The following is a 72,089-nucleotide window of genomic DNA, read 5'->3' as shown; positions in this document are numbered from 1 at the left end:
TTGCATCCCAACACCCCTCCAAAACGGCCCAATAACCCTTCCAAACCATCTCCATGTCCTCCGCCGTCGGAACACGATCGCGTGGTCGAAAACTACACTCTATTTGGACACTCCAAACTCCTCCTACCTATAAATAGGTGCTCCCCTCTGAAATCCTCGCACGGATAAACCCTAGCCTCGCCCTCCGCCGCCACCGGACGTGTCCGTCCACGCCGGATGGATCGCCGCCGCCGACCGCAACCAACGGGGGCCTGCCATGTGGCAGTGCCACCCCGTCCTCTGCCTCCTCACGCCTCGACGCCTACGCGCCCGCGACGGCCACCGCGAGCCTCCGCCGCCAAGCTCGCCGGCGACCGCACCGCCACCGCGCCCGACGACCACACCGCCGCCGTCTCCTCCGACCCCGCACCATCGCCCGGCCTCCTCGCCGTCCCTGTCGCCGCCTCTTCCTCCCGGCAGCTCCGGCGCGCCCCGGCCTCGTCGCTCTGGCCGCCTTTGTCTTCTCTGGCTAGATCTGGCCACCGCGGCGCGAACTCCGGCGAACCTCGTTTCCCGCTGCGAAGAAACCCTAGATCTGAGGTCTAATATTTCCTCTAAGTCTTCCCCCCTCACATTTTAAGCCCATGTTCATCATGCCATAACTTCTTGCATGTAGCTTCGTTTTGTGCATGCAATATATCAAAATGTTCATCATGATGTGCTTTTCATTTTGTTCCATTGTGACATGCTTGTTTGAGTCCGTATTGATGCTCAAATCATGGATGCAAGAGTGCTATAAATTGTTAGGTGTTGATTCCTAGCAGATTATGAGCATTTGTCATTTTTGCCACATTTGTTGTGTGCTGCATAGAACATGAGATTAACATGTGTTTTGATCTATGCCATGCCATCTTTATAGGGGTGCTTGCCATGTATTTTTGTGATCAATGTGGTGACTAGCACAAGCATGCAATGTAGCCTTCGTGATATTGCTGATTTCAGGGACTTAGGATTTCACCAAGTCATTTTCCTGATGTTATTTTGATGACATGTAACCATGTTGCTACAGTGAGATACATGCTTTATTTGAGTTGCTTTAGTAAGGATGATTTGAACATATGGTCATGCTCTATCCATCCATGCCCCTATTTGCGATTATGGAGTGCCCTAGCATGACTTAATCTTGCTCTACTTTTGCTATAAAATGTTCCTGGCAGATTTTTTACATGTTAATCAATTTTACCATGGTTGTTGTAATTGACCATGCATTCTATGAACTTGCTCTTGCCTTGGTTACACTATTAGAAAAAGGGCTGCTAGTGGCGCACCTGTTTTCGCTACTAATGGCGCACTACAGGTGCGCCACTAGCACCACACCATTAGATTTTTTTACTAATGGCGCACCACCGGTGCGCCATTAGTATAGCCCACGGTGCGCCATTAGTATCTAGTATACTAATGGCGCACCACGCAGGAGTGCGCAGTAGCAATTTTTTTCAATTTTTTTATTTTTTTCAAATTTATTTCAAAAAAAATTCAATTTTTTTTCCTTAATCTCGGGTCAAATCACACTCTGTGGTCAAACTTCCCGAAAGGTCACCCATCCTCACACTACTCCAGCCCAAGCACGCTTAACTTCATAGTTCTATCCAACCCCAGCACCACCTCACTTCACAGGCACTTGTTGATATATCTATCATATCAATCCTATTAAACCTTGCTGATGTCTAGGACTTAGTTCATGAGTATGATGAAATTTTGAAAAAATATTTCAAACTTCCCGGTCACATTACGTATCATATTTTGAAAAATAATTCAATTTTTTTTAAACCAATTTTTTTTCTGTTACTAGTGGCGCACCTAGCATACGGTGCGCCACTAGTAAGTTTGAATTTTTTTGCCTCTGGATCTTAAAAGCCCCATAACTTTTTTCCTGTTATGTTGTTAGATTGCTCTAAACATTGCTTCATGATGTTAATTCCTGGCATGTTAGTAATTTTCACTAAGTCTGTGAAGCTGATTGTCGGGAACCCCATCCTAAGTCACACAGATCTAGCATGTAACACTTCATATCACTTTGCGGCCTCACGCACGGTATTCCCACGGGTGCCACCTTACCTGGACCGGGACCATTTGCGTCTTTTGGCTCACGTATATGATAGTGTCGCTAGCATCCATATGACAGAGAACCCGGGCCGACATGACTAGTCGTGACCCCAAAGTGGCACTAACTTACAGGGACAGGCATACATGAATCAACCTCGAGCATGTCGGTCAACAGCGTATGAATCCGGGCTGTAGCACTGGGCTAACAGGACTCCAGGAACCCGGGCTGTAGCAGGCTAGGCAGGACTCCGGATGTCACCGCATGACATTTCCCCAAAGGGACAGACACAGGAACGAAGTGAATCACATGCCGGCCAATCAAGTGTTCCGGAGCAGTAGTGCTGGGCTAGCACGACTCCAGTGAACCGGGCTGTAGTGGACTACTATGGCTCATGGAAGCACAAGACTACATTTCCCCATAAGAGAGGCTACCAGAGGTAAACAACTAGGTTGTCGGATCCCACACATAGCAATACACGTTACACGTACGCATAACATGCAAGTATGTGCTGTACAACATGGCATCACAACATAACTCAAACTCATATAGATAAAGGCCCAGAAGAGCCACATAGCATTCAATACAAACAGGGGTCTCATGACCCATCATTCAGAGCATACAAGCAACAGAAGCATTACATTTCTGAGTACACACAACTACAAAAGGAAAAGACTAAGAAGCCCGACTAAACACGACCCTCCCAAGGGTACAAGATCGTAGCTGGGATACAAGCTACTCGTCGAAGTCACTAGTGTAACCAACTGCAAAACATAAATAAGAAAACGTGAGTACAAAGGTACTCACCAAGTCTTACATCAGAACTATCTACATATGCAACATTATCAACAAGGGGTGGTGGTGAAGTTAACAGCAGCAAGCCAGCTTTGACTCAGTGGCCAACCAATACTACGAGTATCAGAAACTTCTTTGAGGTGAGAAGACGCACATGAGTCCATATATTCACCATATCAATACTCCACTATGGATACGTTCCCGTCTCCCTACGAGAAGGCCATCCATAGCACTCACGCTTATCTTGCATATTTTAGAGTATCCACTTCAAGTTGTCTATGTACTACATAAGTCCTCCAAGTTTCCATATCCGAGGAAACGGCTATTCAAATAGATAATGGTAACCCTGCAGGGGTGTACTTCTTCACACACGCTCTCGCCACTTATTGCCCTGTACACGTCATGTACCTCGGCAACCTTCAAGCGGAAGCCGGGCGAGGGTGTCGGCCACGACCTGACTAACCACACAAGTCTCTCGTCTAGGTTTATCGCCTATTCGAGTTCCATCTGCAAGGAGTTCCGGCCGAAGTCTCCAGTACGGCCCCAAACGATGTGTGCAGGGTTCCCAAGCCCACCATCCGGGTGCTACTTGGTACACCGTGCCACGGTGCCCAGTCTGTCCCAAGCCCGTCCCGACGGACACCACCTGGTAGACAAGTAGCACTACCTACAAACGCCAGAAACTAGTTGCAACTCCTGGACAGAGATCAAGTGGATTAATAAGCCGAGAGGGGCCGGATGACCGGAACCCAATGTGTGGTAGTAACTGGACTTGGATAACATACACAGAACTCAGTGCTTAGGGACGTTTTCAATGAGACAACCCACCATGTACTCCTACATGGCCTCTCATCGCTACCTTTACCAAAACGTGTTCACACACTTAGCCTGTATCGGTAGGACATGTTCACCACTCCGATTCATTCCCGATGAATCAGACCTGACACAACTCTAAGCATAGTTGGCATAAAGAAACCAAGCATGCATGAGTAGGCACATCAAGGCTCAAGCAAATCCTACTCATGCTAGTGGGTTTCAACTATTTACTGTGGCAATGACAGGTTATGCAGAGGAATGGGTTCAACTATCGCAGCAGAAAGTAGCAGTTTGAATCGTTGTTGTCCTAATGCAGTATAAGGAGCAGGAGCAAGAGAGTGGGATTTATCGAAATGCTCAAGGGGGGGTTGCTTGCCTGATAGAACGACGAAGGGGTACGGCTCCTCTGACAGGTACTCGGGAACACCTTCCAGAGTGGAACCTATCAAGAAGAAACGGTGACGGCGATCAACACACAAACAAATGCAACTAAATGATGCATGAACATGACATGTGCAAATGCTAGTGTTTTGGCTAATGCAAGTTGCTACCGATTGGTTGAAGCCCATTTGAATCAAAGATTCAAATGCAAATTCAAAATGAAGCATTTAAAATGCCCATATTATGTTTTCACTTATACAACATGTATAAGTCCATTTTTCATGCATGTAACCGGCATAAATGGATTCCTTGCATTTTTCTGATAATTTTTCATATATAATTTATTTCATTCTGAGCTATGGTTGAATTATTATGAATTTTTTAAGTTTAGGCAATATTCTGGAATTTCCTGAGTTAAAATAATTCCAGAAAAAGAATAACTGCGTGAGCACTATGTCATCATGACATAAGCGAGTCAACGGGGCTGACCAGGTCAAACCTGACAAGTGGGTCCCACTGGTCAGTGACCCAGTCAACTAACTAAGTTAGTTAGTCCTAACTAACTGGGCAGGGCCCACTAGTCAGTGACTGTAGTAGCTAACCTAGTTAGTTAATTAGTGCTAACTATAGTAGTTAGTCGGGCGGGGCCCGCAAGTCAGTGAGAGAGAGGGGGGAGGTCAAACTGGGCTGTGGGGTCAACCCATGCCGGTCAAAAGTCGGTGGTCATCGGCGTTTAGCCGCCGGCGAGTCCGAACGCGGCGGTGCGCTGGGGGTTCTGCCTACAGGGGGCCATTTGGCGCGCGAAGTACAGCTACGGGATGCGGACGCTCGTGCGCATCCAGCCGTGGTGGTGGCGCAGCCGGGGAGCGGCCGTAGTGGCGCCGGCGACGACGAGTGTGGCGGCCGGAGCTCGGGTGCGCGCGGAGTTGGCGTTGTGGGGTGCAAGCGGGCAAGGTGTGGTGCTAGCGAGGCTTAGTGCGGGGCAGCAAGCTCGGTGGACACGTGTCTGGGACCAAATGGTCACCGGAGCGTTGCCGCCGACGAGCTCAGGTGGCGGTGCAGTTCGGTCGACAAGGGGGCGACAGCTGCGGGGCGTAAACGAGCTCGGGAAGAGGGGGAACAGACGCAGAATCTCATAGTGGAGGCGACGGGATGGTCAGCGGGCTCGGGGACGAGTCAGAGACGACGGACGGGCGTCGGTGATCTCGGCGGCCGAGAGGTTGAAGACGATGGTGATGACGTCGCTATGGCGCGCCCCGGCTCGCTTGGCTCGGTGGAGATGACGAAGACGACGTCGTGGAGCTCCTGGGCATGTCCAGGGAGCAAGGGGGAGGTAGTGGCCGCGGCAACGGCGAGCGGTGGCGTCGGCTGCGCTCGGGTGCGGGCGAGAGAGGGTGACAGAGGAAAGGAGAAGCACGGGGGAGAGTGAGAGGGGGCCGGGGAGGCTGCGTGGCGTCTCCAGGGACGCCCAGAGGAAGGCGGCAAGCAGGAGGTGGCCGGGCGTGTGCCGTCGTGCGTCGGCCACGCGCTCGGCGTCCTCCTGGTGCGGTGGAGAAGACGACTGGCAGGGCGAGCTGGCTGGGCTGCCAGTGCCAGGCCTCAGGTAAGGCCCAGGTAAGCCTTTTCCCTTTTTTTGTTTTCTTTTCTATTTCTGACATTTGTTTTTGACTTAAAAATAAATACCAGCACAAATATAAAAATGTTGAGATTCCTTGTGACCACTAGTTATAATATACCAGAGGCCCTCACCAAATTCCAACATTTTTGGAGCCTCTAAAATATTTATATTATTTTAAACAGCTCCAATTCAAATACATATGGGTTCATTAAAAAATCCAAAATGTCTAGCAAAAATGTGCATCACCCCTCGTTGTTGTTTCCAACATTTTCCAAAGACCATGAACATTTTTGAAAAGCATTTTGGGTTCATTGAAATTCCATTTTTAATTTGAACCTATTTCAATTTGCTTTGGTGCTAGGGTTTGAAACATCCCCATTTCAACTTCATTTGAAATTTAAACATGATGCACAAAGCAAGCCTAGGTCATACCAGAACTAGGGATGTGACACTGATATCTTTTGCACTTTTGCCATGCTTGTTTGAACCTGCTCTTGTGTGATCTAGCCGTAGCTCAGTGTTAATATTTTGTCAAGCATCTTGAGTAGATCACTGCCATATGCTTTGTTGATATGTTGGGGTGCAGTAGCAGTTTCTTGTTGCATTCTAGGTGGCATTGTGCTATTATTCGCAGAATTGTGCCATTCTTGTTTTGCTTGCCATTTCAAACTGTGCATCCGATTCCGGTGATCTTTATATCGATTTCGACCGAAATCATCTCATCTTTCCAGAGGCACACTTGGTTCGCCAAGTTGAGGCATGCTTCAATCTTTCCCTTCCGAAGCACGCATATGCATTGCATATCACATCCCGCATGTCATGCCATGTTTTGCATCATGTTGATTGTGCATTGCACCATGATTGATTGTTGGTCCTTTGCTTGTGTTCTTGCCTTGGGTAGATGTAACATCCCAAATTTTCAATTTGGAGTGTTATACACTAGATCATCATTGCATATCATATTTTGTTGCAGTCTGGTTGATCCTAGAAATTCTACGCAACTCAAGGACCCTTGGAGAGAGTTGGGGATTTTGTTATTTTCATATTTGAGTTTTCTCAAATTTTGAAAATAGGATTATTTTATTTTATTTATTTTATCTTCAATTATTTATATTACAAAAATATAAGAGAGGGAATAAAATGACTTTCCCAAAATAAAGAAATATTGAGGATTTAATAAAAATCAAATAAGATTTTATTTGGTTTTATCTGCTATTTTATTTGTATTAGGGAAAAATGCGCGTTTTTCCAAATTGCATTTAGGCCCCAAATAAATGTTCATCCTGTGCGGCTTGATTTTAGAAGCCGGAGAAAATTTATTTCGGGATTTTTGGAGTCCATTTAGTATTCCTTTTGTTTTTTTTTCGAGCGTAATTATTTAAAAAAACGAACCGACCTAACCGGGTCGTGTCCGACTAGGAAACTTGGCCCGGCCGGCCTTTAAAGCCGCGAGGGCCGAGCCGCAGCCAGCCGCCCCAGCCCTCGAAACCCTAGCCGCCGGCGCCCTAGTGCGCGGCCACCTGCGCCGCCGCTGCCTCGCTGCGCCGCCGCCCCGCCGCTCGCCGCCGCCGCCGGATCCGCCACAGCGGAGGTAGATCTCGCCGTCGGTTTTTGTTAAACCGTTCGGTTTTTCCGTCGTTTTTTTGGTTTTGTTTTAGTTTCGTTTGTTTAAATAGATCGGTTTTTCTGGTTTATTTAATTAGCGAATGTTCGCCCGTTCGTTCACTTAACGAACGTTCATCATTTTTCCTTTATCTCGGATTAAATCCGCGATTTTTCTGATCGCGATTCCTGATCTGGTTTTCGTTTTAGTCTAACTTTTCGCTCGTTTATCGGAATCAGGCGATTCAAGTGCCTGGAGTTTCGTCTCAAAACCCTCTTTTCGTTTAACCAACTCAAACAAGTTTTTGCCACTGTCAAAATGGCCCTAGATCTAGAATAGTAAATGAAGCCTGTTTCTTTTGCCGTTTGTCTTTCGTTGCTTCGTTCGATTTGATTCTTTTTGCCAACCGGAGTTCTTAAGTTGAACTTTCTGGTTAGATCTCTTATTTGAGTTTTACCTGTGCATTTGTTGAGTACTTATTGTATGCTTGTTTGTTCAGGATAGAGTACCCGGAGTGCGCCACTTGCTACTTCGAATCGCTAGGTTTCCCGGATCATCAGCAAGGTAAGTAACACTTTGATCATGCTTTCCCACTACCCAGTTTTATTGCATTAGATAAATTCTCACACATTGCATCATTAGGATCTAATTAAATTGTGGGTTGGGAAGTAGTTGAGGTAGTACCTATTACCTGTTCATTATCAAACCTTTGGGAGTTACTTCTACGTTTGCTTATTATGCCATGCTATGCTAGTAGACGTGGATTGGTTGAGTGTATCCATGACAGATGTGAGATTGTCAATTAATAGTTTATTTAAAGTGGAAACTTAAATACACATCTGGGTGGATTGAGGCACCTGGGTATTCCAGCGATTGCCCATTTTCTTTTGGCCCGCCTCCCAGGCTCAAAGGGATCATGAGATTATTCATGCTAGAAACTTCCATGTGCAGCCACAAGCTATTATGGGCTCTAACATAGTTGATTAAGTTGTGCGAACTCTTACAGTGGTAGACTAGCAGATGTAGGGGAAAGTAGGTGTAACAGTCTACCCGATTGTAAGGTGCTAGCGCTTCTAAAAGACTATGTCTCGGTCATCCGTTTCTCAAACACCATGTAGTGCGAGAAACCAAACGGAGGCGATCGAGTCTTGTGGGGAAAAGTGCGCAAACCTATGCAGAGTGTATAAACTAATCATGATTAGCCGTGCCCCGGTTATGGACATCTTGAGTATCTAGTACCTGAATTATCATGTGAATCTCAACATGTTACTCTAAAATTAATTTTGTTGGGTTTTGTTTAATGATGATGCTTAATTGGGATTGAGAATGCTGTCAACCATTCTCAATGTTTTACAACTACTATGATAGTTAAATAAAATTTATTCCTTTGCAGTAGGGAAAACTTGGCTTTACGCAAAACTGTAACTATAGAGCTTTCCACCAGCCAAATATGCATATAGAATAGCCTATTTCATTCCATTACTCTCTATGTGTTACTTTGCCAGCATATTCCATGTGCTGACCTATTTCAGGCTGCAACGTTAATGTTGCAGACTTTTCAGACGACGATTAAGGGCTTTTAGGTCGTGGTTCTATACTCAGTGATGCCGTTGGAGTTGATGGACTCACTTATCTTCCAAGCCTTCCGCTATTATCGTTATTAGATGGCCTTAAGCCATATTTATTGTAATAAGTTCTCTTTTGAGACACTCGATGTAATAAGTGTGTGATTGCTACTCTGTTATAAATCCTTCAAGTACCGTGTGGTGTCAGCATTACTGATCCAGGGATGACACCTGAGCACAGAGATTGGACCGTTTGAGGTCTGGTCGCTACAAGATGGTATCAGAGCACACGCTGACTGTAGGACACGAGCACTAAGCTAAAGACCTAGATCACCACTCACTCTCTTCTCTTTCTGACTTCTCATCTTTTCTACTCTTTTAGGATGGCAGATGGAAGGAACAAGTTCACGCAACTGGATGAAGATACACCCTTTGGACGTCACTTGAAGGAAGTCACTAGATACCTGAACATAGGAGTACAAAGCTTCACCGGAAACTACAATGCCACTTTACCTGAAGAAGAGCACTGGATGATTCAAGTTCAAGTTCTAGGAAGGACGTTCATGCCAGTCACTGAGCCCATAGAGTTTTCTTTTGATGCACCAACTTGGAGTCTAGGAAAGAGCATGGCAGCTCACATCACCATGGGACGCATTGGAGAAGTTTACCGCAATGATCTCAAGGATACTATCTACCAGATTTGTGGGCGTCGAGATGAGCACTGGGAGATTATTAGCACATGAAAGGATAGATCAGTTGCAGCTTTTATCCAGGAGTTAAACCAGCACATTCGACGTCAGGAGAATTAGATGTGCGCCGACATGATAGATCTGAAGAAGGCGAGGACAAGAATCAAGGAACTGGAGGAAGAACTCAAGGATACACGTGAAGATTATGAAGAGGAAATTGAAGTATTAGTGGGGAAGAATGACGATCTGATCGAGAAGATTGGAATATTCATGGGAGGCCCTACACTAGTAGAAGAAGACGAAGAACCCAAGGAGATTCGCCCGGAATACTACATCATCATCGACGACACCGACTCGGATCCAGACGATAGCGATGATGACTATGTTGATGAAGCTGGAGCAGATATCATGGAGTCTGCAACCGAAGAATATTTCTAGTAGACGACCCCAACAGTAGTAGTAGTCCACCATGTAAATATAGTAGTCCGAGCACTTTTGCGATAGTTAGATCGATTGTATGCCCTTGTTTGATTGATTGAATGAAGTGAATTGTTTGCTTTTGCCTCGTGTGCATACAGGTAGTGTTTTCCCTTTAGACCCCCTCTATTCTTAAATCTCATCTTTTCTAAACCCTCAGATGCCTACGAGACGTGACCCCAGATTTACCTTCCCACCGGAGCTCACTCAGTTGATCCAATAGCAAAACACATTGATGCAGTTGCTAGTCCAGAATCAGAATCAGGGGAACAACAACAACAACCCACCACCACCACCACCTGTTGATCACTTAGCCCGTTTTCTTAGGCTGAATCCGCCAGTGTTTTCCAGTAGCACCGAGCCGATAGTAGAAGATGATTGGCTCCGCAAGACAGCTAGGGAGTTGACCACGACAGGATGCACGGATGCGGAAAAGGTGAAGTTTGCCGCACATCAGCTTGAAGGACCCGCAGCGTCATGGTGGGAGAATTTCACAGCCACTTTCCCTGTCGACACTGTCACATGGGACCAGTTTCAGTAGGCTTTTCGAACTGCCCATGTTTCAGCAGGAGCTATGGCCATGAAGAAGCGAGAGTTTCGCAACTTGCGCCAAGGAGGATGGACAGTTGGCCAGTATGTGGAGGACTTTAGTAAATTAGCACGTTATGCCCCAGATGACGTTGCTACGGATGCAGCTAAGCAGGAGAAGTTTCTAGAAGGACTGAATGATTAGTTGAGCATGCAGTCACTACTAGGGAAAACCTTATACACAGAATCTTAGCAGCAGCGCGGTCTAAAAACAGAAGCTACTGCTAATTAGCAGCAACGAGCTTTAGAAAAGAGCGCTGCTAATGACTGAGTAGCAATAGCGCTCTAGGTGAAAAGAGCGCTACTACTATAATTGCCACGGTGCTGCCTCCAGGCTAGATATAGTAGTAGCGCCCTTCCCGTGGACGCGCTATTGCTAAAGAACTTAGTAGCAGCGGTTTTGCTCAAAACTCGCTGCTGCTAAGTATGACCGCAACTAATTAAGTTTAGTCCCATACTACTAAGCGAACAAGGTGTTTACCACCTAAAATATGTTGCTTCTCAACCTATCTCGAGCACTTGGTCTTCATTGAACTATATGTGTATGATTTGTGGTTGCAATATGAATCCTCACCTGTACCTATACAGGTACAGTGAGGATTCATGTTGACTATTTAGATTATACACAAAAAGATCAATGATGACCAATGTATATTTTTGATGTTTTTACTAAACAAAAGAAATAACTGCTTCCATTAGCAGTAGCGGTTTTCCCCAAAACGCGCTGTAGATAAGTTAGCTATAGCGCGTTTTCTGTACGTGCGCTACTGCTAGTTCGAGTTAACCACCCCCCGCATCAAAATTTCGCTAAGTCCTCCTTTCCCCCCCCACCGGCCTGTTCCCCTACTCCCTGTCGCCGCCGCCCGAGCCCGAGCGCGCCTGCGCCCTCACCGCCGCCGCCGCCCGCCCTCAACCTCACCGCCGCCGCTCTCGACCACACTGTCGCCGCCCTCGACCTCACCGCCGCCGCCCTCGACCGAGCCCGCCGAGCCCGCCGCCCAGGACCGCCGCCCTCCCGATCCCGAGCCCGCCCTCGCCGCCCCTCCGTCGCCGAGCACCTCCCCGCCACCGTCTCTCCCTCTGTAAGCCCCCCACCCCTCCCCAACCCCCTCTCTCTTTGCTTAGTTAGTAGATGATTTTAGTAGTAGTAGATGTTAATTTAGGGTTCATAGATAATGATTTTTAGAAGTAGTGGATATTAATTACTAGTAGTGATGGTAAACTAGTTGTATAATTAGCAGTAGTACATGTTAATTAGTAGTAGATGTAGTAGTTAGATGTTAATTAGTAGTAGTAGATGTGCTAGTTTCTTTCTATTTATAGTAAGTTTATATTTAGTAAGAACTAGTTGAATTAATAGAACTAGTTTAGTTTTAGTTGAACTAGTTAAGTTTTAGTTGAACTAGTATAGTAAGTAAATTAATAACTAGTTGAACTACTTCATTTTTAGAAAGAACTAGTTTTTTTCTTTTTATACTAAGTTTATATTTAGTAAGAACTAGTTGAATTAATAGAACTAGTTGAACATGCCATATTTGGTGTTATTTTTTAGTTTAAGCAATTATTTCATGTTTTGGTTACACCTCCGAGTGGCCTATGTTTTGCCGGAGTGTTGATTAATTTCCGTTCCGGCAAATTTCAGGCGCTCGATATGTCCTTTTTTAGCAAAGGTCATGCCGGATTTTTCCGTGAATTCTGGCATGACTTGTGCTAGAATATGTACAAGTTTAATCTTTGAATTATGAACGTAGGAAATGTCGTACTCGGACGACGACAGTCTCCCAGGGGAGTGCAGTTGGTGCCACGATGATCGAGGTATGTGCGACAGGTTCGTTCAGCTGGATGAAGATCGGCGCTTCAGCATTAAGCTCGAGGAGACCTTCGATGTTGAAACGGTACGCAACAACGACAAGTGTTTTTTTTCGTAATTAAGCATGACTTCAACTATTTCAACGTCTAATTTTCATCTTTTACAATTCGACTAGCTTATCCCATGCCATGCAAGACGCTATGTCTTGGAGAGGATGGGTTTTGAAGACCATGAAAATTTTCAAACAAAGAAAATACACCTAACGACCCATCATGATATCGATTTTGAAGTAAATCTGTACAATTCTCAGAGCGCAACCCATTTTGGTTGCCAAAATTGGGAAGCACTTTGCAAAATGTATGGTTTTTATGAGGGTATGATTGTCAGCATGGATGTTGGTGATCCTGACATCGAGCAAGACAATATGGACATTTGGGTCCTTGTTGATACGCTTCCGATTCTACCGCAATGTGAGTTTCTCAAACATAGTTATTAACTAATTTATATTGTTTATTTCAAAATAGTTGGCAGCTTATTTCCATTGACAGCTTATTTTGAATCTTCAAAGAATGTGCAGAAGATGGTAGACAAAACCCACTACACTGATGGCTCCGAATTAACTTATAAGGAGAAAAATCATCTGATTGCTTATTGTACTTTTTTTGAGAATTACAATACCTATTATCGAACTCCTCCAAATTATGGTGAATACGTGCCACTAGTGCACGTGTTGAACCACGATAACTTCTATGGAGATACCCTGGTAAGATATTTTACTATTACGACATCCGTGCATCTTTTGCATACTTCTAAAACTAGTACATCATTGCTAACTACGAAGTTATTACTATGTTTTTCAACAGAAAATCCCGATGGATTGTGTGCCTCATCTGATGTATTACAATGGTCGCCTTGAAGTTCTGAACCTACAGCCAGGTCATCCTACGGATCTCACCTGTGCATATCGAATTTCTGAAACCGGTGAACACATGCTAATCAAAGAGTGGAAAAAATGTTTGGACATTCGTAAGGAGGTTCTTGGAAGCAACATTAAGCGAAAGGCAAGAATTGGAGACAGGATAATCTGCATTCTCCATAATGGAGAGCGAGGGGCTATCTTGTTTTTTGCTATTTTACCTTAGAGAATATAGTAGGTCCTAAGAGAATGTAGTAGGTCCTATGAGGTACAATATGTTTATTATGTGATACAATGTGTTAGAGTTGAAGATGTGAGGAGTACTTGTGATTATGACTAGTGACCAATGATATGATGATGATGATGATGATGATAAGTTGTTAATGATATGATGATTATGATGATATTTATTATATCATTGGGTGAAAGAACCGCGTATTAGTTTCAAGTGGATGTCCGTCCACTTGAAACTAGTCCACACGGTTCTTTCACCCTGTGATGTAATAACTCATTATGATGTAAAAACAATTTGTAAATTCCTGTTGTATGAAAATTTGTGTAAAGGTGTACGAATACAACATGAAATAAAAAAGAAATAAAATACAAAATAATAGTAGCAGCGCGGGCAGAGAGAAGCGCTACTACTAATTACCAGCAGCGCTCCTCCTGGAACTCGCTGCTACTAAGTCGATTTAGCCGTAGCGTGGGTGGAGGCACGCTACTGCTATTCGTTAGCTGTAGTGCCTTATCAGTAGCGCACCACCCCGCGCTACTGATAGGTCTAAAACCCGCGCTGCTACTAGCCTTTTCCCTAGTAGTGAGTTGATGGTAGCAACCTTCAACAATTACCAGGAGTTGGTAGATCATGCTCTCATGATTGAAGGGAAGCAGCAGCAGATTGAGAATCGCAAGAGGAAGTATGGACAAGGGAAGCACAATTCGGGAGCTCAGCAGAAGCCACGTTTTACCCCTAGACCGGGAGGACATTTTCATCATACCCATGGAGGAGGTAGCTCGCACAATCATAATGGCACCAAGAATGGTAATGGGAATGGAGGAAGCAACGACCAGAACCGCACCAACCCATCGACCCTAGCCAAGAGAGACCTGAGCCAAGTCACTTGTTTTAAGTGCCAGAAGATCGGACATTATGCCAATGAATTTCCTGAATCACAGAATGGTAATGGCAATGGAAGCTCTGGGAAGAAGCCAAACCCTTTCAACAGGGGACAGGTGAACCACGTTAACGTGGAGGAGGTTGAAGAGCAGCCGGATGCAGTAATCGGTAAGTTTTTGATTAAGTCATTTACTGCACTCGTTCTTTTTGATACTGGTGCATCGCATTCATACATATCAAGGGGATTTGTGGATAAGTATAACCTGCCCACCAAAGTTCTTAGAACACCTATGTTAGTGAGCTCACCAGGAGCGGAGTATATGGCTAGCCAAGGATGTTTTCAAGTGCCATTAAGTATAGGTAGGCATGTGTTTCCCGCAGATTTGATAATATTGGAATCACAAGGTTTGGATGTAATTCTGGGTATGGATTGGTTGTCGATGTATGGAGGAAACATAGATTGCGCCAGTAAGTCGATCTTGCTTACCACCCCAAAAGGAAGAAGGATCAAGTATGTATACCGGCATGTGCCGAAGTGGACTCAAGTAAATTGCTTAATAGGAGTTGTGCGGGAGGAAGTACCAGTGGTGAAATATTTCCCTGATGTATTTCCAGAAGAGTTGCCAGGCATCCCACCGGATAGAGATATTGAGTTTTTGATTGAGCTTTTGCCAGGCACAGGGCCAATATCAAAGAGACCATATAGGATGCCCGCAAAAGATTTGGTGGAGATTAAGAAGCAGATTAAGGAGTTACTGGATAAAGGATATATTCACCCAAGTTCTTCACCTTGAGGATCACCAGTACATCTAGTGCAAAAGAAGGATGGATCATTAAGGATGGTTGTTGATTATCGAGGATTGAATGAAGTAACCATCAAGAACAAGTACCCACTACCAATGATCAATGATCTGTTTGATCGGTTGCAAGGAGCTAAGGTATTTTCGAAGATCGATCTGCGATCCGGATACCATCAGTTGAAGATTCGAGAACAGCATATACCTAAGACGGCTTTTACCACCAGGTATGGGCTGTATGAGTATACCGTTATGTCATTTGGTCTGACTAACGCACCTGCATATTTTATGAACATGATGAACAAAGTGTTTATGGAGTTCTTGGATAAGTTCGTCATAGTGTTCATTGATGATATCCTGGTTTACTCAAAAAATGAAGAGGAGCATAAGGAGCATTTGCGTTTGGTACTCGGAAAGCTCAGAGAACATCAATTATATGCCAAATTTAGCAAATGTAAGTTTTGGTTGAAAGAAGTTGGATTTCTCGGACACATTATATCCGGAGAAGGTATAGCAGTAGATCCCACTAAAGTTGATACCATGACAAATTGGGAAGCCCTAACAATAGTGGGAGAGATCCGGAGTTTTCTTGGACTCGCAGGATACTACCGGAGGTTTATTGAGAATTTCTCAAAGATTGCGAAGCCTATGATGGAGTTGTTGAAGAAGGATACCAAGTTCAAATAGACTGAGGAATGTGATGCTAGTTTCTAGGAGTTGAAGAAACATTTGGTTACCTCACCAGTGTTGATTTTACCGGATCAGACCAAGGATTATGAGGTGTATTGTGACGCTTCACGTCGAGGACTTGGAGCAGTGCTGATGCAGGAAGGAAGAGTCGTTTCATATGCCTCACGACAGCTTAAGCCCCATGAGTTGAATTATGCTATGCATGATTTGGAGTTAGCAGCCATAGTGCATGCATTGAAGACTTGGAGACATTTTCTGTTTGGAAACCATTGTGAGGTGTACACGGATCACAAGAGTTTGAAGTATATTTTCACACAGAAGGAGTTGAACCTCAGACAAAGGAGATGGTTGGAACTCATCAAGGATTATGATATGAAATTGCATTATCACCCCGGAAAGGCTAACGTAGTAGCTGACACGTTGAGCCGTAAGAGCCATGTCAACACCCTAATGACGGGAGATTTACCAAGGGAGTTAGCCGAAAATCTTTGTGACCTATGTTTGGAGATAGTCCCGAGAGGCTACGTAGCAGCTTTGGAGATTCAGTCTACTTTGATGGATAATATCAGAGAAGCTCAAAAGACTGACAAGGAGATTGCTTCTATTAAGGAGAAAATGAGCAAAGGAAAAGCTAAGGGATTTCGTGAGGATGATCACGATACCTTATGGTTTGAAGACTGTGTCTATGTACCAAATGATTCAAAGATCAGGAAGTTAATTTAACAAGAGGCCCATGATTCACCATATTTGATTCATCCAGGAAATACCAAGATGTATTTGGATTTGAAGGATATTTTCTGGTGGACCGGAATGAAGAAGGATATTGCGGAGTATGTAGCAGTTTGTGATGTATGTCAGAGAGTAAAGGCAGAGCATCAGAAGCCAGCCGGATTGCTACAGCCATTGCCGATACCCGAATGGAAGTGGGATAAGCTAGGCATGGATTTTATTACAGGATTGCCCAGAACACGTTCAGGCTATGACTCGATATGGGTTGTAGTCGATCGTTTGACAAAGGTAGCTCATTTCATTCCAGTGAAGACTACCTATACCAGTGCAAAGTTGGCAAAGATATACATGACCAGAATCGTTTGTCTGCACGGAGTTCCAAGGAGCATAGTATCAGATAGAGGAACCCAATTTACCTCAAAGTTCTGGAATCAGTTGCATGAAACTTTGGGTACCAGACTGGAGTTCAGCACAGCTTTTCACCCACAGACAGATGGACAGACCGAGAGAGTCAATCAGATTTTGGAGGATATGCTAAGAGCTTGTGCGCTAGATTACTGATCAAGTTGGGACGAGAATTTGCCGTATGCAGAGTTCTCTTACAACAACAGCTATCAAACCAGTTTGAAGATGGCCCCTTTCTAAGCCTTGTATGGAAGGAGGTGCAGGACCCCATTGTCTTGGGATGAAGTTGGAGACCACCAGTTGTTTGGACCGGATCTGATAAAGGAGTCTGAATAGAAAGTGAAATTGATTCACGATAGGCTCAACGTAGCTCAATCCAGGCAGAAGAGTTATGCAGATTCTAAACGCAAGGAGACAGTTTACGAAGTCGGAGACCGAGTTTGTCTTCGAGTATCACCACTTCGAGGAGTTAAGCGCTTTGGAGTTAAGGGAAAGTTAGCGCCACGTTTTGTAGGCCCATACAAAGTTTTGGAGCGTATGGGAGAAGTAGCCTATAAGTCGGAATTGCCCGAAGGATTGTAAGGAGTTCACGACGTGTTCCACGTATCCTAGTTGAAGAAGTGCCACGCAGAGATGGCTGATATATAGCTGAGAGATACAGTACCACTAGAAGCAATTCAGTTGGACCGTGATTTGACCTATGAGGAGAAACCAATCAAGATTTTAGAGTATGCCAGTCGAGTCACCCGCAGAAAGGTTATCAAGTTTTGCAAGGTTCAGTGGAGCCACCACACGGAGGATGAAGCCACCTGGGAACGAGAGGAAGATTTGCTGAAGGACCACCCTCACCTATTTTCTAGCCAACCCGAATCTCGAGGGCGAGATTCATCTTAAGGGGGGTAGGTTTGTAACATCCCAAATTTTCAATTTGGAATGTTATACACTAGATCATCATCGCATATCATAATTTTTTGCATTCTGGTTGATCCTAGAAATTCTACGCAACTCAAGGACCCTTGGAGAGAGTTGGGGATTTCGTTATTTTCATATTTGAGTTTTCTCAAATTTTGAAAATAGGATCATTTGATTTTATTTATTTTATCTTCAATTATTTCTATTACAAAAATATGAGAGAGGGAATAAAATGACTTTCCCAAAATAAAGAAATATTGAGGAATTAATAAAAAAATCAAATAAGATTTTATTTGTTTTTATTTGCTATTTTATTTGTATTAGGAAAAAATGCATGTTTTTCAAATTTGCATTTAAGCCCCAAATAAATGTTCATCCTGTGCGGCTTGATTTTAGAAGCCGGGGAATTTTTTTTCGGGATTTTTGGAGTCCGTTTAGTATTCCTTTTGTTTTTTTTGCGAGTGTAATTATTTAAAAAAACGAACCGACCTAACCGGGCCGTGTCCGACTAGGACACTTGGCCCGGCCGACCTTTAAAGCCACGAGGGCCCGAGCCGCAGCCAGCCGCCCCAGCCCCCGGAACCCTAGCCGCCGCCGCCGCCCGCGCCGCCGCTGCCTCGTCGCGTCGCCGCCCCGCCTCGCCACGCCGCCGCCACAGCCTCGCTGCGCCGTCCCGCCGCTCGCCGCCGCCGCCGCCGCGGAGGTAGATCTCGCCGCCGGTTTTTTTTAAACCGTTCAGTTTTTCCATCGGTTTTGTTTTAGTTTTGGTTTATTTAAATAGATCAGTTTTTCCGGTTTATTTAATTAGCGAACGTTCGCCCATTCGTTCGTTTTAACGAACGTTCATCATTTTTCCTTTTTCTCGGATTAAATCTGCGATTTTTCTGATCGCGATTCCTGATCCGATTTTCGTTTTAATCTAACTTTTCGCTCGTTTATCGGAATCAGGCGATTCAATTGCCTGGAGTTTCGTCTCGAAACCCTCTTTCCCTTTAACCAACTCAAACAAGTTTATTCCACTGTCAAAATTTCCCTAGATCCAGAATAGTAAACAAAGCATGTTTCTTTTGTCGTTTGTCTTTCGTTGCTTTGTTCGATTTGATTCTTTTTTGCCAACCGGAGTTCTTAAGTTGAACTTTCTGGTTAGATCTCTTATTTGAGTTTTACCTGTGCATTAGTTGAGTACTTATTGTTTGCTTGTTTGTTTGGGATAGAGTACCCGGAGTGCGCCACTTGCTACTTCGAATCGCTAGGTTTCCCGGATCATCAGCAAGGTAAGTAACACTTTGATCATGCTTTCCCACTACCCAATTTTATTGCATTAGATAAATCCTCACACATTGCATCATTAGGATCTAATTAAATTGTGGGTTGGGAAGTAGTTGAGGTAGTACCTATTACCTGTTCATTATCAAACCTTTGGGAGTTACTTCTACGTTTGCTTATTATGCCATGCTATGCTAGTAGACGTGGATTGGGTGACTGTATCCATGACAGATGTGAGATTGTTAACTAATGGTTTATTTAAGGTGGCAACTTAAATACACATCTCGGTGGATTGAGGCACCTGGGTATTCCAGCGATTGCCTGTTTTCTTTTGGTCCGCCACCCAGGCTCAAAGGGATCATGAGATTATTCATGCTAGAAACTTCCGTGTGCAGCCACAAGCTATTATGGGCTCTAGCATAGTTGATTAAGTTATGCGAACTCTTACAGTGGTAGACTAGTAGATGTAGGGGAAAGTAGGTGTAACGGTCTACCCAATCGTAAGGTGCTAGCGCTTCTGAAAGACTATGTCTCGGTCATCCGTTTCTCAAACACCATGTAGTGCAAGAAACCAAACGGAGGCGATCGAGTCTTGTGGGGAAAAGTGTGCAAACCTCTGCAGAGTGTATAAACTAATCATGATTAGTCATGTCCCCGGTTATGGACATCTTGAGTATCTAGTACCTGGATTATCATGTGAATCTCAACATGTTACTCTAAAATTAATTTTGTTGGGTTTTGTTTAATGATGATGCTTAATTGGGATTGAGAATGCTGTCAACCATTCTCAATGTTTAACAACTACCATGATAGTTAAATAAAATTTATTCCTTTGCAGTAGGAAAAAATTGGCTTTACGCAAAACTGTAACCATAGAGCTTTCCACCAGCCAAATATGCATATAGAATAGCCTATTTCATTCCATTACTCTCTATGTGTTACTTTGCCAGCATATTCCATGTGCTGACCCGTTTCGGGCTGCAACGTTAATGTTGCAGACTTTTCAGACGACGATTAAGGGCTTTTAGGTCGTGGTTCTATACTCAGTGATGCCGTTGGAGTTGATGGACTCACTTATCTTCCAAGCCTTCCGCTGTTATCGTTATTAGATGGCCTTAAGCCATATTTATTGTAATAAGTTCTCTTTTGAGACACTCGATGTAATAAGTGTGTGATTGCTACTCTGTTATAAATCCTTCAAGTACTGTGTGGTGTCAGCATTACTGATCCAGGGATGACACCTGAGCATAGAGATTGGACCGTTTGAGGTCTGGTCGCTACAGTAGAGCCGGGAGACGAGTACGTGATTAAGGAACCTGTTGATTACGCTTACAAGGATGAAGGTTTCGCCAACTCTGAGAACTTTGCAGGGAAGATGACCATACCCTCGAAATCACTTCTATCTTTGCTTGCTAGTTCTTCGCTCTATTGATATGCCGCGATACCAACCACTTGCTATATCATGCCTCCCATATTGCCATGTCAAGCCTTTAACCCACCTTTCCCAGCAAACCGTTGTTTGGCTATGTTAGCGCTTTGGTCAGCCCCTCTTATAGCGTTGCTAGTTGCAGGTGAAATTGAAGTTTGTTCCATGTTGGAACATGGTTTTTGTTGGGATATCATTATTATTATATCTTGTTTACTTTCATGCACCTATATACTTGGTAAAGGGTGGAAGGCTCGGCCTTATGCCTGGTGTTTTGATCCCCTCTTGCCGCCCTAGTTTCCGTCATACCGGTGTTGTGTTCTTTGATTTTGTGTTCCTTACGCAGTTGGGTGTTATGGGAACCCCTTGACAGTTCGCCTTCAATAAAACTCCTCCAGCAAGGCCCAACCTTGGTTTTACCATTTGCCACCTAAGCCTTTTTCCTTTGGGTTCCGTGGACTCAAGGGTCATCTTTATTTTAAACCCCCGGGCCAGTGCTCCTCTGAGTGTTGGTCCGAGCTGGGCGTTGTCCGGCGCCCCCTGGACAACCAGGGTTTATGCCAACCCGACATCTTGCCCATCCGGTGTGCCCTAAGAACGAGATACATGCGACTCCTATCGAGATTTGTCGGCACATCGGGTGGCTTTGCTGGTCTTGTTTTACCATTGTCGAAATGTCTTGTAACCGGTATTCCGAGTCTGATCAGGTCTTCCTGGGAGAAGGAATATCCTTCGTTAACCGTGAGAGCTTGTGATGGGCTAAGTTGGGACACCCTTGCAGGGTTTGAACTTTCGAAAGCCGCGCCCACGGTTATGGGTAGATGGGAATTTGTTAATATCCGGTTGTAGAAAACCTGACACATAACTTAATTAAAATGAATCAACCGCGTGTGTAGCCGTGATGGTCTCTTTTCGGCGGAGTCCGGGAAGAGAACATGGTCTCGTGTTATGCTTGAACGTAAGTAGCTTCAGGATCACTTCTTGATCACTATTAGCTTCTCGACCGTGCTTTGCTTCTCTTCTCGCTCTCATTTGCGTATGTTAGCCACCATATATGCTAGTGCTTGCTGCAGCTCCACCTCAGTACCCCTTCCCTACCTTAAGCTTAAATAGTCTTGATCTCGCGAGTGTGAGATTGTTGAGTCCCCGTGACTCATAGATACTTCCAAACAGATGCAGGTGCCGATGATGCCAGTGCAGGGGATGCTACCAAACTCAAGTGGGAGTTCGACGAGGATTTGGGCCGTTATTATGTTTCTTTTCCGGATGATCAGTAGAGGAGCCCAGTTGGGGTGATCGGGGATTTAGCATTTGGGGTTGTCTTTCTTTATTTTGGTCCCGTAGTCGGACCTTGATTGTATTCTGGATGATGTATGATATAATTTATGTATTGTGTGAAGTGGCGTTTGTAAGCCAACTCTTTATCCCTTTCTTATTCGGTACATGGGACGTGTAAAGATTACCCCTCGTGCGACATCCCTACCATGCGATTATGCCTCTAAGTCATGCTCCGAAACGTGGGAGATATAGCCGCATCGTTGGTGTGACAACCAGTTACTATTTTTTGCTTGTTTTTTACATCGTAGAAAATCAATAACAAATGAAGTCCAAATGCAACAAATTTTTTTGTGGATTTTTTTGGACCAAAAGACACCCAATGGGCCAGAGCAGCACCCGGGGGGGCGCCCCGAGGGGGCACAACCCACCAGGGCGTGCCTAGGCTCCCAGGCGCGCCTAGGTGGGTTGTGCCCACCTCGGTGCCCCCACACCTCCTCTTTGCTCCATAAATACCCCAATATTCTAGAAACCCTAGTGGAGTCGACGAAAATCAATTCTAGCCGCCTCAAGTTCCAGAACCACCAGATCCAATCTAGACACCATCACGGAGGGGTTCATCATCCTCATTGGTGCCTCTCCTATGATGCCTGAGTAGTTCATTGTAGACCTACTGGTCCGTAGTTAGTAGCTAGATGGCTTTCTCTCTCTCTTTTAGTTCTCAATACAATGGTCTCTTGGAGATCTATTTGATGCAAATCTTTTTGCAGTGTGTTTGTTGGGATCCGATGAACTTTGAGATTATGATCAGATCTATGTTTCTATCCATTAAAATTATTTGAGTTCTTTGATCTCTTATATGAATGATTACTTATAGCCTCATATTTATTCTTTGAATCTTTGGTTTAGTTAGGCCGACTAGATCGATTTTTCTTGTCATTGGAAGAGGTGCTTTGTGATGTGTTCAATCTTACGGTGCTTGATCCCAGTGGCAGAAGGGGAAATGACACGTATGTATCGTTGCCATTAAGGATAAAAAGATGGGGTCTATTTCTACATAAATAGATCTTATCTACATCATGTCATCATTCTTATTGCATTACTCTGTCTCTCCATGAACTTAATACACTAGATGGATGCTGGATAGCGGTCGATGTGTGGAGTAATAGTAGTAGGTGCAGGCAGGAGTCGGTCTACTAATCTTGGATGTGATGCCTATATAATGATCATTGCCTGGATATTGTCATGATTATTTGAAGTTCTATCAATTGCCCAACAGTAATTTGTTTACCCACCGTTGCTATTTTCTTGTGAGAAGCCACTAGTGAAATCTATGGCCTCTGGGTCTCTTCTTTATTATATTTGCCTTCGCGATCTATTTTATTTGCTTTTATTTTTAGATCTATTAATCCAAAAATACAAAAATACCTTGCTGCAATTTTTAGTTATTTATTTTATGTCGTGTTCCCGCGAAATGTATTTATCCAATCTACTACAATTTTACCTATCTTTTTACGCGTGAGGGATTGACAACCCCTCTCTTACGTAGGGTTGCAAGTTTTTGTTCTTTGTGTGCAGGAGCTGTTTATGTGGTGTTGCATGGTTCTCCTACTAGGTCGATAACCTTGGTCTCATCACTGAGGGAAATACCTACCGTAGATGTGCTGCATCAACCCTTCCTCTTTGGGGAAATACCGACGTAGTTCAAGCCACATCAGGGAGGCCAAGGAAGAAGAAGAAGGAGGGGGCTCTCTCCCCCTCTCTCCCGGTGGCGCCGGAGTGCCGTCGGGGCAGGGATCATGACGGCGATCTACATCAACAATCTTGCTACCGTCAACACCAACTTTTTCCCCCTCTATGCAGTGGTGTGACACCTGTTCTCCCCGCTGTAATCTCTACTTAAACATGGTGCTCAACACTATATATTACTTCCTAGTGATTTGTGGTTATCCTATGATGTTTGAGTAGATCCATTTTGTCCTATGGGCTAATTGATGATTGTGGTTGATTTGAGTGTATATTTTGTTATGGTGCCATCCTACGGTGCCCTCCGTCTCGTGCAAACGTGAGGGGTCCCCGTTGTAGGGTGTTACAATACATTCATAATTTGCTTATTGTCGGTTGCCGGAGTGACAGAAGCCTGAACACAGATAAGTGGCTTGTTGCATATGGGAGTAAAGAGGACTTGATACTTAATGCTATTGTTGGGTTTTACGACCTTAATGATCTTTAGTAATTGCGGATGCTTGCTAGAGTTCCAATCATAAGTGCATATGATCCAAGTAGAGAAAGTATGTTAGCTCATGCCTCTCCCACATATAAATTTGCAACAATGATTACCGATCTAGTTATCAATTGCCTAGGGACAAATGACTTTCTTATAGACAAAAGCTATCCACTTTTATTACCTTCCTAGGGACAAATGACTTTCTTATAGACAAAAGCTATCCACTTTTATTATCTTGCAATTTACTCATAGTTTCATTCTTGCAAACTTATCCTTTCACCTACCAAATAGTTTCATACTTGTTCTAGGTAAAGAAAATGTCAAGTGTGCGTAGAGTTGTATCGGTGGTCGATAGAACTTGAGGGAATATTTGTTCTGCCTTTACCTCCTTGTTGGGTTCGACACTCTTATTTATCAAAAAAGGCTACAAATGATCCCCTATACTTGTGGGTTATCAGTGTTGGTGAAGATGTTGATGAAGATTGGTCCTCCCAATGAGAGGGTGTTGGTGGAGGTAAGTGCATCTAGTGCCACCCCTAGTTGATTTTGGAGTATTGACGACAAACGTGGTTGAGGGACTAATGTGTGTGAGATTCATAGGAGAATACAGGTAGAAGTCCCTATTGATTCGGTTTACCCATCGAAGATGACCCTAAAAATGTATGAAGAGATTGAAGACAATGGTGGTTCATGAAGACATTCATGTCGGAGATAATGACGCGAGAAGACATTCACTTGAAGACAATGGAGTGCGAAGACATAGTTTCTTTCGTAGTTTCATTTTCTTTTTTCTTGAGTCATAGGAACCACCGGACTGTCAAGTGGGGTTCAAGTGAACAAAGTCTGAAAACTGACGTGGTGCTCAACCAAAATCTTACGTCTTTGAGTGAAGACAATGAGAGAAAATCTTATCTAGAGATGGATGACTCAGCTTTACTTGTAGCCCAAGTCTAGCTGTCGCATGTGTTTGAAATCCGACCATTGGGCATGGGTCGGTTCCAAAGTGACCCAAGGTCATTTCGGACAAAGCATGTCAGGTTGCCTCCTGGCTATAAATAGCCCACCCCCTACACCATAAATTAGTGGCTGCTCAGAGTTAGTGCACGGCTATGTTCGTTTGAGAGCAACCCACCTTTGAAGCCTTTGAGAGAGAATCCTTGCGAGGACAAAGCCCAAAACACCCAAAACCCAAAGAGTATTTGGCATCGCTAAAGTCTTTCTGTCCGCGTGATCTGAAGACTTATTACACTTGAAGACTGTGATCTTCCAGTCAGATAGGCGTCGCATTCTAAGGATCCAAGAGACAATGTGGATTGCTGATGAAAGAAATCTGTGAAGGTTTGAAAGTCTACCTTAAAGACTTACCTGAGTGATTGGCGAGGACTACGTGACCTTAGCTCAAGGGGAATAATGTGAAGACATGGTCTTCTAAGTTCAATCTCAGCCTCCCTAACTAGGCGTACAGTTGTCATAGCTACTGGAATTGGTCTACCAAACCCTTGTCTTCACCAAGCAATTGGTTCTATATCTTCACCTCTTTACTTATAGTTCAGTCTCGTGAAGTCATTGCTTGCCTGCTCTATTTGACTTCATTGTGTGACGACATTCTCTCTGATTGCATAATTGGCTTCATATTTTATTCCCATTCCGATCCAATCTACCTAGCTACTATTTGTCTTTGTGCTTACTCTGTACTATTTCTTGGACTATGGCTTGTCTAGCACAGTTTATCTTCTGCTGCATATTGTGTAGGTGTTAATTAGTTGTCTGTCTTCGAAGACACTGCCTGTCTTGAATACTTTCATAAAAATCGCCTATTCAGCCCCCTCTTGTCCATAACTAGCACTTTCAATTAGTATCAGAGCAAGGTTCTCCCTCGTTCTGTGTGATTCGGTTTAACCGCCTAGTGTTTTAGCTATGTCGACTGCAGGGATAATCAAAGTCTCCGCCGCATGTCCCATCTTTGATGGTACTGATTACCCTACTAGAAGAATAAGATGAGCATGCACCTTGAAGCCATTGACAATGACCTCTAGTATGTCGTCAAGACTGGTGTTCCCAAAGTCGGTGAAGGTGTCACCACTGCTAATGTCAAGAGGTTTGCGCAACTGGATTCAATTGCCAAGAACATCATCTGTGGTCATCTAACCAAAGGGCAGTATGGCCTTCTGAGTGCACTGGAATCTATGAAGCTAGTCTGGTACTGGTTGTCCAAGGTCAACAAAGCGTCTGTACTCAGAGAGACTCGAGAATTGATGTGCTCCGCAATCTCTTTAACCACTTGAAGAGGCTTGACAACAAAAATGTCCAGCTCACCTTCGACCGTCTTACTGATATCACCAATGAGCTTCATGCTCTTGGCGCCACTGAGATCACCAAGCATGAGGTTGTGAAGAAGCTATTGAGATCACTTGACAGCTCATTTGACACCCTATCACTGATGATCCATGAATGCCCTGACTTCAAGGATCTTGGCCCATCTGATATACTTGAGAGGCTGAACACACATTAGTTCCAGCTATTTGAGAAGAGAGATATCTATGGTCCAAACTACGGCCAATCCCGTGCCCTGAAGGCAAAGGTTGTTTCCTCTTCTGAAGACTCTGACTGTAGTTTTGATGATCCTGAAGACTTAGGCAAAGGGCTAGCAATTCTTGTGAGCAAATTCAAAAAGTTCTCCAAGAAGAATCACTTAGGAAAGTCTTCAAAATCTAGCTCCTAGAATGCTAAGGCTTCCACTCATGACTACTAGAAGAGAACCTACCACAAATGTAAGAAGACGGGTCACTACATATCTGAATGTCCTCAATGGGAAAAGGAAGCCAAGAAAAACAAGAAGAGCAAGGAATATGACTCTTGACGATAAGAATAAGAAGAAGAAGAAGAAGAAGAAGAAGAAATCCTCAAAGTCTTCATCTCACAAGAAGAGCTCATCTAGCAAGGCTTGTGGTTTCATCGGCAAGCAAATGGATTTAGAGGAGGATTCTGCTTCTGAGGAGGTGGAGGTGGAGTCGGAAGAGGAGTCTGATTCTGGCGTGGCAAGCCTGGCTCTAGCTTCGGCATTCATCGCCAAATCAATCTTCAATATTGAAGACAATGGTCACGTCGCCGATGTTGAAGCCGATGATGACGACGACTCTGCTCCTACCTACTGCTTCATGGCAAGAGGTGCTAAGGTAAACTCACGCGATGCTTACTTTCAGACCTCTAGTGAAGATGACTCTGAATGTGAATCCAAACCCAGCTATAAAACACTTGCTAAAATTGCAACTGAGAAACAAATTGCTATGGAAAAGATTCAAAAACTGTTAGACAAAAGCGATGACCTGTTGGATGAGGAAATGAATCGAACGCAGTCCTTAATCGAACACATAAAAAAAAATTCGAATTAACTATGAGGATCTTGCAAGTCATCATGAAACCCTCTCAGCTGATCATGAGAAGCTTTCCAATGATTATCTGGAAAGGAAGCAAGATCTAGAGAAATTGAGAGTGTCTCATGAAGATCTTCAAAAGGAAAACGATTCACTACTAGTTCCATAGATCAGTTTCTCTCAGGAAGAGTTTGTGCCACCTTGCTTAAAATGTCTTGAACGTGATAATGCTATCTCTACTGCTGATTGTTCAAATGCTTCTGAAGTTGCAATATCTTCAACTGCTGAAGTGGTGACTAACCCCTCTTCTGAGGATACCACTACTATTGCTAATGAGAATGCCAGGTTGAAGACATTGCTTGAAACAGGCATGTGCAAAAGCCTCAAAGAGCACCAGAATCTATATGATGTCCTCAAGAAACAGATTCTGAACCGAAACCCTAGAAAAGAGGGTGTTGGTTTCGGGAGGAACATGAACGTTGATGGGTCCTACTAGAAGCCTGAGCAGTATCCCAAAACCACATGGGTTATTGCAAATGGATAGTGGATCCATCCACCTTATCTGGTTTCACTTGTGATAATCCCATCATCATTGATGAGTCTTTTGACTCAAACTATAAACTATTCAAAAACCAGAATGGTGAAGTGTTTCCCAGGTTTATTGGAACTAACTGCAAGGATGGGTCTCCTATGAAGAAGATTTGGGTTCCTAAAAGTCGTCTTGAGAAGCTTCCCATGAATGTCATCATGAAACCACCAGGGAAGAACAAATCCTAGACCAAAAACATCATATGGCCCAAAGGCTTCATACAGACCAATGACCTCATATGGTCACCCTAACACCAATGTTTTGCAGGGAAACTGTCGGTGTACAAAAGTAGGGGTCCCTTTTTGTACCCCTTTACTTGTGCGCGGGCAGTCGCAGCCCCACGCCCATGGCCATGCTTGGCAGAGGAGAGGAAGCAAAGGCCCAAGACTACTAAAGCAACGCCAAGACAGAAACACGAAGAGCAGAAGGGCGAGGTGAACTCCCCCGACAAGGCTCTTATCGAGGCGGCCTCCACAGCCCCGGCAAGAGCCTTGCCAGGGCAACTTGCCCAACCCCAGCGGAGCTGCCACCCTTGAGCCTAAGGGTTCCGACGCCCTCAACCACATTGGAACCAAAGCTCGGGAGGCGCCTCCGTGGTGGCATGCAGATCTGTGTGAAGACCAAGAACATACAAGACTAGATGAGAATCAGAAGACGAAGATCCTCGGCAAGATCCTTGCCGAGGATACCCACGAGACCCCCCCCCCCCGGGCAAGACCCTTGCCGGGGACGCCCACGATGCCACGGCAAGACCCTTGCCAGGGCCCTGGCAAGGCCCTTGCCGAAGACATCCACGGGGCCGCAGCCAGGCCCACACCTGCCAAGACTCCACCGCCTTTCCCACACAGCTGCCAGCCCACCAAATAGGCGAGCACCTGCGTGGCGACGTGCGACCTCTAGGCCAACTCAGCAAGCACCTGCATGGTGGCGTGCAGATCTTCATGAAGACTCTGTCACCGCACCAACTTAGCAGCCAGCCAGCCGGTGTGGCACTACACACCTCGCCAGGTCGGACGCGCGTCGAAGCCAGGCGAGGCGGCGACAACTGGGACGAACTTCCTTGCCGTCCCCGATAAAGCAAGAAGGGCATGTCGGCAGCGCATTAAATGCATTTGTCCTACGGTGCCAGGAGATAGACTCAACTACTGTACAACTTTCCACCTCCTGTGTGCCACTGTGGCAGCCCCTTTTGACTATAAAAGGAGGCCCGCGGCGTACTGAGGGAGGATTCGGACTTTTTGGACCCTAAATGCTTTGTAGCTAGTGCAAGAACACCAGATAAACATAAACCAGTAGGAGTAGGGTATTGCACAGGACTTGCGGCCCGAACCTGGATAATCCCCATGTGTTGATCCCTCAAACCCGCTCTTTCCACAGCCCCGCGCCCGCCAACCGTAGCAAAAGGGATTCTTCATGATCCCATAGGTGTCGTATCCCCCGACATCTTTGGCGCGCTAGGTAGGGTGCGCAAGCTATGAAAATACGGCTTGAAGGTCAGCGCATCGACTCTTTCATGGGGATGGCCAGAAGGGAGAGGACGATGTCGATCAGCCGCCCTCTGGTGCCGACCGCAGCTTCGGCAGCCATCCGCGTGGCCCCGAAAAGCTAAGTCATGGAAAATTTTAGCTAATTTCATTTATACAAGTCTGTCTTCCTTGAAAGATCTAGTTTCTTGTATGGGAAACCTACACGCAATGGGACCCTTCCACTATTGACAATGCCCTTGCTCTGTTTCGAGTCCGCTCAACAGTTAAAGCGGCCGCATTGAGAACGGCAAGGTGGCCTACTCTCTACCAGCGGTGCTCTTTTTCTATTTCAAGTCCGCTCGACAGTTCAAACAACCGCCCTGGGTGCGGCAAGGTGGTTTTCCCGGCAGGGTGCTAAGAATCCGTCCTCAAAGCACCATGGCATGGGTTTACATGTCGGCAGCCTTATCTCGCCAAGCGTAGGGTGCAAACATACAAAGAAAGATCTAACAGGAAGATAGCATGCTCGATATTAAAGTACTACAGAGTTATATTACATCAAATAATTGCTGCGGTTCTAACTTAAGATAAAATTGTCTTAGTCTTGAACTCGCAGCGGCAACGGGAAACGGGGTGCCTAGTCCCGGCGCTAGCCCTCCACCCTTTCAACTCCATCGACGCAGTTGATGATGGGCTTGATATGCTCCTTGAGCACCGCGAGGTTCGCCTCCTCCGGCAAGCTCTCCAACACATTGGCAAAGTTGACGGTGGGGTTCCAGAACGCCACCTTGGTGAGTACCTTGGCCAGGGCGCCCCGGTAGAGCCTCCGGTACTCGTTGGCCAGATAAGTTGCCCGGTTGGAGCGGAGCTGCTCCAGGGCTCCAAGAACGCCCTCGAAGAAGAGGGTCAGTTTGGCGTTGGGACTCACGTTCGACTCCGGGGTGTACCTCACATTCGGCATCCCCATGGCGGCCAGGTTCCTGGTGATCCTGCCGGCGCCGTCGGCAAGGCGGCTGACCCAACGGTTTATGCTCTCCGCATACTCCTTGTGTTCGGCGGCATCATTCCTACGCAGCTGCCTCTCCTCCTCTAGGTCCTTTGTCAGGCTATCTTCCTGGGCCCTGGCCTCCAAAAGCACCCCCTCAAGGCCCTCCAGCTTCAGCTTCAGGTCATTGATGGCGTCGTTGGCGTTGGAGAGCAGCTCGGCCTTGCCAAGGACTGTGGCCTACGCCTCCGCCAAAGCGCCGTTGGTCGCATCCTTCTCCCTCGTCAGCTCCAGGACCTGTTTCTTCAGCCCATCCCACTCCACCTCCAGCTCCTTCACCTTGCCGGCATGGACCAGGGTCCGCTGCACGACGACCTTCTCGACCTCCTCATCCTTGCCGCGGAGTGTGGCAGTGAGCGCCTTCTCATGAGCGGCAAGGTCCTCCTCCTGGGAGTACAGCTCGACCTGGTGCTGGTGCTAAGCGGCCTCGTCCTTAGCGGCTTGTTCCTTCGCTGCCTCCTAGCTCTCTCGACATCAGCCTGCTTCAGAATAAGCTCCTGTTTGCGCTCAGCCAGCGGATCCTGGGCATCCTTCAGTTCTTCGTGGGCCCTGCAGAACCAGCCCTGTGTCTTGGTGACGCGCTCCTCGAGATCCATCTCCGCCTTGTCCATCATCGCTATCCTGGACTTTGCCTCGTCTAGGCGGGCACGGTGGAGCACCTGAAGCTTTTGGAGGTTGGCGCTCATGGCCCAAAGGAGCTACTCCTTTTGGGAACCGCCGCCACCGGTGCTTGGTTCATCGACAACCTCAAGCCCGGTGGCGGCAAGTGCCTCGTCGTCGAACACCCCCCCCCCTCGGTTGGCGCCCTGGTGCTTGCCGTACCTGGGAGGTGGACGAACAGGTCATCGGCCGCCCTCAAATACTTGCCCGAGCCAGAGGCGGCAGAGGAGGAAGGTTGGTCGTCAACCACACCCTCCTCGGTGGCGGCCATGCCGGCCCTTCCGGCAGGCCCCTTGTCGGCCTCCTCGGCAGCGGCCTTGTCGGCCTCCCCGGTAGGCCCCTTGGCGGCATCCTCAGCAGCAGTCTTGGCGGCCTCCTCGGCGGCGATCTTGTCAGCCTCGGCCTCGGCGTCCCTGGCGACCTCCTCAATCATGGTGTCAATGTCCTCCCGGTCCGCCGAGGAAGGGTCTGGATACCAAGAAGGGGAATGAGGCGGAGCCAAGGTTGAGGTCCAAAAAGAAGAAGAAAGAACAGGGACGGGAAACAAACGACTTACCCACATCGAGCTGGGAAGAAGTAGCACCCTCCCCGCCAGCGTTCGTCGCCGGGGCAAAACCCCCGGCACTCAAGTTCGCCCCCTCCTCCTCCTCCATATGCGTGGGCTCGGTGGTGGATGCCCTTGCCAGGGACGCCCCTCGGGGCGGCGTGTTGGGGGTGGCCCTAGGTGGCTCCTTCTGCTGTCGTTCTTCTCCTGCAAGCCTGGCAAGTCAGCATCAAGGATTCACACCCCAATGTTCATCAGTGGAGGAGTGAGTGACGAGCTTATGCTGGGGGCTACGCCGGGGGCTATTGTCTGGGCTGCTCTCCACCAGCAACAGCGTACGTGAAGTGCCCGTCGGGGGCTTCTCGCCCGTCGAGGCCTTGGCCCTCTTCGCCACCCTCTGGGCCAGCATATCCATGTCCCTGTGAAGATAACATCAAATCAAAGGAGGATAACACATGATTAAAGTCACGAGATGATGTGGGGGCGAAATACTTACCCTTCCTCCACCTCCTCCTCCACTAGCTGCCTCTTCCTCGCCAGACTAAAAGATCCGAGGTCGAACTCGACCTCCAAGGTGCTGTCCGAAGGAGAAGGGGAAGGGGCTGCGGTCCGGTGCCGCTTGGACGAGGAGGAAGCAGTCACTGTCCTCTTCGCCACCGCGGCCTTCACCGCCTTCTTCGCTGTCGCGGCCTTCATTGCCCTCGTCTTGCGCATGAGCTGCTCCTGGGCCGGCTGCCATTGCATGGTCCTGCCGGGCCAGACCGGCTCACCAGAGCTGGACCGCCGTAGGATGCGCTGCCACCCTGTGGCTGGGGGGTCGTTTGCCTCGACCTCCTCTTCGGATGACTCGTCGCCTGCATCTTCAACAAGGGGGGTGTCGGCGCTGGTGCCGCTGACCTTCCCGGCAGACTCCACCCACAAGGCGAGCTCCTTCTCCTCTGCGGCCTCGTCGGCCTCCTCCTCTACGGCACCCAAGCTGCTGGCCTCCCTGGCGAGCGCCGCCCCTACCGCCCTAGCAATGATATAGTCCAGCTCCGCCTTGGTGGTGTCTTGGATGAACAGCGGCTCATCACGGACATAGCTCTCTGACAAAGTGTTGAAGAACTCCTGCACCTTCTCCGTTGGCGGCTCGGCCCAGGCCGGGTCAAGGCCATGCGCATTGAAGTCCGGCATCATGGTGATGATGGCAGATTGGCGAGAGTTGTTGCTCGGCGGGCCACTCCCACCGGCAACCCAAACAGGGGCCCCTTGATGGCCTGGCCGGCCTTCGTGGCTCTGCCGGTCCTCTTAGCCCTGCCATCGCTGTTCACGTCGAGCTGAAAGATCATTTGACAGAAATGGGCGTGCCCCATCACCGTGAAGTTGTGTTTCAGGCCAGGTCGGAGCCTCATGATGTCGGCCGCGTTCCTGAAATCCCAAGCCGGCCTCCCCTTGTTGTGCAGTGGGGCGATTCGGCGCCGGATGAAGTCAGCCCCGATTATCACGAGGGTGAGCCCGTCCATGGTGAGGCAATGGATCCTGGTGGTGGCGACCGCGAGCTTCTCGTCGTTGGCGTCGAGGTCACTCCAGTCCCTGCGACGGGTCGGCGCGCTCTGACGAACTCTGCAGAACTCCTATGGGTCCTTCTCCTCGATCCAGCACCACCGGCCCCGCCACTCCTCCCACCTCTCCTTCCGGGCACCTTCCGGATATGTGCCCTTCTCCTGGGTCCTTGGGATCCAGGAGATGCAGCCGAAGATAGTGCCCCCTGGTTGGAGGCAAGGGGAGAAGTAGTGGCGGAAGAGCGCCGTGCTGGGAAGCACTCCGGCAAAGCCCTCACAGAGGTGGGCAAAGAGAGTCATGCACTCCACGGCATTCGGCGTAAGATCTAGAAGATGGAAGCCGTAGGTGTGCATGACGTTGTTGAAGAAATCGGAAAAGGGGGGGCAAAGCCCGCAGGACACTACTAGGAAAAGGGTTATAGCTAACATGGGCATTAATGGCGCACCGTGTATGTGGTGCGCCACTGCTATATAGCAGTGGCGCACCAGATACATGTACGCCATTAATGTCCACATTACTAATGGAGCACCTGGTGTGTGGCACGCCATTACTATTTTTGAAAAAAAGATTAAAAAAATTGTTTGCAGTGGTGCACCAGTGGATAGTGCGCCATTACTAGTTTTAACTAGTAATGGCGCACTATCCATTGGTGCGCCACTACTAACATGTTTTTTTCAAAACTAGTAATGGCACACCACACACCAGGTGCGCCATTAGTAACCCTGGTTACTAATGGCGCATTCTTAGGGGTGCACCATTGGTAACCTGGGAGCTGGTAGAAATTTTGGACAGCCACCTACCACGCTCACTTTCCCCACTTCATTCTCTCCACCTCTACCAAGCTTGGTCTCGGCTCCCTCCTCCTCCTCACCTCATTTGCACCATAGATTCACCAAAATTAAGTGGTTAAATTTCCTTTTTTGATAGGTAAGTAAGGGGAAAGGTTTCTTTATGTTCTAGATCTACTTTTTTCTCCCTCCAACAACGTACACACTTTTTATGGCCTAGATCTACGTATGTTTGTGGTGTTGCATATGTTTGTGTTTGCAGGTACCGGTATTTGAAATGCGATAGTTGCCAATATTTTGCCGGAATGTTGATTCATTTCTGTTTTAGCGAGAATTTGGCAATATGCATTCTTTTTGGTCCTATTTTTAGGCAAAGTCATGCCAAATTTCTTTTGGTTCTAAAATATCATTTTGCTCTACCTCGCAGGCGACCATGGTCCGCATGATGACCGAAGGCATCATGAATAGGTTTTTGAGCTCCGCAAAGGTGGAGATGCTTCAAAAGAACGAGACGGAGATAAGATGTCTGTGTCGAAGATGCAAGCTGAAGAGCCTTATCGACCCGGATTCCGTATAGGTGCGGGACCACCTGCTCTTGCGTGTTTTCATGGATGGCTATCGGTGGCAAGGTGATGAAGATTACTATGATGTCGTCCATGGGGGCCGGGCAAGAAATGAGGAAGGGCAGCAAGACAACCGCGGCGAGGGCGGGCGAGAAGACGAAGAATCTCCAGGACATGATCACAAAGTTGATGCAGTACACAGTCATCATGTAGAAGATGTCGGACATGATGATGAGGAAGATCAAGACGAAGGGCATGATCATGAAGATGAAGATGCCGGAGCAGACGATGATGGACCATTGATGGGCTGGGTGCAGGAACCTCATATTCAAGAGCTTCTTCTTAAGCAGACAGGTAATGCAAGAGCTGCCGCCCGAGAGAAAGCCAAGCTGGATCAACTGGAGATAGACGCGGTTACTCCATTGTATGAAGGATGCAGGCCCGAGGATACCCGCCTGAAAGTAACGTTCATGGCTCTGGAGATGAAGGTAAAACACAAAATGACCGACGCATGCTTCAACGAGAACATGTCATTCTGGCACGAATGTCTTCCCAAGGGGAACAAGTGCCCGATCAGTTTCGAGGAGGCAAAGAAAATCGTGTGTCCTATGGGTTTACCGCATGTGAAATACCATGTGTGCATGAATGATTGCATCATTTATCGGGATGAGCATGCGGAGTCTACCATATGTCCGGTGTGCGGCATCACTCGATTCAAGAAGAGGAAGAAAGCTCCTCGAAAAGTGGTGTGGTACTTTCCGATCACTCCTCGTCTGCAGCGGTATTTCACGGACCCTAAGGTAGCAAAGATCCTGCGTTGGCACGCGGATATTGAGGAGAAGAAGCGAGAAGATAACGGAAATGATCCGGAGATAAATAAAAAATACAAGATGCTGAGTCACCCTAAGGATGCGAGCCAGTGGCAAGCGTTGAACTTTGAACACCTAGAATTTGGGGACGATCCAAGGAACATCGTGCTAGGCGCGAGCACCGATGGAGTCAATCCGTTTGGCAGCCAGAGAAGCACACATAGCACCTGGCCGGTGTTTGTGTGGATGTACAACCTTCCCCCCTGGTTGTGCATGAAGAGGAAGTACATTCACATGAGTATGCTAATTGAAGGGCCGAAACAACCAGGGAATGGCATCAATCTGTATCTGGGGCTGCTGAAAGAGGAGCTAGACACGCTGTGGAAAACGCCAGCCAATATGTGGGACACTGCAGAGAAATAATATTTCCCTATGAGAGCCGCACTGCTCATGATGGTGCATGACTATCTTGGTTACGGATATATCGCGGGGCAGGTGGTCCACGGATTTTCTGGATGCGTCAGGTGCATGGATGACACAACGTATCACTAGCTAGATAGAGATCCCGGGTCTTCGAAAACCGTGTTCATGGGACATCGAAGGTGGCTTCGCGAGGATGACTCATGGAGAAAACGCATGGATCTATTCGATGGTGAAACCGAACCCTGAAGACGCCCGCGTACGAGGAGCAGCGAGGAAATAGACGAGATGTTGAAAAATTGGAAAGATTTCCCATCACCGAGAAAGAAGCGAAAGGCGCTAGATCCGCTGCTAAAGGTATGGAAAACGAGGTCTATTTTCTGGGACTTGTCATACTGGAAGATCCTCTGTGTGCCTCACAGCCTTGATGTCATGCATATCACGAAGAACATGTGAGAGAGTCTGCTTGGTACCCTACTCAACATGCCAGAGAGGACCAAAGATGGGCCGAAAGCAAGGGAAGACTTGAAATCAATGGGCATCAGGGAGGAGCTTCATGCTAATGATGATGATGATGAGGCGAAGGACACGGAAAGTCGTCGCAAAGGCAAAAAGGCCAAGAAGATTGGAAATGACTACCCTCCCGCATGCTTCACTCTAAGTCAGGAGGAGATCGAGCAGTTTTTCACCTACCTCGTAGGAGTAAAACTTCTCGACGGTTACGCGCGGAAGATAAGCAGATACCTAGACTCAGCGAAGCAGAAGTTCAGCGGGATGAAGTCTCACGACTGTCACGTGCTTATGAAGCAGATACTTCTAGTTTCTATCCGTGGGATCATGGACGTGCATGTCCGTGAAACGCTTTTTGGCCTATGCAACTTTTTCGACGTCATCTCTCAGAAGTCGGTTGGCGTGAGGCAACTCAAAAGGCTACAGGAAGAGATCGTGGTGATACTATGAGAGCTTGAGATGTACTTCTCGCCCGCATTCTTTGACGTTATGGTGCATCTGCTGGTCCATATCGTGGAGGATATCATCCAACTCGGGCCAACATTCCTGCACAGCATGACGCCGTTCGAAAGGATGAATGGTGTCATCAAAGGATACGTTCGCAACATGTCACATCCAGAGGGAAGCATAGCCAGGGGCTTTCTGACCGAAGAGTGCATCTCCTACTGCACGAATTATCTAGGCATAGAGAACCCCGTCGGTCTGCCCGTCAATAGGCACCTCGGCAGGCTCGCTGGATGGGGTCACTGCGAGGGTCGCTGTGAAATGCATGTCGACTTCGAGGGTCGAATCGTCGACTTTGAAAGAGCAAACCTAGTCGCGCTATAACACATAGACGTGGTCGATCCTTGGGTGGTAGAGCACAAAACCTTTATTGAGAAGACGTACAATGACCGAGGCCAATAGAGGACGGACGGAGATATAATCAAAGAGCACAACTCATGTTTCACGCGTTGGTTCAAGGAGAAGCTTATGTTGTACCCTTTACATGAGGATTCTTCCGAGGAAGAAAAACTCATATTCACCTTGTCACAGGGCGCCGAGCACAACCTGATGAGCTATGAGTCGTATGATATCAACGGCTACACATTCTACACCGAGGAAAAGGACATGAAGAGCAATGCTTATCATAACTCCGGGGTAACGATGGAATCCTACACCGGTAACGACAAGGAGAGATACTACGAAAGGATCGAGGAGATCTGGGAGCTGAGCTACGCTAGAGAGAAGGTCCCGATGTTCCGTGTCAGATGGGCCAAGAGCGTCCTAAAAGAAGACCGGTATTTCACCACCATGGTTATACCCGAAGCCAAATCCAAGACCGCGGGCGCAAACATCACCGCGAAAAATGAGCCATGGGTACTGGCTTCCCAGGTGGACCAATGCTTCTTCATTACCTACCCGTCAAAGCCCAGTCGTGTTGTCGTGAGGAGAGGCAAAAGGAAGATCATCTGAATGGATGGAGTCGCCAATGAGCAAGACTTCGACAAGTACGGCGACCCGAAGATGGAACATGACGACGACGATGAAGTGCCATACACCACAAGAAGAAGCAGGACCACCCTACCTAAAGGACATCCGTTCAAGAGAAGAACTCCATTTGCAAAAAAGAAGGGCAAGAAGATTGTGAAAAGATAGCTAGCTAAGATCGATTGTATTTAAATTGTAGTCTTCATTTCTCGATTGTATTTCGACATATGTAAATGATATTTCTTCTGTTCTAGTCCTCATGAATATTTATTTATGTTTATTCTGGTATTGAATTTGTAACTCAGAAAAAGTATTGAATTTGTTAATATTTTTTGAACTCATGAATATTTTTAAATTTCATGGGCACTCTTTGAATTCATGAATTTTTTTTCAAATTTGATGATATTTTTTCATATTCATAAATGTTTTACCAATTCACAAATGAATGCAACTAAAAATCCAACAAAAAAGTTACTAAAGGCGCACCAGGAGAAGGTGCGCCATTGCTATCAATGTACTTATGGCGCACCCCTAGGAGGTGCGCCATTCGTATACCAATTTCTATTTAGGTTTATTCTGCTATTGAATTTCTAACTCACAAAAAGTATTGAATTTGTTAATATTTTCTGAACTCATGAATACTTTTAAATTTCATTGGCACTTTTTGAATTCATGAATTTTTTTTCATATTCATACATGTTTTCTAAAAAATTATTAGATGCAACTAAAAATCCAAAAAAATATTTTCAAATAACAAATTTGATGATATTTTTTCATATTCATAAATTTTTTCAAATAACAAATTTGATGATATTTTTCACATTCATAAACGTTTTCCAATTTGATCATCATTTTCTAAAAAATTATTAGATGCAACTAAAAATCCAAAAAAATATTTTCAAATAACAAATTTGATGATATTTTTTCGTATTCATAAATATTTTCAAATAAAAAATTTGATGATATTTTTTACCTTCATAAATGTTTTCAAATTTGATCGTCATTTTCTAAAAAATTATTAGATGCAACTAAAAATCCAAAAAAAGTTAGTAATGGCGCACCCCTAGATGGTGCGCCATTGCTAAGCTTCCCCCTCTGTATGTATGTGTGTGCGGTCCATCTCGCCAGTCGTTCGTCCATCTCCCAATCTCACATCTCACTCAGCCGGAGCAGCGCCCGACCCACCGGGCCACCGCCCCACCAACTGCGCCGCCGTCCCTACTGCGCCGCCACCCTCGGCCATGGGACGCGTCTGCTCCCAATCCGCGCCCCTGCCGCCTCCCTCTTCCCATCCTCCCCTTCCTCCCCCTCCGACCCCACCCCGCTCTCGCCGGAGATGGAGCAGGTCAGATCCATCAGCCCAATCGCTCACTCGCGTGCCGGGATGACGATGACGACCTCGCCTCCGTGTGCCTGTGCTCACGAACGACCGACCAGATCGAGCGCGCCAGCCTGATTGCTCCGTCGCACCGTCGTTGAGGTATGCACTCTCTCACCCAATCTTCTCCTCTTCCCTTCCCTTCCCTCCCCTCCCCTCATGCCCTTGGTTTGCTTCCTCATGCAGGTGCACGCACGCGTCCAGCGGCGAACCCTAGCCGTACCTCGAAGCGGAGATGGCGCCTTCCCCAACACCTCTGTCTGGCACAAGCCCCTCTGGTAAAACTGCATCTTTGCCACTTAGTGATGCTTTGTGTGCTTGTTTTCTCGATCCAAATGGGTTACCAAGTTGGAAGTTAACTGCTGGCAGATGAGAAAGTTGAAGTATTCAGTGCTATCTTATTTTCATTTCCTTCACACCAACATGTAGGATGTTTAAGATGTTTTTAAAATGGGCTGTAAAATGACCAAATAATCAGATGTACAGTTTTTCATGATGTACACTCAAAACTAATGACTCTGAATCTCTGTTACTGAACATCATTGCCAATTGTGCAAGGTCTTTGTAAAAATAGGAAATATACCTATGGTATTCAAGTTCATCTTCTTGCTGTCCGTGGAAAAAGCTGCGGCGGTCGAGTAGGAGTGGCTAGCAGTGTTGATGGTGTGTGGTGTAGAGAACCATGCAGATGTCATGGGCAGGCACTCATAGTCTAAATTTCATTGATGTCAAATTTTATTTATGTGTGAAGTTTGAAATCAACTTGACTGAACATCAACTTGTTCTGGTTTAGTGTAGAATCACTTAAGTAGATGGAGTAGTTATTTTTTATACTCTGACTAAAGACTGTGTTGCTAAATCGACATCAAGTTTAGGAACAAGCGTGTTCCTAAATAATCTTCCATTTCCACTATATTTACTGACAAGTCTGAAATTTTGATCTTTACTATCAAGTCTGATTTGTCTCTGAACATTGGTTCAGAGAGCTGAGAACAAGGGGAGAATCTGGTTAGTTTGAGGATGTTAACAAACGGGTGTGTTCTAGATTTTGTATGATTCTATTGTTCAAGCCAATCTCGTATCTCTTATGTTCAAGCAAAATATATGCAGGCTAGTGTTATACAAGCAAAAGGATCTGATAACATATCCACCACCCATCCATAGGCATGAATCCTCAGTCAAGGGACAAACTAGATACATATGTGATCAACAAGTCCTTTATTTAGATCAATTAGATCAAAAAATTGGTTTTATTGCGTCTTTCAAAGACAAAGGTGAAGAGAGCAAGGCACACAATAATTCTCATCAACCTTGTAAATCATTCATTAGCTAACGTTTACATTTTACCAGTACGCTTGTGGCCCTGAAAATTACAGCAATGTTGTACATCGAGATATGTCATCCTTGAAATAAGACGCCCTGGTGCTACATATTGCTTCCAGAACTCATCCAGAGAGCTGAGAACAAGGCTACTGGATGCTCAATCTCTATATTTACTGTGCTGATGCACTACTTGTGATGCTGCTGCTACTTTTGATTTTGTCAAGTGATGCTGCTGCTACTTGTGATCCTCTGAAATGACCCCTTTCTCTTGAAATGTTGATTAATTTCCATTTCGGTTGAGAAGGGGGCACTCCTAGGTCAGAAAATTAGCAAAGGTCATGCCCAATTTTCTATACCTAGAAGGTGCCCGATTCTCAACCGAAACAAAAATTAATCAGCATGTATCTTGACATCAACCAACTTTCTAGACACATCCCTCGACAACTAGGTTATCTTGAGAACTTAAAGGAGTTGTGGCTTTGGAAAGAGTCCTTGGATTAGTTTAGTATTAAAACAAGGTGGATGCATGTCATGGCAATGCTATCAAGATCAATTGCTTACTTACTAATTAATCAAATGATACGACCGAGTTATCTTTAGGGGCAACCAGTGAGCTAGTATACTCCACATGACTGGCCAGTATTAAAACAAGTTAATTACACCACCATACGACTGACTAGTCGATTAATTAAGCTACTTATCCCAGTGTTACAAGCTAGAAAATTAGCCTGCAAAGATGAGGTCCTTGAGAACGTGGACTTGGACCTTAGCAACAACACACTAACAGGTTCCATCCCAAAACACCTAGGCAATATCACAAACATCTCTCAATTGTTCCTTGATAATAACCAACTTTTTGGCGACATTCCTCGAGACTTAGGTTATTTGGTCAACTTAGAGATCTTGTTCCTTGACAATAACCAACTTTTTGACCAATTTTTTTTCCTATTTAGAGCAAACATGGCCCACAACAATGAGGCCGGCGGTTCAGGCAAGGCATTCTGGGAGCTGTCCCAGGAGATGGAGGAAGAACCTCACCGCTATGAGGACGCCGCGGAAGACACAGATCCCGACTACACAACCCCTAGTGGCATCGGGGATGATACCACTCATGGTGCCGCCGAGGATGCCACCACTTATGATGGCAGCACACGCACAGATGGCAGCCAACCGAAGAGGCAATGGAAGGACCGGCGCCCAAACATGCTCGACACCGTCAAGGAGGAATTTACTAAAGTGTCCTCCAGTGGGCATCCAACGACGCCCAAAGAATTAGTCAAGGGGTACGCGAGACAGCTTGGGTGCATTCTCCGAAGCACCGTCTCGATCGACACCGAGAACATAAGGCATCGTGACTGGGGGAATTTGCGCAACCTCCTCTTCACGAAGCAGCACGAACGATACAAGTTCCCCGGTGACTTCGCAAACATACGCCTCTCAGGGAATAAAGTGAACAGTGCCGCCCTCATGAAGATGAGCACGGCCCTGGCTACTTGGAGAGCCGCGGTGAAGAGAAGGATTTAAAAAGGTGATAGTTATGAGAAGATCAAGGAGACAAATCCTTCGATCAGCGAAGCTGACTACCTGGAGTTCAAGATCAAGTGCGAGAGCAACGCAACCGCAGAATCAAGTCAGTGGGGGAAAGATATGCGGGACTTGAACTTAGGGGTCCACAAACTCGGTCCCGACGATTACAGAGTGGCGGAACCTATATGGGACAAGGAGGACGCGGAGCGTGCCGAGCAAGGCCTACCGCCCCTCTTCGATAAATATCGTGACAGGCAGACCAAGAACAATGTTAGGGCCCAGTACAAGATTGACCCGGTAACAAAGGAGGGATACACCCCCGCGTAATTAGCTCCATATGGTTGCATTCTAATTAATGAGGCCAAATTTCTAAATGGTTCATGTTCCTTCCGCAGGAAACTGAAAGCAATAGCGCAGGGTCGTCTCAGAGCTCCCCTTGGGACACCACTTTAAATAGGGCGTTGAACGTAATGAAACACAAGGATAAGCTCAGTAAGCCTTCGTCAGCTGGTTGTGTGGCTGGCAAAGGCTTGTCCACGAAATATTCGGAATACTATACCGTTGGGCGAAAGGAGAGAAAGACCAGCTCGGAAAGCCAGGAGCACGAAGTTCAAGAACTCAAGGCACAAGTGGCGCAGATTCCGGAGATAGTCGAAGAGCAAGTGTGAGACCAACTGGGAGCAACGATCAACGCCATTATGCCTACCTTGCTTGAGGGGCTATGGGCATGGATTGCGGGCGGCCAACAGGGGCCGCCCACAATTCCCAGCTTCACGGGCAGCAACTCGCACAACGCGCCGGCGGCGCCATTGGTGTCTCCGGCGGAGGCGGCATTGGTGTCTCCAGCGTCGGCGCCGGCATTGCAGCTTAATGCACCCGGGTGTGGGAAGAATACGCCGGTTGGCACCTCGGCTTCAAGCGGCCCCTCCATCACTTGCACGCCGCCGTTGGCGGTGCCTCGACATTAGCCGAGCTTGACGCCATCATGGTAACTAAGCCTCTCGGCCGATGACTTCATCTCCTTGCCTTTGATTGGGCAACCCTGACGCCCTACATGTTTTCGCAGGGTGCCGCCGATGTTCCATGAACCCGGGCTGATGACTTCATCTCCTTGTTCGTGGACGGCGAGTTGATCGATGTCGCCAAGGCTAGAATCGTTCAACCGGGCAACCGCCTGTTCAACGGTAATCCGATGCCACCCACCGTGTATAGGGTTCAACTGGTCCAGGTGCTGCGGGGATGTGACGACTTGTTACCTCCGTATCGACCCCCTGGGGCTGACGAAGATGATGTGATGACCCTCACCGCCTGCATAAGCTGGTCCATGCTTTGGACGAAGAGCCAGATTCGTTTGGGGGCGGGAGACACCACTCCACAGACAACACCGCCAGTCGTGCCGGCGCCAAGCCATGGCAAGACTGCCACAACGCTACCGCCGTCAGCTGATCCGGACATGCATATGTCACATGATCCGGATGACGATGACGATGGTACATCTACCAGGGTCGATAAGTACTTCAACGAACATGGGTACGATGACTAATTCTTGGGGCCTCCTTCTCAAGAACCCAACACTGCAAAAGACGACCGCGATCTAGCTGGTACCGCGGAGAAACCAAATTGCAACAGGCATTGTCTGGCGCTCAGTTCTCAGGATACACCTCTAGCTGCTGCCTTCACTGAGCCTCAAATAGCCGAGGTGCGAAATATTATCAGCCCCAACACACTCAAGAAGGTGGTCTCTGAGCAGAACTCGATCCCATTACATCAGAAGAAGCAGAAGAGACAGAAAAGAGAGAATAACAAGGGTGCGAGCCAGCCGGCACCGAGTACGATCCATGATCAGGATGGGCCAGCTTCACCTAAGGATATCTTGAGGAGGGTGCATGTGGCGGGTAGGCTGATGCTACCGACTAATCTGCTCAATGCTGCAACCGGTGCTATGCGGAGCCTGCATGACAGTGTTCTTTCTTAGGAGAAGCGGCGTCTCTCCGAGAATGATGTGGCATACCCGGTTTTCATGGCCAAGGTGCCATAGGGCAAGGGCTTTATCGATAGAACCATCAAGGGTATGATTGTCCTGCGGTTTGATGACATCTTCGCTATGTTTAACCTTCATCCGCTGCACTACACCTTCATTCGGCTATTTTTGCTCAGTATGGAGATGCGGAGCATTAGATACAAGACCCCGAACATCGTGATAGTCGACCCATTCTACATGCGTGCCAAGATCTTGGGCAGCGCTGGGGACCGACAAGTCACGAGTTCATACCTCGAAGGCGTCATTCTGCCGAACCCAGATAAGGATAACTTCCTCGTGCCTTACTTTCCCGAGTAAGTCATCCCCTCACCGCCCCATAACATATGATTTCTTAGATTTCGAGCGTTCTTTTTTTTCTAACATTCCATGTTTTGTGCAGTGACACACGTTGCACACTCATCCTCTTAAGCCCGAACAAATCCATGGCCATGTATTTTGACTCGCACCGTCAGTCGAATAAAGACTACACAAATATCAAGAAAGTTCTTGATGATGTTCTCCCCGGCTACGCCAAATCTGGAGGCACCTTCAGGAGGCCAATTTTTAGGTACGACAAGCATGTGTTCACCCACATAACGATGTTCCCCTGCGTCAAGCAGCCGCGTGGCGGTCAGAAGGATGCCTACTACGCCCTCCATCACATGCGGGCGATTGTACGGGACCATAATCACCTTCTGCTACCAAATAGTCTCAAAGATTGGGCCGCACACTTGTCGGCAATCCAGGACACGGACCTCAGACAAGAATTCCTTCTCATCCAGTTGGAGTTTGCGGAAATCATCCATCAAGATGTCCTTCGTACCTCGGGGCAGTTCTACCTCAAATATCAACCGTCCAATAGTGAAACAGAAACAATGCTACAAATGCAGGCTGACAACGATCGCGATTTCATGACCATCATGAAAGACGGCGGCTTCATCCACGCTCCGGTCCCTGAGTCAAGTCGAAAGTAGTGATGCTATGTAGTTCTGAAATATCGATTAGCTCATGTTGTAATTAAACTTTAATGAACTTGTATGTCTCTTTGGTTTGGACAGTCGTTCAACTTATATGTAATCGATGCTATTTATTAGTAGGACCATGAATCGTGCTATTAATGTGTTGCTTTTCTCTTCCGATCCTTTTGTTGCATACTTATATATTGCTTATGTATTGTCTGTGAATTGCTGCTAACGTTTTGTTTGTCTAGTGCATAGAGATGCCGTCGTATGTCGTGTACAAGGGTAAGGCTCCCAGAGTCTACAACGACTGAGAGGAGTGTCAGAGACAGGTTCACCATTTCAGCGGTAACAGTTACAAAGGGTACACCACTAGGGCGGAGGCAGAAGCTAGATACACGCGCTATCTAGCGGGAGAGAGGAGGGAGCGGAGGAGGAACCGGATGAAGACCAGTTTCATCGCGATGATGCTCATCGTGACCGCAGCTCTCTTCTATGTGATGGTAGTTTAGATGATCGATATCGACTTCGTAATGTGACGACAAACTCGCTACTCGCGGTCTCGGGACTTGTAATGTTCTAACTTTGTTCGGTATTTTGAATTCGGAGACTAATATGATGAATTGTATTCGGAGACTAATCTTCTATTGTATTCAATAAATCTGTTGTTTATATGTTGTGTTGTTTATATTCTGTGATGTAATATATTTTGTAACCTGTGCAAATATCAGAAAAGCAAAAAAATCCTAATATTCATAGTAGTGGCGCACCTTGTTGAGCATTAGTGGCGCACCAGGGCTAAATACTAGTGGCGCATTATGGGGCATAGTAATGGCGCACTTGGGGGCATACGTGAAGGTAAATATGGCCCCCTAGGAGGCATAGTAATGGCGCACTGTTCGACATAGTAATGGCGCACTGTCAGGTGCGCCACTATTATCTGGTATACTAATGGCGCACCAGAGGTGGACCATTAGTATTTGTAACTAGTGGCGTGGTAATAGTGGCACACCTATAGTGCGCCATTAATGGCCAAAATAGGTGCGCCACTAACAGGCCTTTTTCTAGTAGTGGGAGAAGAAATCGATGAAGAAAGGGTACCAATTTGGGCCAGCCTCGGCGAAATCGGCGGGGACGACGCGCGTGGCAGGGTGCCCCGTCGTCTTCCTCCCCCACAGGGGCAAGAAATAGTTCTTGAGGTGGACCACGTCGACCGTCGAAGGGAAGTAGGCGAGATGCGTCTGCCGCACCGCTGACTCGCTCTCCGGCGCCTCCTTCTCCCCGGCGTCCTTGGCCGCTCCCTTGCCCTTGTTGGTTTTGGGTGCCATGATGGCTGGGAGAGAGCGAAGGATCAAGAGCAATGGGGGCGTGGCGGCGGCAGACAGAGGCGAGAGCTTCGAATCTTTCGCCTGAGGAAGAAGAAGGGAACGGCAGTTCCAAGATTGGAAAAGGCACAAAGGGTAAATGAGCTGCGCGCCTGCGGTTTTTCCTTTTTATGGGGAAGGCGTGGGCCACCTCTTTACCACGATGTGACACATGTGTGCAGCAACCACCCCACACGCGACCCCCACATCACGCATTCAACGCGGGTCATGGGGAAGTGCAACGAGCGAGGGAGTTACTGCAATAAAAACTCCGCCGCGCGCGCACCCGCGCATCGTTCTAGGCCTGGCCCAATAACGCCCCACGCTTATATGTGGCCCAGGCCTAGGGGCTCCTGTAGGTGTACAAAAGTAGGGGTCCCTTTTTGTACCCCTTTACTTATGCATGGGTGATACGTCTCCAACGTATCTATAATTTTGGATTGCTCCATGCTATATTATCTACTGTCTTAGACATTATTGGGCTTTATTTTCCACTTTTATATTATTTTTGGGACTAACCTTTTAACCGGAGGCCCGGCCCAGAATTGCTGTTTTTTGCCAGTTTTAGGGTTTCGAAGAAAAGGAATATCAAACGGAGTCCAAATGGAATGAAACCTTCGGAAACGTGATTTTCTCATCAGATAAGATCCAGGAGACTTGGACCCTCCGTCAAGAAAGCCACGAGGTGGTCATGAGGGTGGAGGGCGCCCCCCTAGGGTGCGCCCCCTGCCTCGTGGGCCCCTCAAACTCCACCGACGTACTTCTTCCTCCTATATATATCCACGTACCCCCAAACGATCGGGGACGGAGCCAAAAACCTAATTCCACCGCCGCAACTTTCTGTATCCACGAGATCCCATCTTGGGGCCTATTCCGAAGCTCCGCCAGAGAGGGCATCGATCACGGAGGGCTTCTACATCATCATCCAAGCCCCTCCGATGAAGTGTGAGTAGTTTACTTCAGACCTACGGGTCCATAGCTAGTAGCTAGATGGCTTCTTCTCTCTTTTTGGATCTCAATACAATGTTCTCCCCCTCTCTCGTGGAGATCTATTCGATGTAATCTTCTTTTTGCGGTGTGTTTGTTGATACCGATGAATTGTGGGTTTATGATCAAGTCTATCTATGAATAATATTTGAATCTTCTCTGAATTCTTTTATGTATGATTGGTTATCTTTGCAAGTCTCTTCGAATTATCAGTTTGGTTTGGCCTACTAGATTGGTTGTTCTTGCCATGGGAGAAGTGCTTAGCTTTGGGTTCGATCTTGCGGTGTCCTTTCCCAGTGACAGAAGGGGCAGCAAGGCACGTATTGTATTTTGCCATCGAGGATAACAAGATGGGGTTTTTATCATATTGCATGAAACTATCCCTCTACATCATGTCATCTTGCTTAAGGCGTTACTCTGTTTTTAACTTAATACTCTAGATGCATGCTGGATAGCGGTCGATGAGTGGAGTAATAGTAGTAGATGCAGAATCGTTTCGGTCTACTTGTCTCGGACGTGATGCCTATATACATGATCATACCTAGATATTCTCATAACTATGCTCAATTCTGTCAATTGCTCAACAGTAATTTGTTCACCCACCGTAGAATACTTATGCTCTTGAGAGAAGCCACTAGTGAAACCTATGCCCCCGGGGTCTCTTTCTCATCATATCAATCTCCATCACTTTATTATTGCTTTGCTTTTACTTTGCTTTTACTTTTTACTTTGCATCTCTATACCAAAAATACCAAAAATATTATTTATCATCTCTATCAGATCTCACTTTCGTAAGTGACCGTGAAGGGATTGACAACCCCTAAGCGCGTTGGTTGCGTTGAGCTATTGTTTTTGTGTAGGTACGAGGGACTCACGCGTAGCCTCCTACTGGATTGATACCTTGGTTCTCAAAAACTGAGGGAAATACTTACGCTACTTTGCTACATCATCCCTTCCTCTTCGAGGAAATCCAACGCAGGGCTTAAGAGGTAGCAACAAGAATTTCTGGCGCCGTTGCCGGGGAGTCTGCGCAAAAGTCAACATACCAAGTACCCATCACAATCCCTATCTCCCGCATTACATTATTTTCCATTTGCCTCTCGTTTTCCTCTCCCCCACTTCACCCTTGCCGTTTTATTCACCCTATCTCTCTCTATGCTCCCTCGCTCTCTCTATTTGCCTCTTTTGCCTGTTTGCTTATGTGTTAGTTTGTTTGCTTGTCGTTATGGCTAGTCCCTTATCTTCTGCGTTGACCCCTGAGTTCGAAATCTTTCACTTTAAACAAAGTTTAGGAGAAAACCTAAAAGATGCCTGGTTGAGAATAATGGAATCTCATCGTAATTGTACCTATGAAATAAATCTGAGAATTTTTCTTCGCAGTGTTTATGTTGGATTAAATATGTCTCATAGACAACTCTTGGATTGCGTTGCCAAAGGCAATTTTATTGAAATCGATCCCCATATTGCACTTGAAATTATAGAAGGTATAGTGGGAACACTACCTCAACAAAAGGGGCCTCATCCTACTCAGGAAGAGACACAAGTTTTTGAAAAAATTTGTGAAGTTACTAAAATCTTGCAGAAATCTCTTGAACCTCTTAAGAACATTAGTGGAAATATTCACCGCATGAATATGTTGATTACCCTTTGCAATAAGCGGTTGGATTCTTTAGATCTAAAAATTTCAGAATATGAAGGGAAACATAAAGAACCTCCCGGATTCGAGCTTGATTCCGCTAAAAAATTGAAAACCAAAGATGGAAATACCTAGATCTATTCTTGCTTGTTATGCCTAGCTAGGGGCGTTAAACGATAGAGCTTGTTGGGAGGCAACCCAATTTTATTTTTATTCCTTGCTTTTTTCTCCTGTTTAGTAATAAATAAATTATCTAGCCTCTGTTTTGGTTGTGTTTTTTATGTTTAATTAGTGTTTGTGCCAAGTAGAACCGTTGGGAAGACTTGGGGAAAGTCTTGTTGAACTTGCTGTAAAAAACAGAAACTTTAGCGCTCACGAGAACTGCTGTCATTTTTATTTGGAAAGCTATATTTAGTTAATTATTTTTGCATATGATTAACAGATAAATTCCCCACGTCCAGAAATTTATTTTAGAATTTTTGGGGTTCCAGATCTTGCGCTAGCTACAGATTACTACAGACTGTTCTGTTTTTGACAGATTCTGTTTTTCATGTGTTGTTTGCATATTTTGATGAATCTATGGCTAGTAAAATAGTTTATAATCCATAGAGAAGTTGGAATACAGTAGGTTTAACACCAATATAAATAAAGAATGAGTTCATTACAGTACCTTGAAGTGGTATTTTGTTTTCTTTCGCTAACGGAGCTCACGAGATTTTCTACTTTAAGTTTTGTGTTGTGAAGGTTTCAAGTTTTGGATAAAGATTTGATGGATTATGGAACGAGGAGTGGAAAGATCCTAAGCTTGGGGATGCCCATGGCACCCCAAGATAATCTAAGGACACCTAAAAGCCAAAGCTTGGGGATGCCCCGGAAGGCATCCCCTCTTTCGTCTACTTCTATCGGTAACTTTACTTGGAGCTATATTTTTATTCACCACATGATATGTGTTTTGCTTGGAGCGTCTTTTATGATTTGAGTCTTTGCTTGTTAGTCTACCACAATCATCCTTGCTGTATACACCTTTTGAGAGAGCCATACATGATTTGGAATTTGATAGAATACTCTATGTGCTTCACTTATATCTTTTGAGCTTTATAATTTTGCTCTAGTGCTTCACTTATATCTTTTAGAGCACGGTGGTGGATTTGTTTTATAGAAACTATGGATCTCTCATGCTTCACTTAGATTATTTTGAGAGTCTTAATATCATGGTAATTTGCTTGAAATCCTAATATGCTTGGTATGCAAGATTAATAATAAAACTTTCTTATGAGTGTGTTGAATACTAAGAAAAGTTTGATGCTTGATGATTGTTTTGAGATATGGAGGTAATAATATCAAAGTCATGCTAGTTGAGTAGTTGTGAAATTGAGAAATACTTGTGTTGAGGTTTGCAAGTCCCGTAGCATGCACGTATGGTAAATGTTATGGAACAAATTTGAAACATGAGGTGTTATTTGATTGTCTACCTTATGAATGGCGGTCGGGGACGAGCGATGGTCTTTTCCTACCAATCTATCCCCCTAGGAGCATGCATAGTGCCGAGGTTTTTGATGACTTGTAGATTTTTGCAATAAGTATGTGAGTTCTTTATGACTAATGTTGAGTCCATGGATTATACGCACTCTCACCCTTCCATCCTTGCTAGCCTCTTCGGTACCGTGCATTGCCCTTTCTCACATTGAGAGTTGGCGCAAACTTCGCCGGTGCATCCAAACCCCGTGATATGATACGCTCTTTCACACATAAACCTCCTTATATCTTCCTCAAAACAGCCACCATACCTACCTATTATGGCATTTCCATAGCCATTCCGAGATATATTGCCATGCAACTTTCCATCATTCCATTCATCATGACACATTCATCATTGTCATATTGCTTAGCATGATCATGTAGTTGACATAGTATTTGTGGCAAAGCCACCGTTCATAATTCTTTCATACATGTCACTCTTGGTTCATTGCATATCCCGGTACACCGCCGGAGGCATTCATATAGAGCCATCTTTGTTCTAGTATCGAGTTGTAATCATTGAGTTGTAAATAAATAGAAGTGTGATGATCATCATTATTAGAGCATTGTCCCATGTGAGGTATAAAAAAAGAAAGGCCATAAAAAAAGAGAAGGCCCAAAAAAAGAGAAAGGCCATAAAAAAGAGAAGGCCCAAAAAAATGAGAGAAAAAGAGAGAAGGGACAATGTTACTATCCTTTTACCACACTTGTGCTTCAAAGTAGCACCATGATCTTCATAGTAGAGAGTCTCTCATGTTATTACTTTCATATACTAGTGGGAATTTTTCATTATAGAACTTGGCTTGTATATTCCAACAATGGGCCTCCTCAAGTGCCCTAGGTCTTCATGAGCAAGCAAGTTGGATGCACACCCACTAGTTTCTTTTGTTGAGCTTTCATACATTTATAGCTCTAGTGCATCCGTTGCATGGCAATCCCTACTCCTTGCATTAACATCAATCGGTGGGCATCTCCATAGCCCATTGATTAGCCTCGCTGATGTGATACTTTCTCCTTTTTTTCTCTCCACATAATCCCCCTCATTATATTCTATTTCCACCCATAGTGCTATGTCCATGGCTCGCGCTCATATATTGCGTGAAAGTTTATAGGTTTGAGATTACTAAAGTATGAAACAATTGCTTGGCTTGTCATCGAGGTTGTGCATGATGAGAGCATTCTTGTGTGACGAAAATGCAACATGACTAAACTATATGATTTTGTAGGGATGAACTTTCTTTGGCCATGTTATTTTGAGATGACATAATTGCTTAGTTAGTATGCTTGAAGTATTATCATTTTTATGTCAATATGAACTTTTGTCTTGAATCTTTCGGATCTGAATATTCATACCACAATTAAGAAGAATTACATTAAAATTATGCGAAGTAGCACTCCGCATCAAAAATTCTGTTTTTATCATTTACCTACTCGAGGACGAGCATGAATTAAGCTTGGGGATGCTTGATACGTCTCCAACGTATCTATAATTTTTGATTGCTCCATGCTATATTATCTACTGTTTTAGACATTATTGGGCTTTATTTTCCACTTTTATATTATTTTTGGGACTAACCTATTAACCGGAGACCCAGCCCAGAATTGATGTTTTTTTGCCTATTTTAGGGTTTCAAAGAAAAGGAATATCAAACGGAGTCCAAACGGAATGTAACCTTCGGAAACGTGATTTTCTCATCATATAAGATCCAGGAGACTTGGACCCTCCGTCAAGAAATCCACGAGGTGGTCACGAGGGTGGAGGGCGCCCCCCTAGGGCGCGCCCCCTGACTTGTGGGCCCGTCGAAGCTCCATGGATGTACTTCTTCCTCCTATATATATCCACGTACCCCCAAACGATCGGGGACGGAGCCAAAAACCTAATTCCACCGCCGCAACTTTCTGTATCCACGAGATCCCGTCTTGGGGCCTGTTCCGGAGCTCCGCCGGAGGGGTCATCGATGACGGAGGGCTTCTACAACATCATCCAAGCCCCTCCGATGAAGCATGAGTAGTTTAGTTCAGACCTATGGGTCCATAGCTAGTATCTAGATGGCTTCTTCTCTCTTTTTGGATCTCAATACAATGTTCTCCCCCTCTCTCGTGGAGATCTATTCGATGTAATCTTCTTTTTGCGGTGTGTTTATTGAGACCGATGAATTGTGGGTTTATGATCAAGTCTATCTATGAATAATATTTGAATCTTCTCTGAATTCTTTTATGTATGATTGGTTATCATTGCAAGTCTCTTTGAATTATCAGTTTGGTTTGGCCTACTAGATTGGTTGTTCTTGCCATGGGAGAAGTGCTTAGCTTTGGGTTCGATGTTGTGGTGTCCTTTCCCAGTGACAGAAGGGGCAGCAAGGCACGTATTGTATTGTTGCCATCGAGGATAACAAGATGGTTTTTTTTATCATATTGCATGAAACTATCCCTCTACATCATGTCATCTTGCTTAAGGCATTACTCTGTTTTTAACTTAATACTCTAGATGCATGCTGGATAGCGGTCGATGAGTGGAGTAATAGTAGTAGATGCAGAATCATTTCGGTCTACTTGTCTCGGACGTGATGCCTATATACATGATCATACCTAGATATTCTCATAACTATGCTCAATTCTGTCAATTGCTCAACAGTAATTTGTTCACCCACCATAGAATACTTATACTCTTGAGAGAAGCCACTAGTGAAACCTATGGCCCCGGGTCTCTTTCTCATCATATCAATCTCCATCACTTTATTATTGCTTTGCTTTTACTTTATTTACTTTGCATCTCTATACCAAAAATACCAAAAATATTATTTATCATCTCTATTAGATCTCACTTTCGTAAGTGACCGTGAAGGGATTGACAACCCCTAAGTACATTGGTTGCGTTGAGCTATTGTTTTTGTGTAGGTACGAGGGACTCGCGTGTGGCCTCCTACTGGATTGATACCTTGGTTCTCAAAAACTGAGGGAAATGCTTATGCTACTTTGTTGCATCATTGTCGGATTTCGGGTTCCGGCAGACCCTTGAGGTTCGAACACTGGGGTGCGCGCGGAGATCTCTCCCCTACCGATCTATGTCCAATCTCCTCGCATGATATAAGCTGGAAACAACGAACAACACAAGGGACACGAGGTTTATTCCGGTTCGGGCCACCGTTGTGGTGTAATACCCTACTCCAGTGTGTGGTGTGGTGGATTGCCTCGGGGGCTGATGATGAACAGTACAATGGAAGAACAGCCTCGCGAGAGGTGTTCTTAAGCTGGTGCGATGAATTGCTTGGGTGAGTTCACTTGCCTCTTTCTCTCTCTGCTAGGGTTCTACCAGAACTCTAGCCATCTCTCTTTCATCCCCCTTTGGTGTCTCTCTTGGGTGTCTCCTCCCTTCTGTGGTGGCTAGCTCTATTTATAGGGGCCCTGGGCCTCTCCCCAAATAATGAGCGGGAAGGGCGCCAACAATTGGCCATTTTGAAGGGGAACATATAGTACAAGTTATCCTGACCAAAGGTGGTCTTCGGCTGCCAAAAGCTCTGGTGATGACGCTATCTTGGGCTCCACGGTGACCTCCGTCCTGCCGCTCTGCTGGTCTTGGTCTCGTTGCACCGGAATGGTAACCTTTGCCCGATGCCTTGGCCTGTGCTTGCCCCCTTTGCAGCAAAGGGGAAACAAGTACACTGCGCAGGCCGGCGTCCGCCTGGCGCCCGCCTGGTCTCGATCGTCATGGCTTGCGTCACGGGCTCCTCGCGAGGTACCCCTGCCTTGATCTCTCCGCCTCCTTGCGAGCCTGCCTGATGAGGCTACCTCTGAGGAAGCTTTCGGTCGTCCGCCCGGCGAGGCTTGGCCCCTCACAAGGGTCTTGAGCTTGAGCTGATGAAGGTGGGTCGCGCTGGTCCCCCACTTGAGCCATGCCGCAGGCCGCAGGCAGGCAAGTCCGGGGACCCCCGTTCCCAGAACGCTGACAGTAGCCCCCGGGCCGAAGGCGCGCCCGGGCTTGGCCTAGCAGGGAAGCGAAGGGGCAAGCGCGAAGCGCCACGGGCCCCAACAGCCTGCGGCCTTGGGCGCCGTGTGGCGATTGATTGGATGTGGGCATATGCGCTTTCCCACGATGCCTCGGCAACCGCACGACTTGACAAGTCCCTGCATGCAGAGAAACCGGTCATGATTACCTGCGATCGTGGCGCTCGGCGGTTGGCCTCCTCCGGCTATAAGTACGGGGCTGTGCGAGCCCCTTCAGTCCATCCCTTCTTACTGCTCCTTTCCTTGTTCTTGCTCCTCCTTATGCCAATGGCACCAATCCGCCGGTTCTCTGCAGAGGAGAAGGGAAAGGCCCCCCGAGAGGGTCCTGACCCACTTCCGCCGAAGAAACGGCTGGTCCTTTGCCACCAAGATGAGGGTGCTCAGCAATAGGCACCGAGGCCCTGGTACGAGCGGCCGCCGCCTGGGTTTCCGCTACCCTTGCACGCTCGCGTCGTGGGTCCCGGGGGAGAAGGCGTCGAGCAACACCGATGATGCCGCAATCGACGCCGGCGAGTCACGGTGGTGCGCGTCATTCCTCCTGGAGTCCACGCCGAGCGCTCCTCTCGCGAGCTCGTGCTCCACGCCGCCATGCCTCCAAGCTCTTGGATTCGCCTTCCTCCTTCCTTTGCCTTCGAGATGCCGGCAAGCGGGGCTCTGGAGCTCTGGCTGCAGCATGCTGACTGCAGTACCCTTGCGACCGGAGCGGAGGTCGCGGTCGTCGCTCCGGGCAAGGTCTTCATGACCCGGGGCTGGGGCGAAATCGCCCGGGTCTGCCGGACGGTAGGCGCCCTTGTAATTCATCTTGAATACGATGGTGCCTCCCTGATGTTCTTCAAGGTCTTCGATGCTGAAGGGCGCCTGCTGGAATGCTGCACCAGGGAGAGCGGTAGGGGCGACGAACTGGCGAGGACCTGGCCTGCCCGTCGGTCCTCCAGCAGCTCCTCAGGCAGCAGCGGAGGAGCTGGGGAATTCAGTGGCTCCCCCGAGCTCCTCGTGACTCCGGAGACGAGCGACGACAGCTATGAGCCCCCGAGCTCGCGTCGTGCTCGGAGCGGGGCAGCTGCGTCCAGCCGCCGACGCCACTGATCTGGATGGGGTTGGCGTCAACGTTGGGCAGCCCACTATTGATGATGGCGTCCCTTGCGACGGTGCGGGCGATTAGAGTGCCTTAGGATTAGTACTCTTGTTCCCTGCAAAGAATTGAAGCAACACCCCGCGGGGGTATGTAAGGCATCTGCCATGTCTTTTATGAATATTATATCCTTAATATGAATCAATGTGAGGTGCTTGTCCTGTCTCAGCTCGGCTCCCCCTTTCGATCCTCACGAGGACTTGGCGCTCCACGCTGACAAGTCCCAGTCCCCAGGCAGGCTTCAACCGTCGCTGGTATGCCAGGTCGCGATGTTGTGGTCAAGGCTAGGAGGTGAGTGGCCCGAGGTCCGGTAAGAGCCCCCGAGTCGCGATGCTCGGGAGGTCCCCTTTAGCGCTCAAGCAGCCCTCGCTGGGTGACAAAGGAAGGCAACGTCGCCGTGATAGAGCCGCACTGGGCGAGGGTTTTTGCGCTGCGTTGGTTCAACTCTTGTAAGGGCGTGACTTATCTCTTGAGTCTGGTGTAGTTCCTCGATGAAGCGCCTGGCCCGAGCGGTGGCAGCTGAGGCGCTGCTGGGTTAGGTCCTCACGAGCTTCTTCCCACTCCCCAGCACTTTCCTTAATGCTCTTTGTCCTCAGGTCCTGGCCCTCGAGCAAGCTCAACCGCTGCTAGTATGACAGGTCGCGATGCCGTGGGTCAAGGCCAGGGGGTGAGGGCTGGAGAGCCAGTAGGAGCCCATGAGTCACGATGCTCAGGCGCCCCCCTTTTAATGTGCAAGCGGTCCGTGCCGGAGAGAGGGAGAGACAGCTCGCGATGTCCCTAGCGTTGCTCCTGGAGTAGGTCCTGCACACCAATCATGAAGAGAAACAAGACCTGTCGTTACGGTTGCCAACCAACCTTTGTCGCTCCGGGGAAGTGATTGGGGCACTGAGGGCCTGGTGAGGTGGCGCCTTGCTGGGCTGCCGTGGCCAGAGCTCGACCACTCAGATTTATCTGCGTTGCAGGGACGGACCCATGCGCAGATGCCGTGCCAGAGCGAGCGGCTCCATAGGTAGGCGTCAATCGAGCAGGCGATTAGGTCGGGTACATTAAGCATGCAGGAGGAAATTCATTTTAAGTAGACGCAGGAAAAGCAAACGCTGCAGGGCCAGGCCCGAGCAGCTCGGGGATGATGCAGCCCGAGGGGCGCCCCCAACAAGGTAAGTAAAGAGCATAAGCAAAACAGATACATGCCGCAGGGACGGACCCATGCGAGATGGGAATGATACGTCCCTGTGAGCGCTCCCAGCTAAATACGGAACTTAGAAAGATGTCACTTGGTGTCGTTGAAGTTGAAGTGATGCTGAAGAAGCAGTCGACGCACGATGAAGACGTCGATCCTTACGAGCCCCCAGGCCCAGGAGCCTCGGGAGGCTCCGGGGGCACTGGTGGGTTTTCGAGGGCCTTCTCCATCTCCGCCAGGACCGCACCATGCCTGACCTCTTGAGCCTCCAGAATGCCCCTCAGCAGGCGCTCATGAGTGGCGACCGCATTGGTAGGCCGAAAGGCATGCGAACGTAGCTGTGAGGTGGACTCTCGCAACGCCCCGCGCGCGAAGGCCATAAGCGCTCCAAAGACGCGGCTCGGTGGAGCCATGGCACGTTAATGCAGACGCACAGCCCACCATCCTTGCCTGGATGTCAGGTTATGGTGGGCAGGCAGCGGCTGCCGAGCATGACTCTCGATTCCTGTAGCTCCTGGGTGTTTCTTGCGATGAATTCCTGAGGGTTTGGTTTTCCTTGCCTTGTACCTTCCTGAGGGAAGCGTGCCTGGAAGCAACCCTCCAAGTGGTGCCCGAGCACCTCCCTCGCGACCTCGGCAAGGTCGGTGGCTCTCCAAGAAAGAGCCACTGAGCCCTGCCTCAGGAGGTCGCCGGGCGTGCCTTCCTATGCGAGAGAGGGTGGCGCTCCCTGATTGGGCGCAGATCCCGACGCAACACCTCCGGAGGCGCCTGCCTCCTTATGGCTTGGGCCAGGCAAAACCTTCTTCTTCTTAAGGGTCCCTTCGGGAAGTCTTCCGTTTCTATGGTCCGGGTCTTTGATTGCCGCAGCTTGGAACACGCGCTCAAGTGAACACACTGCGTCCCTTTCTTCATAGGGTACGGTGATGTCTCCGCCGCTTCCTGGCATCTTGAGGACATTGTACCCATGGTGAGTCACTGCCATGAACTTGGCCAGGGCTGGGTACCCGAGAATGGCGTTGTATGGCAGACGGATCCGGGCGACGTCGAAGTCGATGAGCTCGGTGCGGTAGTTGTTGTGCTGCCTGAAGGTGACTAGAAGGTGAACCTGCCCTATCGGAATGGTGGAACCATCAGTGACTCATGAGAAGGGCTTGGTTGGTTGAAGCTGAGCATACGGCACTTGGAGATTGTCGAACGTCTCGACGGACAGGACGTTGAGTCCTGCTCCGCCGTCAATGAGGGTCCTGGTGACCTGCACGTTGCTGATGACTGGGGAGCAAAGCATCGGGAGGACTCCGGCCGTTGCCGCGTACTTGAGCTGATCTGCTGAGCTAAACATGATAGCTCATGCAGACCATCTGTGAGGGCGCGTGGCCTCAAGCTTGGGGAGGACTGCATTCACCTCGCGAGCAAACTGCTTGAAGATGCGCTGTGAGGCTGGGGCCTACGCGCCACCCAAGATGCAAGCGATTGTGCGCGGCTCCTGGAAGCCCCCAGCCCCCTTGTCTTGATGTTGGTCTTCGTTCCTCCTTGGCGGTGGCGGAAGAGGAGGAAGGACTGCGTTGCCGTGCGGGCGATCCTCACGAGGCTGATCTCTCCAGCCTCCCTCGCGAGGCTGGTCCGGCCAGTGATCCTCGCAAGGTCGGTCACACCACCCTTGGCGAGGGCCACGGTCTTCCCATCGTCTGCCACCTCTTCCTCCTCCTCGGCCATAGCCCCTGTCGTTGCGCTCGGGGCGTCGGCCGACACATCCATCCCTCACGGCCCTGAGCTCTTGACATTCGTTGGTGTTGTGGGTGTGGAGGTCATGGTACATGCAGTACCGGCTGCCCATGGATGACTCAGGCTGATCACTGCCTCACTTGGTGTTTGGTTCCGCTGCAAGCACGGCAGCCCCCTTGCGCTTCACGTCCTTGGCCTTGGGCTTCTTCTCTTCTTGGTCAGCAGTCAAGAGTTTGAGGAGGTAAAGGCGCCCTTCCTCAGCCCTGGCGCACTTGGTCGCCAAGTTAAACAGCTCCAGGGATGTGCACAGGTCTTCATGGATTGCTAGCTCCTCCTTCATCTTAATGTCACGTACGCCATCGGAGAAGGCCGAGATGATTGCTTCTTCAGTCACCTTGGGGATCTTGAGGTGAGCGTTGTTGAAGCACCAGGTGTATTTCTGTAGAGTTTCCCCTTGCCGCTGCTTGATGCGGCGCAGATCGCTCACGGCCGGGGGCCGGTTGCGAGTTCCCTGGAAGTTGGCGATGAAGCGAGTGGGCATATCATCCTAGGAGGAGATTGTGCCAGGAGCCAGGTTCAGGAGCCAGGTGCGGGCCCCGTCCTTGAGCGCCATAGGGAACCAGTTCTCCATGACCCTTTCATCTCCGTTGGCGGCTTCGATGCATAGCTCATAGAGCTGCAGGAACTCCATAGGGTCCGCCGTGCCGTCGTAGCGACGGGGCAGGTCAGGCTTGAACTTGCCTGACCATGCGACGCAGCGTAGCTCGGGGTGAGGGCACGGCAGCCTGCTGTGGCCACCGGTGCCTTCTGCTGGTACTGGGCTTGCTCCTGGGGATTACCACGCGCCGCCGCTTGGAGCAGCGCGGGGTCTTGGCGTGGAGGTGCAGGGACGCGATCTTGGCGCGCCGGCGCTGGGAGCGCGCAAGCACCTTCTTGGGGACGAGGGATCTCTTGACAGCTCATTTCTTGTTGCGCAGGCGCCGGGCGCGGAGGGTCTCGCCCTGGGGCTGCGTGCCTTGGAGCCAGGGCGCCTCCTTGGGGAGGAGGTGGTGGATGCACCTCCTGATCCTCACCTCCTGCATGGAATGGAGGGTGAGGCAGTGAGAAGGACGGCAAGGGGGAGCCCCCTCCGGCGCTGACGAGCTCGGTGATGCGGGCGAGCCAGTCTTCGTAGAGGTCATCGATGGGGTAGTAGTGCAAGAGCTCTCTTGCCAGGAGCAGCGCGGCGTGCGCGCCCGTGGGGGCACGACGGGTGTGGGACGATGAAGCGGCTAGAGTTAGCGACGGTGTGGCGGTGCGGCCCTCCTGCTGCACTGAAGGATGCTAGGACGAGGCCTGCTGCTCGTTCCCCGCCGGGCCGGTGGCGGTGTTGGTGGCAGGCGACGGGGAACAACAAGGGCGTCCGTCGACGGGCGCCATCTAGGTGATGCGGGTGGCGAGAGCAGCCCGGCGCTCGGCGCGAGCCCGAAGAGCGTCAGCCATGGACACGACGGAAGATCACACGCGAATAGTGGAAGAAAGATTCCGGCGCACCCCTACCTGGCGCGCCAAATGTCGGATTTCGGGTTCTGGCAGACCCTTGAGGTTCGAACACTAGGGTACGCGCGGAGATCTCTCCCCTAGCAATCTATGTCCAATCTCCACGCGTGATCTAAGATGGAAACAACGAACAACACAAGGGACACGAGGTTTATACTGGTTCGGGCCATCGTTCTGGTGTAATACCCTACTCAAGTGTGTGGTGTGGTGGATTGCCTCGGGGGCTGATGATGAACAGTACAGTGGAAGAACAGCCTCGCGAGAAGTGTTCTTGAGCTGGTGCGATGAACTGCTTGGGTGAGTTCAGTCGCCTCTTTCTCTCTCTTCTAGGGTTCTACCAGATCTCTAGCCTCTTTCATCCCCCTTTGGTGTCTCTCTTGGGTGTCTCTCCTGGGTGTCTCCTCCCTTCTGTGGTGGCTAGCTCTATTTATAGGGGCCCTGGGCCTCTCCCCAAATAATGAGCGGGAAGGGCGCCAACAATTGGCCATTTTGAAGGGGAATGTATAGTACAAGTTATCCTGACCAAAGGTGGTCTTCGACTTCCAAAAGCTCTGGTGATGACGCCGTCTTGGGCTCCACGGTGACCACCGTCCTGCCGCTCTGCTGGTCTTGGTCTTGTTGCACCGGAATGGTAACCTTTACCCGATGCCTTGGCCTGTGCTTGCCCCCTTTGCACCAAAGGGGAAACAAGGACACTGCGCAGGTCGGTGCCCGCCTGGTCTCGATCGTGATGGCTTGCGTCACGGGCTCCTCGTGAGGTACCCCTGCCTTGATCTCTCCGCCTCCTCGCGAGCCTGCCTGATGAGGCTGCCTCTGAGGAAGCTTTCTGTCATCCGCCCTGCGAGGCTTGGCCCCTCGCGAGGATCTTGAGCTTGAGCTGATGAAGGTGGGCCACGCTGGGCCCCCACTTGAGCCACGCCGCAGGCCGCAGGCAGGCAAGTCTGGGGACCCCTGTTCCCAAAATGCCGACAGTCATCCCTTCCTCTTCGGGGAAATCCAACGCAGTGCTCAAGAGGTAGCAATGGGCAGTCACAGCCCCACGCCCGTGGCCACACTTGGTGGAGGAAGGAAGCAAAGGCCCAAGACTACGAGAGCAACGCCAAGCCAGAAACACGAAGAGCAGAAGGCGTGAGGTGAACTCCCCCAGCAAGGCCCTTGCCGGGGCGGCCTCCACAGCCCCGGCTAGAGCCTTGCCGGGGCAACTTGCCCAACGCCAGCGGAGCTGCCACCCTTGAGCCTAAGGGTTCCGACGCCCTCAACCACATTGAAACCAAAGCTCGGGACGTGTCTCCGTGGTGGCATGCAGATCTGTGTGAAGACCAAGAAAATACAAGACTAGATGAGAATCAGAAGACGAAGATCCTTGGCAAGATCCGCGAGGATACCCACGAGACCCCCTGGCAAGACCCTTGCCGGGGACGCCCACGACGCTGCGGAAAGACCCTTGTCGGGGCCCCGGCAAGGCCCTTGCCGAAGACATCTACGGGGCTGCAGCCAGGCCTACACCTGATGTCGGTGTCAAAACCGGCGGATCTCGGGTAGGGGGTCCCGAACTGTGTGTCTAAGGCGGATGGTAACAGGAGGCGGGGGACATGATGTTTACCCAGGTTCGGGCCCTCTTGATGGAGGTAATACCCTACGTCTTGCTTGATTGATATTGATGATATGAGTATTACAAGAGTTGATCTACCACGAGATCATAGAGGCTAAACCCTAGAAGCTAGCCTGTGATTATGATTGTTGTATATGATCTATCGACTAGCCTGGCCTCGGTTTATATAATGCACCAGAGGCCTAGGATAACAAGAGTCCTAGCCGAATACGTCGGTGGGGAGGAGTCCTTGTCTTGATCACCAAGTCTTGTGGAATCTTCCATGTATGCGGCAGCTGTCCGAACTGGCCCATGAGTATACGGCCATGGGGGTCCTCGGCCCAATCTAATAGATCGGGAGATGACATGGTGAGTACACCCTCGTCCAGGACACCATCAATAGCCCCCTGAACCGGTCTTCAAGTTCAGGACGCTCCTCGTTTCTTCCGAATTGTTCTTCATCTTCGGTTGTCGGTCTTGAAAACTTGTTCAACAAATCTTCTCATCTTCGATATTGAGTATCGCCAAAATGCATTCGTCAAGTTTACACGTCGGTTATCCGAGGAGCCCCTTTAAGTTTCCGGCCTTTATAAATGCCTTGTTATTTTTATGCCACACCTCGGGTTTGAAGTTGTTCCCGGGAGGCAGTGTCCTCTTGCGTCCAAGCTCTAAGGTCGGACTGCATTCGAGGTATCTTTTGCAGCCGAGCACCAATGTCGGACTGCTTCCGAGCTCCAACACCAGACTGTGTCCAAGCTCCAACGTCGGACTATATCCAAGATGTCATAAATCATCTTAGTCCAAAAAATTTGAAGGAGTTTAGCCGAGCTTAATGCCGGAAATGCCCTCTATGGAGCTAGCCGTTAGCGCCCAAGCTTTATGCCGGACTGCTTCCAAGGTGGTGCACCACCCCGACCGCGGGCTGATTTTTTGTGAATATTTTTAACTGGTGCAGTTTATTCTCTGCTGATGTATATCCAGTAGCCCTCAAGGTGTGTATCAGTCTAAAACCCGAGATGCACCTAAAGGCAAGCATAAAACTGTTGTTCCCAGTAGCCCCTGAGACTCAGGTCGATGCGTGAAATCGGCCTGAGGATCAATTCCTAGATCGGCAGCATACATAGGAATAAAAAACCAGTGTAATATATTAGAGATAATAGTGATCGGCGAATGGGCCCCTGAGAGAGGGTCGTGAGAAGTCGCCATGATATGTTAGCTTGATGCCAGATAGGTCCAGATGGTACTTATTGTTGTCCGAAGACGCGCTTTCCCATAGTTCAATCAAGCCGAACACTGAGCCCTTTGAATTTTCTGCATTGAATAGGCAATGAAGTAGCCCCCAAGACACTGGTCGGGTGGCAACACCAGATCAGGGGATCGATGTGCCCCTTTAATATTTGTAAATAATGAGCGCAAAGCTCAATAGCCCCCAAGCCTTAATGTGGGCACGAGTGGTCGAATTAACGATCGATATCAAGAGTAAAATCACAGATTATGTGTAATGATTCTATGTATCCAAGTACTTTACATCATTATTTTGACTCCATTGCGACCGTTTATCAGTTGAAAGTGGCCCATCATCGGCCACTACCCCTTGGTAGATACTATGCAGGGTGTTTCCGCAATAACAAAACAACTCTTAGCCGACGTGTCGGTGCCCGAAGGCGGTTGTGTTAGCGGAAACGAGGCAATCAGATATGCGGGGTTTATAACTTTCACTTAGTCATAGGGGCTTTAAACTGGGGAAGCTAGCTATGAGACCCCGGTTAGTGTTCGGCAACATCCGAGGTCAAGTCGTAAACACTTCGGCCAATGTTATGAACGGCCCGTCATTTAACATAGTCATCGGATCGCTGACCAGTTTACGCCTATTGTGACAATCAGTTTTCAGTTCTCCACTGAGGTGCTTAACCATGCGAGCTGGAAGCACAATCGCAGTGGTTCTCCCTTTGCACACCTAGCCAAACAAAGCAGAACGTAGGAGGCAAGCACAGGAGCCGGGCAACCCAACTATTGACCGACGACACAATTCGAAACCGATGCATATATAGTAGTGTCCGAGAATGTTTTTGCTGAATCTCTAAAGGTGTCCGGCATTGCACTGCGAGACTTATGCTGGAAACACACACATAGTTAAAAAGTGCCATAGGCTTGGAAAACCAAAAAACGTCAGTGAAAACCTGACATCCGAACAAGATCAAGTGTTCGGTGCCAATCTGAAAATTGGACTTTAGAAAAAAGTGCTTCTGTCATGTTTTAACATGACACATCCTATCTAAAGACTTCAAGCGGGTCAGCCTACGGCTTCAACCTCCTATCCCAAAGGCGGAGTACTTCTCTTTAGGCCAGTTTAGCAAACTAAACTCTAGCGGCTTTGAGAGGGAAATTAGGCTCCCCGGCTAGTGACCACACACTCGTGTCGAAAAAAGGAGTGATAAATAATAATAATAATAACTTTGCAACGACTAAGAAGAAGAACACTTACTATAAAATGGCTCATATAAATTTAAGAGCCCCCAAGTGACTTGGGTAAAAGAAGTTTATGTATAATGATTGTATGTACCAAAGTACTTATATCATATCTGTGTTCACCCGAACTTTATACGCGTCTTAACCGACCGTCGGCTTCTCCCTGTTCGGTCAAGGGCCGAAAAGTGATATGTACTCCACCTGTCGAGAATATCGACGGTGTTTCTGATAACCAGGCAATCATGCCATAAGGCTGTAACAGACAAAGCGCGCTCAGGGAACTTATGCTATATTACTAACGAAGTGTAAGAAGCATCTTTGAAGAAAATAGTACCCCCACAAATACCTTTCTTCGGTGCTCATTGTTACTATGAGACTTGTGCAATAGATTTTTTGTACTCATGAGTTCCATTGTGTGCCGACCATAATTGAAAACAATAAGAGCGCTAGCTTTCGGCCTCACCCAGTCTGAGGTCCGGCTCGGATGACTCGATTGTGACAATCGCAGTGGTGCTCCCTTTACTCCCTAGCCGAACAATTGGGAACGTAGGGGTAAACACAGGAGCGAGGCAACCCATCTTGCAAATCACTTAAGTAAATATGGTGCATATTGTGGCATAATACACGAACAAGGAACGAAGCCGTACAAGTATAATCATATGCAAGAGGAAAACCTTCATAAAGGAAGCCCCCAAGTAAACGGGGTATTTGAATTTGTGTGTCACAAACAAAGTTTTGACAAGGAGATTTTTTACAAGCAACTTTTTTCCAAAAAGGTATAATGCTTGGTCGAATCGAACACAAGTTAAAAATTTAAAACTTTGAGCATGAAGGCAACTTAGCTGGTTAATGTGTTCAGTATTGATGACACAGTCCGAGCTTGATGCGGGACAAGGTTCCATCCCCCAAGCCGGTCCCAAGGTGGCGGAGCAAAGAGCTCGGCACTCCAAAGTGGTGACATAGCACGGTCAACGCAGGACGGCAGAGTGATACCGAAGTCCTGGCATGGGGTAATGAAGTGTTGACGAAGCCCCCCGTCTGGCCGAGGTGGCGTGGTATGTCAGTACGCCGAGTTGACGATACTGCCCAACCCGGATTATTTTCCTGTGCACAAAAAATGGTGCAAACCGGAGATAATAGTATAAAAAAATCGTTGCATAATAAATAATTTATGCAAAGTGATCAATAAAAGAAATATGGCCTGGCGCCGAAGTCAATGTCGATGCCGGGCGTCGGTGTGATGCGGTAAAGGCATGGCAAAGCCTGAATTCATAGGTAGGTCTGAGTTCCGGATGCGGCGTTCACCGGACTATATACGGAAACTGACCGAACCACCATGCAACCTCGTTAATGCGGCTGCCATTTGATAGACCTGCATACATATGATGGACAAACCAGAGTAATAATTCCTTGGGAAAAATGAACCCAAACAAGCAAAAAAATACTAGGATTAATAGCACCTGGATTATTTGTTGTAGCAATCCGAAGAAAGGTGATTCCCAAAATTGGGACTCGATCTGCACACCCATTGCCTGATGGGCGTTAAAGCAATGGCATGGCGAAGCTGGCAAAGGTTGGCTTGCCAAGGCAAAGCCCTCGGTCCAGCTAACATGATGGAGCTGGTCGGCTAGTGATGCCGAAGTCTCCGGAGTAGGTTGATGAAGAGATGGCGAAGCCCCCTGTCCAGCCTCGATGTCGAAGCCTCGATGCCAGCCGATGAGTCGAAGTAGGTCGGCGCGATGGACACTGTCTTGAAGGAGCAACAGTGCGGCCCTGCCGATGCAGGTCGTGACGTGGTCAATGCCGGCTTGATGAAGTGACCGTGCGGCGATGCCGGTGTGCCCGCTCCGTGTAATCCATGGGGCGGCGATGTTGGTGATGATTTATCCTTCGCGATGCTGAACTCCTGTTCGGCTTGCCGAGATGATGATCCGAAGAAGTTGAGCTCGACTCAACAAAGTGACGACGTGTCTAGCATAGGTCGGCAGCCGTGGAGCAATATTGCCGGATTGCTTTGACACCAGCAAGATGGTGAAGATCATGTTCAAAAGATTTTTTAAAGTTAGTGGGATGTGTTCGGGAATAGAACACAATACCCCATACAAAACTTTCTTCAAAAAGGATGTCCGAAATCCCGTTCATAAAAAAGACGAACTCGGGTCGGATTCGTTTTCGCGCAGAAAACAGATCTGAAAAGTGATGCACTAATCGGAAGGTTCCCGAAGTTTGGACGGTAGGATCGAGCTGAAGTTTTGAGGGGTGGTAGATATAGGAATTCTGCAGCCGATCAATGGTTGGATCTTACAAAGGACGTCCGAGCTAGAAGCTGGACACCACGCCCCAAACTCGTCCAGATTCCCGTCCAGATTTGACAGGGCTCCGGTATATCACGGATTGCCAGAGATTCCTCCATCGGAACTCGACGAATTTTTCCAGGGTTGTTGTAGACTCAATTCCGCACAATTCCACCGAAGCAATCGTTAAAACGACACTTGAGGAGGCGGTGGCACCAGATACGAATTTGCTGTCCAGAAAAACAGCACAGTCGCCCGAGGGCAATGTTGACGTTGAGCCCCCGGGCTCCCTAGATGATTCCTCCATGATCTTGATAGAGATCGGAGTTGATGTTGATGAAGACCCTCGTCCGAACATGATCACTGGAGGCAGGGCACAGTCCTCGGTCAAGCCAAGGTGACCAGTCGAGCCGGTGACGAAGATGTCAACGTCGCAGTTAATCTGCAGACGAGCCATCGATCCTTTTGCCAATCACACAGCGGAACTCTCAATGAAAGCACCAATGTCGATGTCAAAACCGGCGGATCTTAGGTAGGGGTTCCCGAACTGTGCGTCTAAGGCGGATGATAACAGGAGGCGGGGACACGATGTTTACCCAGGTTCGGGCCTTCTTGATGGAGGTAATACCCTACGTCCTGTTTGATTGATATTGATGATATGAGTATTACAAGAGTTGATCTACCACGAGATCGTAGAGGCTAAACCCTAGAAGCTATCCTATGATTGTGATTGTTGTATATGATCTATCGACTAGCCTGGCCTCGGTTTATATAATGCACCAGAGGCCTAGGATAACAAGAGTCCTAGTCGAATACGCAGGTGGGGAGGAGTCCTTGTCTTGATCACCAAGTCTTGTGGAATCTTCCATGTATGCGGCAGCTGTCCAAGTTGGCCCATGAGTATACGGCCATGGGGGTCCTCGGCCCAATATAATAGATCGGGAGATGACGTGGTGAGTACCCCCTAGTCCAGGACACCGTCACCTGCCAAGACTCCACTGCCGTTCCCACACAGCTGCCAGCCCACCAACTAGGCGAGCACCTGCGTGGCAACGTGCGACCTCCAGGCCAACTCAGCAGCACCTGCATGGTGGCATGCAGATCTTCGTGAAAACTCTGCCACAACACCAACTCAGCAGCCGGCCAGCCGGCGTGGCACTACACGCCTCGTTAGTTCGGACGCGCACCGAAGCCAGGCGAGGCGGCGACAGCTGGGACGAGCTTCCTTGCCATCCCCGATAAAGCAAGGAGGGCACGTCGGCAGCGCATTAAATGCATTTGTCCTACGGTGTCAGGAGATAGACTCAACTACTGTACAACTTTCCACCTCCTGGGTGCCACTGTGGCAGCCCCTTTGGAATATAAAAGGAGGCCTGCGGCGTACCCAGGGAGGATTCGGACTTTTGGACCCTACACGCTTTGTAGCTAGTCCAAGAACACCAAATAAACATTAACCAATAGGAGTAGGGTTTTACGCAGGACTTGCGGCCCGAACCTGGATAATCCCCCTATGTTGATCCCTCAAACCCGCTCTTTCCACGGCCCCAGGCCCGCCAACTGTAGCAAAAGGGATTCTTCGTGATCCCGTAGGTGTCGTATCCCTCGGCAGAAACTATCAATAGGCTCATGAAGATGAGCATGTATCTTCAAATCGTTATGCTAACAAATCGAAGAACTTTTCTGCTTACTCATTTGAGTACTATTCACCTCCTGCAAAACTATTTGCTAGGGCTTCAAAGCCAAAATTCTCAGACGCTGCACTTAGACTCATTGCTTCTAAGCCGCCCCTTCAGATGTGGGTGGTTAAGAAGAATTAACTTCTCCTGCTGGGTCGGGTGTCCAGCCGAACATCATTGACTTCTGAAGACAATTAATGCTGGAGACCTAAAAAATCTTGTTGGGCGCAAGATAAAATGTCAAAATGGTCTTACCATTTACTTCGCCCATGGTTTTCTGGATTATCTTCCTACCATAAGCTCAACTATGCTTACCTATGATGAATGTCTCCATCGATACATGTTTGTTCTTCACAATACTCTTGGTGAAGCCTATCCTACTAATTGCACTATAGGGTACCACTTCGAAAGCTACTAAATGGATCATGGATAGTGGGTGCACTAACAACATGACTAGCGATCGAAGTCTTCTCATGGATTCTACTCTTCGACCATCTACAAAAAGCCATATCACATTTGCTGACACTTGGAAAAGCAGCTCTAAGGCTCAGGGCCGGGTCACACTCATGTCGGGTTACAATGGTGGGGAACATCCCCAACATTAGCCCCAGTTTAGCTTGGATTTATCCATGTTAAACTTCATCCTGTAAATAAGGAAAGCAAAATGTGAAAGACGGAACTCCGTCTAGATCTCTTTTGAGCCGGCATCCATTCATCTTTTCAATATTTGCCATTCCCTTCTATCAAGTCGCCTGACCGGGTCAATCTTTTTGCTTGGTCACGTAGTTTCCGCCATACTTGGCAATTTTTGAGCAACGCCATCTCGTGACATCACCCCACTCATTTCTGATATACACGCGTGGCATCATAATGGATCTTTGGATGGATATGTCAGATCTTGTCAACCGCAAAAATCAAGGCACCTTTTACCCGAATTTTACTGCGTCGCTTGGGGTTTTGCCCGTGGCATTTTGGGTTCCACCTCCCTTATAAATAGGCCAAAGGACCCTGTGGATTCACTTAACCTCTTCTGCCCCAAGTCCATCGTTTTCCTCTCACTCCCGACATCACCATGCCCTCTCGAGTTCGTCGCCCTCGAAGACAGCAGCAACACCAACGCATGTCGGATTCAGGGCTCTATAGACCCAAGAGAAGGTTCGAACTCTGGGGAGTGTGCGAAGAACTCAACCTCTCGAGCCAACCGATCTGTCACCCCACAAGAAAGCTCGATGAACAAGGAAGAGAAAGGACATGGCAGTTTACCTAGGTTCGGGCCACCTTGCGGTGTAAGACCCTACTCCTACTTTGTGGTGGATTTGCCTCATGAGGGGCTGAGGAAGAACTAGTACAAGGGGAGAACAATCTCGCGATGTTTTCTCTGGTGAGTGAATGAGCTGAGGGGATCGGATTATCCCTCCCCTTTTGCTGGTGGCTAGCCTATACTTATAGTGGCCTCGGTCCTCTTCCCCCTGAAACATAGGTGGGAAGGGATCCGACAGTGGCCAAATTGAAAGGGGACAAGTAGTACATCTTATCCTGACAAAAGGTGGTCTTCTCCTGCAAAGCTTCTAGTCGTGGTGGTGCGGTAGGCTCGGCAATGACATCCGTCCTGCCGTCCTGGCAGTCTTGGTCTCATTACGCAAGAATGGAAACCTTTAGCTGATTCCTCGGGACTCTGTGCCTGCGCTTGCCTCTTTAGCACCAAATAGGAAGTTGGCTCCTCTACGCCCACCTCGCCTTGGTCGTCATGGCTTGCGTCACCCCAACCTCATGAGGTCGGGCACCTACAAAATCTCCGCTCCTCAGGAGCCGCATAGGGAGGCCGCTCACAGGAGGTCTTGGCGTCATTCACCTTGCGAGGGTCTTTTCTTGTTGGTGTAGTAGATGGGCCATACCAGGCCGCCGATGGTACCATGCCGTGGGCTGCAGGTAGACAAGTCTGGGTACCCTCGTTCCCAGAACACCGACAGTAGCCCCCATGCCAAAGGCATGCTCGGACTTGGCTTCGAGGCGAAGCCAAAGGGCAAGGGCGGAGCACCGTAGGCCCCAATGGCCTGTGGACCGAGTCAACGCATGGCACTTGATGGGATGTGGGCATCTCCACTTCCCTATGCCGCCTCGACAACTGCCTGGCTCATGCAGAAAGGCCATCATTGCTCGGAACGTGAGAGGCCCGTGGTTAGCCTTCCTCTGGCTATAAATGGGAGAGGGGGAGGATGTCGGGACCCCAATCCAAAGTCACACCGATCTAGCATGTAACACATCATATCACTTTGCGGCCTCACGCATGATATTCCCATGGGTGCCACTTACCTGGCCCGGGACCGTTTGCGCCTTTTGGCTCATGTATATGATAGTGTTGCTAGCATCCATATGACACAGAACCCGGGCCGACATGACTAGTCGTGAATCCAAAGTGGCACTAACTAACAGGGACAGGCATACATGACCTAGCAACGAACGTGTTGATCAGCAGTGAGTGAATCTGGGCTGTAGCAAGCTAACAGGACTCCGGCAGACACCGCGTGACATTTCCCCGAAGGGACATACACAGGAACAAATAAGGACACATGCTACCTCTTGAGTATGCGTTGGTTTTCCCTTGAAGAGGAAAGGGTGGTGCAGCAAAGTAGTGTAAGTATTTCCCTCAGTTTTGTGAACCAAGGTATCAATCCAGTAGGAGACAACGCACAAGTCACCTAGTACCTGCACAAACAATCAAGAACGTCGCAACCAACACGATAAAGGGGTTGTCAATCCCTTCACGGTCACTTGCGAAAGTGAGATCTAATAGAGATAATAAGATAAATATTTTTGGTATTTTGTTGTATAGATTGGAAAATAAAGATTGCAAAATAGTAAATGACATGCGATAATAAAAGAGATGCAATATAATAGGGAAGAGACCCAGGGGCCATAGGTTGCACTAGTGGCTTCTCTCATGATAGCATGTATTACGGTGGGTGAACAAATTACTGCCGAGCAATTGATAGAAAAGTGCATAGTTATGAAGATATCTAAGGCAATGATCATGAATATAGGCATCACATCTGTGTCAAGTAGATCGAAACGATTCTGCATCTACAACTATTACTCCACAAATCAACCACTATCCAGCATGCATCTAGAGTATTAAGTTCATAAGAACAGAGTAATGCTTTAAGCAAGATGACATGATGTAGAGGGATAAACTCAAGCAGTATGATATAAAGCCCATCTTTTTATCCTCGATGGAAACAATACAATACGTTCCTTGCTGCCCCTACTGTCACTGGGAAAGGACACCGCAAGATTGAACCCAAAGCTAAGCACTTCTCCCATTACAAGAAAGATCAATCTAGTAGGCCAAACTAAACCGATATTTCGGAGAGACTTGTAAAGATATCAAATCTTGCATATAAGAATTCAGATAAGAACCAAATAATATTCATAGATAATCAAGTTCATAAACCCACAATTCATCGGATCTCAGCAAACACACCGCAAAAGAGTATTACATCGAATAGTTCTCCAAGAACATCGAGGAGAACTTTTTATTGAAGATCAAAGTGAGAGAAGAAGCCATCTAGCTAATAACTATGGACCCGAAGGTCTGTGGTAAACTACTCAAGCTTCATCGGAGAGGATATGGTGTCGATGTAGAAGCCCTCCGTGTTTCCCCCTCTGACAGATCGTCGGAAAAGGTCCCTAGATGGGATCTCATGGGTATAGAAGGTTGCAGCGGTGGAAAAGTGGTTTCATGGCTCCCCCTAATGTTTTTAGGGTATATGAGTATATATAGGTGAAAGAAGTACATCGATGGAG

The sequence above is a fragment of the Triticum aestivum genome, chromosome 3A (assembly GCF_018294505.1).
Source record: "Triticum aestivum cultivar Chinese Spring chromosome 3A, IWGSC CS RefSeq v2.1, whole genome shotgun sequence".
Classification (NCBI taxonomy): domain Eukaryota; kingdom Viridiplantae; phylum Streptophyta; class Magnoliopsida; order Poales; family Poaceae; genus Triticum; species Triticum aestivum.
The sequence above is the reverse complement of the archived record's forward strand: the minus strand, read 5'-3'. Positions refer to the sequence as shown.